Source organism: Coregonus lavaretus (genome assembly GCF_964263955.1).
Source record: "Coregonus lavaretus genome assembly, chromosome: 24".
Classification (NCBI taxonomy): domain Eukaryota; kingdom Metazoa; phylum Chordata; class Actinopteri; order Salmoniformes; family Salmonidae; genus Coregonus; species Coregonus lavaretus.
The window spans coordinates 27,478,539-27,550,627 of record NC_140011.1 but is presented as its reverse complement, the minus strand read 5'-3'; the positions used below and the strand labels follow the sequence as shown (position 1 = coordinate 27,550,627).

The 72,089-nt window shown below is 43.8% G+C and overlaps 1 protein-coding gene and 1 pseudogene across 2 annotated transcripts; both read left to right on the top strand.

Moving 5' to 3' along the window:
• Nucleotides 1–12,766: 12,766 nt before the first annotated feature.
• LOC311099312 (general transcription factor 3C polypeptide 5-like) lies at nucleotides 12,767–26,357 on the top strand. Its single transcript, XM_084140037.1, has 11 exons — nucleotides 12,767–13,152; nucleotides 13,555–13,753; nucleotides 14,444–14,642; nucleotides 14,929–15,124; nucleotides 15,726–15,830; nucleotides 16,333–16,447; nucleotides 16,582–16,662; nucleotides 20,015–20,100; nucleotides 20,226–20,308; nucleotides 23,870–24,012; nucleotides 26,070–26,357. Exons 1-11 carry the CDS (start codon nucleotides 12,916–12,918, stop codon nucleotides 26,222–26,224), a joined length of 1,599 nt encoding a protein of 532 aa, XP_083996163.1. The 5' UTR covers nucleotides 12,767–12,915; the 3' UTR covers nucleotides 26,225–26,357.
• Nucleotides 26,358–29,212: 2,855 nt separating this feature from the next.
• On the top strand, nucleotides 29,213–59,988 carry LOC311099811 (general transcription factor 3C polypeptide 5-like; annotated as a pseudogene). The gene is made up of 11 exons: nucleotides 29,213–29,319; nucleotides 29,825–29,945; nucleotides 38,385–38,482; nucleotides 38,769–38,964; nucleotides 39,687–39,789; nucleotides 47,606–47,721; nucleotides 47,856–47,936; nucleotides 48,059–48,144; nucleotides 48,270–48,340; nucleotides 57,522–57,664; nucleotides 59,721–59,988. The product of its transcript is annotated as a general transcription factor 3C polypeptide 5-like (transcript).
• The last annotated feature ends 12,101 nt before the right edge of the window (nucleotides 59,989–72,089 follow it).

Here is a 72,089-nt window from a genome sequence, read left to right as displayed (position 1 = left end):
CCCCACCCGAGGAGGACTTCTACTAACGTAACCTCCTGTTGAGTCCCAGGCGTTTGCTCCTTCTCGGCACGCTGCTTGGTCCTTGTTTGGTGGGATCTTCTGTCACGTTCGTTGAATGACGGGTCAGACCAAGGCGCAGCGTGATATGCGTACATGTTTATTAATGTAATAAACAACATGACAAAACAACAAAGGAAACGAAACGTGAAGTCCAAGGTAGTACAGAACAACAAACCTTACATGGAACAAGATCCCACCACAAGACAGTGCCAATAGGCTGCCTAAGTATGGTCCCCAATCAGAGACAACGAGCAACAGCTGCCTCTGATTGGGAACCACACCGGCCAACATAGAACTAGACATACCAGATCCTATACATAGAAAAGGCACAACAAGAAATATACACACCCTGACTCAACATATAAGCGTCCCCTGAGTCAGGGCGTGACATTTTTTAGTCTATCTGTTATTAGTGCATAAGCCTAAACTTTAGGGCTTAACTGTAAGTGCGCCAAATTGCCTGCACAGCCAATCACCAAATAATGCTTTTGGGAACGGGCAGAAAAAGTTAACATCAGTCCAGAGAGGCAAAAAGGACATTGTCGAAGTTTAATTCAGTAAGATAAAAGCTGCGAAAGGAGAGTTGAAAATAAAGAGAAGGGAGGGCCAGAAAAGTCATGTTTTGGGAAAGATTTGGTGAAGTGGTAAAAGAGGATGATTGCAGTGCAGGCGATGTTATGTGTGATGATTGTGAGGCTCTATACAAATTCGACATTCACAAGACGGGACTTCAAATAGGCCTATGGCATGTCAAGGGAACTGTAGCCTACTGTTTAGATGGGTTAAACAGAAATTGAAATCTGGACATTGACTAACCAGAATAACCTACTGTTTCTGGCAGTCTCCGAAGTATAATGACAAAAGAGAAGCTACACGTATCTAATTATAGACAAGTTGACTAACAAATAGCCTACCAAAATGTCGGAAATTATAAGTAGAAACATATCTAAATCAGGCAAAACATAATCCTGCACCCCATGTCAAAAAATCTTTCTGCAGTCTTTGACTGTAGCCTATAGTGCTTTTTCTATATTTGCGGGTTAGGGTTGGGTGCCTGCCTCAGATTTTCACTTTATCACACATAGTTGGGCGGTTGCGGATAGGTTATTAGCAATTGTGGGCGGGTGCAGGTGAACAAACAGCTGACCCGCGCACCATTAGTACTTACTGTGATATATGGTGTATATTCCTATCTTAAGATGAATGCAGTAACTGTAAGTCGCTTTGGATAACAGTGTCTGCTAAACGACTAAAATGTTAATATAATCATTCAAACTTTTTTGCTATTTTTATATAGGGACATAAACTAACTGAGGGGGCACAAGTTTAAACTGAGGGGGCTAAGCCCCCTTTTGCCCCCTTGTGGATCGGGCAATGTTCTGTACAAAAACATTTTGGGAGATTGCAGATAGAAATGCCTTGAATAGAGCTGACATGATTCTTTAGAATCCAAGGCATGTTTGTTCTGCATAATACATTTCTAGCTGTCCTCCTGCTGGACGCGGCCCTGGTATCCGCTTGTCCCTACCTACAGTACCTGGGGCGGCATGTAGCCTCAAGGTAAGAGCATTGGGCCAGCAACTGAAAGGTTGCTGGTTCGAATACTGGAGCTGACAAGGTAAATCTGTTGCTGTACCCTTGAGCAAGGCACTTAACCCTACTTGCTCCAGGTGCTGTACAATGGTGACTCTGGCTGTGTCCCCACTCCCTGCAGGTTTCTCAGGGGGAGTTGGGATATGGAACACCTTTCCTTTCACACCGCCTGATATAGAGGTTTGGATGGCAGGGAACTTGGCCCCAGTGATGTACTGGGCTGTCTGCACCATGCGATTGAGGGTGGTGCTATTGCCATACCAAGCATTGATGCAGCCAGTCAAGATGCTCTCAATGGTACAGCTGTATAATTCTTAAGGATTTGAGGGCCCATGCCAAACCTTTTCAACCTCCTGAGGGGGAAGAGGCGCTGTTGTGCCTTCTTCACAACTGTGCGCTTGTGTGTGGACCATTTTAAGTTCTTATTGATTTGGACACTGAGGAACTTGAAGCTGTCGACCCGCTCTACTGCAGCCCTGTCGACGTGGAAGGGGGAGTGCTCGCCCTCCCCCCTTTCCTGTAGTCCACAATCAGCTCCTTGGTCTTACTGACGTTGAGGGAGAGGTTGTTGTTCCGGCCCCACACAGCCAGGTCACTGCCCTCCTCCCTGTAGGCTGTCTCATCATCGCAGGTGATCAGGCCTACCACTGTTGTGTCTGCAGCAAACTTGATGATGGTGTTGGACTCGTGCATGGCCACGCAGTCGTGGGTGAACAGGGAGTACAGGAGGGGAATAAGCACACACCCCTGTTGAGGTTCAGTGTAGCAGAGGTGATGTTGCCTACCCAGGAAGTCCACGATCCAGATGCAGAGGGAGGTGTCCCTCTGGAGTGCAATAAAGATTGCGTCGTCTATGTTGGGGCGGTATGCAAATTGGATGTCTGGGATGATGGAGTTCATGTATGCCATAACCAGCCTCTCAAAGCACTTCATGATTTCAGATGTGAGTGCTACTTAAGTGATAATGCCAGAGAAGCCGGTGTTTGGAGGATATATTGGCATTCGTCGAGGGCCGGCAAACCGTGCCAATATACAGTATCCTCCAAACACCGGCTTCAAGGGCATCATCACTTTTATACAACGGGTTACCAACATATTCAAACAATGGTTGACATATTTTCATTAAAAACGTTATTTTGATTAATTACTGTTTCATCCTTCCACAAGATATAGTCCCGACACAAATCTAGAGTTGCTACCATTCTATCGGTTCGGTTGCCAGAGACGCGACCCAATCGTTCAGTCTTTTTGTTCTGTATTTATGGACGTGACCCAGTCGTTCGTTCTAAATGTTCCATTGCCATACTGGCTGGCAACGTTCTTATCCCTTGCTTTCTAGCTAACCATCTACGGCTAACTTACAGTCACGTCAAACAGTGCAGCCAGAATAACAACAAAGTAGCATCATTTGCTGTTTTCTAGTGACATTTATTTGGATACATCCATAACAATGTGCTAATGAGGCGCGATTTCGCCTGGCATGAAAAATGTGCTCTCTCGTCAGGACACTGTTGTTCTGAGGAGCTAGCCAACAACACAGCTAACACAATCACTTAAAACTGAAGCTGGAAAGACTGCAAACTAGCTGCACTTGACCTTTTTTAAATTGACATTTCTTTGTATATATCCATAAAAATGATGCCAGCTGATTCATGATTTCGACTGGCTGAGAAACGCTGCCTGCCTGTCTGTCTGTCTCGTTCCGACTCCCGACACGTTCATTACTATGGGACAGCTGGAGATCGAATTTGAATATTGAAACAATGTTGCAAATGTCAGAGACAGACAGCAAGATTTATCCAAATCTCTGCTGTTGAAAACTAAATGTTAGTCTAAAAGAGATAATGTCTAGATGCTTTTTATAGTGGAGGTCAAGTTTATAAATTGCTTGGCTGGGCTGATGAGACAGTGGATTGCGCAGTCAGATGGAACAGAGTAAATAGACATTTTAACGTCATAGATTTAGCCGGTGGATTATAAACTGGGTTATTCTATCCCTGAATGCTGATTGGCTGACAGCTGTGGTATATCAGACCGTATACCACGGGTATGACAAAACATTTATTTTTACTGCTCTAATTACGTTGGTAACCAGTTTATAATAGCAATAAGGCACCTCGGGGGTTTGTGGTATATTGCCAATATACCACGGCTAAGGGCTGTGTCCAGGCACTTCGCGTTGTGTCTTGCCTAAGAACAGCCCTTAGCCGTGGTACATTGGCCATATACCACACCCCCTCGGGCCTTATTGCTTAAATAGACAACAGCTGGAATGCGGTTTTAACCAATCAGCATTCAGGATTAGACCCACCTGTTGTATGAAGGGTGGTAGACATTGTGGCATGAAGCCTTAGAGTTCTTGGGAACAGGAATGATGGTGGTAATCTTAAAACGTGGGGATTACAGACTGCGACTAGTAGAGTTTGAAAATTACTGTGAATATACCTGCCAGCTGTTCTGCGCATGCTCTGAGTACGCTCCCTGGAATACCATTGGGCTCCACGGCCTTGCAGATTTTGACCTGATTAATGACTTTACTCACATCGGCCTCTGAGAGCAAGATAACCCAATCTTCTGGGTTGGTGGCGGCCCTCACACCCGGCACAATGTTGTTATTGTCAAAGCGTTTGTCTGGTAGAGAGGCATCGTTGAGCAGATCACAGCTAGGTCTTCCTTTGTAATCCGTAATGGACTATAGCCCCTGCCACATGTGGCGGGCGTCGGAGCCTGTGTAATATGATTCCACCTTATTCTTATATTGTCCTTTTGCTCGTTTGATGACTCTGCAGAGGTCATAGCGGGACTTCTTGTACTTGTTCCTGTCCTCAGCCTCAGGGTTGTCTGCGATAGCCCTGTGTGCAGTAGCCCTGTCCTTTAGTTTAGCACCAACCTCAGCGTTAATCCAGGGCTTTTGTTGGGGAAGCAGCGAACCTTCACTGTGTGGAAACGTTGCCGATGCATTTCCTAATGAAGCCAGTGACGGAGGTGGTTAGCTCGTCAATGTTATCAGCGGAGTCCCAAAACATATTCCAATCAGCATTGGCAAAGCAGTCCTGTAGCATAATCTCTGATTCTGGAGACCATTTCTCAACGGAGTGAATCACGGGTAATTCCTGTTTGAGTTTCTGCGTGTAAACAGGAAGCAGGAGAATGGAGTCACGGTCAGATTTGCCGAATGGAGGATAAGGGAGTGCCTTGTATGCGTTTCTGTGGGTAGAATAAACTAGTTTTAGCACCCCTAGTGGCGCAGGAGAAGTGTTGTTAAAAGTGAGGTAGAACGGTTTTAAGTCTCACCACGTTAAAGTCTCCGCCCACCAGAAACGCTGCCTCTGGGTGAGCGATTTCTTGTTTGCTTGTGGAGGAAGGTAGACAGCTGTGATAATTACGGATGCGAACTTTTTTTGTAGTTAAAAGGATCTGCAGCTGGGTCTCCCGAGTACCGCAGTGGTCTAAGGCACTGCATCACAGTGCTAGAGGCTTCATTACAGATTCGGGTTCGATCCCAGGCTGTGTCGCAGCCGCCCACGACCTGGAGACCCAGCTGCAGATCCTTTTAACTACAAAGAAAGTTCTCATCCGGGGAGGGTTTGGCCGGCCGGGATGTCCTTTTCCCATTGCACTCTAGTGACTCCTTGTGGCGGACCGGGTGCATGCATGCTGACTTCGGTCGCCAGCTGTACAGTGTTTCCTCTGACACGTTGGTGCGGCTGGCTTTCGGGTTAAGCGAGCAGTGTGTCAAGAAGCATTGTGGCTTGGCGGGGTCGTGTTTCGGAGGACGCATGGCTCTCGACCTTCCCCTCTCCCGAGTCCGTATGGGAGTTGCAGCGATGGGACAAGATCGTAACTACCAATTGGATATCACGAAATTGGGGAGAAGAAGGGGTAACAAGTACCCCAAAAAAAGGGTCTGCAGCTTACCATGAGGTATTCTACATCAGGTGAGCAAAAGCTCGAGATTTCCTTCACATTGGAAGCGGCACATGAGTTCTTGTTTATGAAGAGACACACCCCTCCTCCTTTAGACTTGCCAGAGGCTGCTGTCCGATTGTGCTGCTGCATGGAGAATCCACTGAGTACTACGTACATAGCATCATCCAGCCACGTCTCTGTAAGACATATAATATTTAAGCTTTTCAAGTCTCTCTGGTAGGAGACTCTCAAACGAAGCTCATCCATTTTATTCTCGAGTGACTGGACATTTGCCAACGGAGAGGAGCGCCGGTCAGTTTTCTTTTCGCCTCAATTGCACCAGGACACCAGGACGCCTGCAGCGTTTTGGTAGCCCATGGAACAAAGGAATAGGGTACGGTATGATCAGGGGAACAGCTGAGTCGGAGTTGAAGTAATATTTGAAGTCGAAATCAAGGTTAGTAACTGTTGATCTGATGTCCAGAGGTGCTTGGCGGTCATGTGTGATAATAGGATAAACTTTCAGTACCAAAAAAGTTACGATAAACATGAAAAAAAGTCACTTAATAGCAAAGTTGGGTTGGAACTCGTAAGATATTGCCCTACTCTGTCGGCACCATCTTCTATCCAAGAAATCGGTGCAGTATGACTAACAAAAACAATAAAACATCAAACTGTGTATCAAGTCTGTAGTGCATATATATTAAAAACATAATAAATCAAATCAAATCAAATGTTAATTGTCACATGCACGTGTTTAGCAGATGTTGTGGCGGGTGTAGCGAAATGCTTGTGCTTCTAGCTCCGACAGTGCAGTAATATCTAACAAGTAATATCTAACAATTTCACAACATATACCCAATACACACAAATCTAAGCAAGGAATGGAATTAAGAATATATACATATATGGATGAGCAATGACAGAGCGGCATGGACTAAGATACAATCTTGTCCCTGATATCCTTGGAGAGTTTGGAATCTGATTGATTGATTGCTTCTGTGGACAGGTGTCTTTTATACAGGTAACAAACTGAGATTAGGAGCACTCCCTTTAAGAGTGTGCTCCTAATCTCAGCTCGTTACCTGTATAAAAGACACCTGGGAGCCAGAAATCTTTCTGATTGAGAGGGGGTCAAATACTTATTTCCCTCATTAAAATGCAAATCAATTTATAACATTTTTGACATGCGTTTTTCTGGATTTTGGTGTTGTTATTCTGTCTCTCACGGTTCAAATAAACCTACCATTAAAATTATAGACTGATCATGTCTTTGTCAGTGGGCAAACGTACAAAATCAGCAGGGGATCAAATACTTTTTTCCCTCACTCAATGAGGGTGAGTAATGCAAGATATGTAAACATTATTAAAGTGACTAGTGTTCCATTTCTTAAAGTGGCCAGTGATTTCAATAGGCAGCAGCAGCCTTTAATGTGCTAGTGATGGCTATTTAACAGTCTGATGGCCTTGAGATAGAAGCTGTAATTCAGTCTCTCGGTCCCAGCTTTGATGCACCTGTATTGACCTCGCCTTCTGGATGATCGCGGGGTGAACAGGCGGTGGTTCGGGTGGTTGATGTCCTTGATGATCTTTTTTTGGTCTTCCTGTGACATCGGGTGCTTTAGGTGTCCTGGATGGCGGGTAGTTTGCCCCCGGTAATGCGTTCGGCAGACCGCACCACCCTCTGGAATGCCCTGTGGTTGCGGGCGGTGCAGTTGCCGTACAAGCCGGTGATACAGCCCAACAGGATGCTCTAAATTGTGCATCTGTAAAAGTTTTTTAGGGTTTTAGGTGCCAAGCCAAATTTCTTCAGCCTCCTGAGGTTGAAAAGGCTCTGTTGCGCCTTCTTCACCACACTGTCTGCATGGGTGGACCATTTTAGTTTGTCAGTGAAGTTTACGCCAAGGAACTTGAAGCTTTCTACCTTCTCCACTGCAGTCCCGTCAATGTGGATAGGGGGGTGCACCCTCTGCTGTTTCCTGAAGTCCACGATCATCTCCTTTGTTTTGTTGACATTAAGTGAGAGGTTATTTTCCTGGCACCACACTCTCAGAGCCCTCACCTCCTCCCTGTATGTTGTCTCGTCATTGTTGGTAATCAAGCCTATCACTGTTGTGTCGTCTGCAAACTTGATGATTGAGTTGGAGGCATGCCTGGCCACGCAGTCATGGGTGAACAGGGAGTACAGGAGGGGGCTGAGCACGCACCCTTGAGGGGCCCCAGTGTTGAGGATCAGCAATGTTGAGATGTTGTTTCCTACCTTCACTACCTGGGGGTGGTCCGTCAGGAAGTCCAGGACCCAGTTGCACAGGGCGGGGTTCAGACCCAGGGCCTCAAGCTTAATGATGAGCTTAGAGGGTACTATGGTGTTGAATGCTGAGCTATAGTCAATGAACAGCATTCTTACACAGGTATTTCTCTTGTCCAGATGGGATAGGGCAGTGTGCAGTGTGATGGCGATTGCTTCGTCTGTGGATCTATTGGGGCAGTAAGCAAATTGAAGTGTGTCTAGGGTGACAGGTAAGGTAGAGGTGATATGATCCTTGACTAGTCTCTCAAAGCACTTCATGATGACAGAGGTGAGTGCTACGGGGCGATAGTCATTTAGTTCAGTTACCATTGCTTTCTTGGGTACAGGAACAATGGTGGCTATCTTGACGTATGTGGGGACAGCAGACTGGGATAGGGAGAGATTGAATATGTCCGTAAACACACCAGCCAGCTGGTCTGCGCATGCTCTGAGGACGCGGCTAGGGATGTCGTCTGGGCCGGCAGCCTTGCGGGGGTTAACATGCTTAAACGTCTTACTCACATCGGCCACGGAGAAGGAGAGCCCACAGTCCTTGGTAGTGGGCCACGTCGTTGGCACTGTGTTATCCTCAAAGCGGGCGAAGAAGGTGTTTAGCTTGTCCTGAAGCAAGACGTCAGTGTCGGCGACGTGGCTGGTTTTCCTTTTGTAGTCCGTGATTGTTTGTAGACCCTGCCACATACATCTTGTGTCTGAGCCGTTGAATTGCGACTCAACTTTGTCTCTATACTGATGTTTTGCCTGTTTAATTGCCTTGCCGATTGAGTAGCTACACTGTTTGTATTCTGCTAAATTCCCAGTCACCTTGCCATGGTTAAATGTGGTGGTTTCGCGTGAATGCTGCCATCTATCCATGGTTTCTGGTTAGGGCAGGTTTTAATAGTCACAACTTTTTTTTATTTTTTATTTAACCTTTATATAACTAGGCAAGTCAGTTAAGAACAAATTCATATTTACAATGACGGCCTACATCTCCTATACACTTCCTGATAAACTCGCCTAAATTATTTTCTCAAGCTACCCGGAACATATCCCAGTCCGCGTGATCAAAACAATCTTGAAGCGTGGATTCTGATTGGTCAGACCAGCTTTGAATAGTCCTTAGCACGGGTACTTCCTGTTTGAGTTTCTGCCTATAGGAAGGGAGGAGCAAAATGGAGTCGTGGTCAGATTTGCCGAAAGGATGGTGGGGGAGGGCCTTATAACCATCCCGGAAGTTCAAATAGCAATGGTAGAGAATTTTTGCAGCCCGTGTACAACAGTCAATATGTTGATAGAACTTCAGTAGCCTAGTCCTCAAATTTGCCTTGTTAAAAATCCCTGGCTACAATAAATGCAGCCTCAGGATATGTGGTTTCCAGTTTGCATAAAGTCTAGTGAAGTTCTTTGAGGGCCGTCGTGGTATCGGCTTGAGGGGGGATATACACGGCCGTGACTATAACTGAATAAAATTATTATTATTATTTTCCCAGCTGTATGTAATGATAAAAAAACACTTTCTGTGCTAATAATGTAAAAAATAATAAATAAATAAACAAAATACTGCAAAGTTTCCTAAGAGCTAGTCGCGAGCCCGCCATCTTCGTTGGCGCCAGGTTCAGGTTTAAAAGCATGATAACTCTTTATTAAGTGGAGGAATTGTCCTTTTGACTTGTAGCTAGTGTAACGCAATTAAGAACGTGCCATAAATTCACTCCACAGCTAGCTTGAAATGTCCAGGATGGAGCCATCCCCAGTCGGTAGCTATCAGGTAGTTCAACCGGTTGGAATATTGTCAAGTAGAGGCTCACTGGTTTGAGCCCAGTATGGGGCAGTCGGTTGGTGAAGTAAGCTAAGCTGTTAGCAGCACGAGAGAGACTACAAGGACACAGCCAACACTTAAACCAAAACCTAACCTTAACCTAATTTAAAAAATGGTGTGCCCTTTATAGCCTTTCCATTACAGCACACACTGACCCTCGTTATACTAGTCTGGCTCTCTACTACCCCCGTGTGGCTTGAAATTGCTTTAGACTTCAGATCTAGTTTGAGGGTCCATGCCATGCGGCATCCTTGCGACGTCCCTACCCCTGTTGAAATTTAAAATTGTCAAGGGTCAAGATTAGGGTTAGGTTAGGTTATGGTTATGATTTAGGGTAGGGCTGTCCCAAGGATCACGGATAGCACTGAACGTAGTGATAATTACTAGACCTGGATGAATATAGCCTATCGGTTTTATATGGAGAAAAAAAAAACTTGGGGCTGACATCAAACATGCTTATTTTTTATTTATTTTTTATTTAACAGTAACATGAAAAACACAAAAAACAGAACAGCCAGAGGGATCACAAAAATAAATGAGGAGAGAAAACTATATATAAAAAAAACCACAAATCCACATTACATCAAATCAAATACAGACATGTAATGAATACATTTTTTGGAGATTTTGTTTTGAATACGTTTTAATAGTGCTAAATAGTTTTCCAAATCTGATAAAAATAAATAAAAAAGGGGCTTTTTCTTCATACATTTCGATTTGTAAATGAAATATTTTCCTAATAAAATAAAGAGATTAACGACATACTGACGTTCAATTGTGGAATCAGTGTAGTAAAATAATATGTCAAACTTAGATATTTCAATGGTTGTATGCATTTTGTTCCCAAGATATAGTTGTACATCAGTCCAGAACACCTCACTATGTGAACAATTACAAAATAAGTGCTCAATAGATTCAGTTTCTAGTTCACAAAAACTGCATTCACTAGTAACCAGGGGCGGTGTGTTCATTAGGGCGATATGGGCGACGCACTGCCAAACGGGAAAAGGAAGGGATTTTTTTCTAATCAATTATATCACGGCAACAGTAGTTATCAGTGTTCTAATCTAGACGTCTGATCTGCCACTAAATGTCCAATCAGGCTAAAGTCGTGCTTCAAATGCCCCCCCCCCCCCCCCTTTTGGGGCGATTTCAGTCAGGTTGAAAATCGCCCCAGAAGTCTCTCATAGACTCTCATGTAAAAAAAATTTTTTTCAAATATCAGAGCTTTCAATACAATCTCTATGGGTTTCTGAGGGCTTGCACTTACGCGCTTTCGTCATACGTAACATAACCATGAACGTAACTAAGAAAAGAGCGGGTAGCAGCGTCAATCAATTCACGTACTACTATCAAGATGGCTAACGTTCAGTGCAACTCGATTGTCTCTTTGAAAGAAGTTCACATCAAAGACCATTCAAAACGAGCTACTGGAGTGTATGCTAGCGGTCATGAGGGAACATATTGTGGAGGAGGTGAAGTCGGCGAACTTCGTAGCTATCCAAGCTGACGAGACCACGGACGTTTCTACACAGACACAGCTGGTGCTTGTGCTGAGGTACATAGATAGCAACCACAAAGTGCAGGAGCGCTTTTTTGAGTTCCTTCCCATCTCGGAATCAACCTCAGTCTCAATCGCCAGTGTGCTTTTGGAGAGACTGAACTGTATTTTTGCCGACGACGAGAAAGTCAAACTGTGGTGCACTGGCACTGTACCAGGTTCTCATGAGCTACAACCTCCAGGAGACGTTCTCTGAGACTGTGACTCTGTTGAACATCCTCATAACTACTCCAATGACAACAGCTGAAGCTGAGAGATGTTTCTCAACTTTGACACGAGTTAAGACATTCCTGCGAAATTCAATGGGCCAGGAACGTCTGAATGCACTGGCCATGCTTTCCATGGAGAGGGAACTAGTCCTCAGCATGCCTGATTTCAATGAGAAAGTCATTGACCGCTTTGCTGCATTGAAAGAGAGAAGAGAACAGTTTCAGTACAAGTCATGTAGCCTCTCTCTCTCTTTGTCCCTCCCTGTCTGTCTCTTTAACACACACACGCCCAAATCAGTTCACAGTTGATGTTGTTTAAAATAGTTATTTTTCTTTTTTTTTTTTTGTAAAAAATAAATAAAAATCTGTTCATGTTCATTTTTACAAATCTATACAATTGGCCAGAATATGGTTGTTCATATTTACAAATCTATACAATTGGCCAGAATATGGTTGTTCATTTTTACAAAGCCATACAGATAGCTGTGTTTACCTTTTCTAGAAATTATTTTCAAATTCTGTTTTCAGGCAAAATGTCTATTACTGTTCATTTTCACAAATATATACAAGAGGGCAGAATATGGAAGTCTATAAAAATTTCTTATTACCAATAACTTGCATCAATGTTTTCAGTAGCCTCTATCAAAAGCTCCTGCTTGCTTGTTGTGAATTATGCTCAGGTGCACATATTTCCAATTCAACCATGAGGCAAAAAATGTGGTAAAAGCTCTTGTTGATCCTGCAATCTGAACAAATACCAAGATGCTGTATTTTCAGCTGATATTTCATTTGTTTATGGAAATGCATATTGTTTATGCAGTGTTGAGGAATGTGAAAGAACACCCTTGATTATTTTTACTGTGATAACTTATTTTGCTTTTGTAAGCCAACACTTTTGAGATCAGTCAATAAATGCTTCTGGCATTGACTTATATGCTGCCCCTGTCTTCATGTTGTTGCTGGACATATCTTTTTGAAAATGTGTGTAGGTCACCTAAATCATCAGAAAAATTGCCCCCCCTGAGAATTTTTTCAGGAGCCGCCACTGCTAGTAACATCAGGTATATATTTAGAAATGTAAATGTAATGTAAATCAGGCTATTACACGGGTAGAATCTATGGATAATCTTAAAGGAGATCTCCTTTACTTTATTGGTCACCATACATTTGTGTGGAGTGAGCAAGAGGCGCCAGTTTAGATCAAACGATAAAGCCCAATAAAATATAGCACAAACATGCTTCTTCCATAGCCTATATTTGTCTAGGTCTAATAATTCTCGCTAGCCGGCCGGAACTATGAACAAGTCCAATTGTTTCCACCCGGAGGGATTTATTGGTCGAAATATTTGAGCTGTTTACAAACCAGAAAACCACACACTTGTTATCTGTAAATTGTGTTGTTAATTAGCCAACGTAAGGGCATTCAAATAACACAATAAACTCAAACTTTGACAGTTATTTATCCAAAGGTGAGATGGCAGCATCGGGGCTGGACGATTTGAATTTTACAATGAAAGAGATAACCGGCACGCGCCAGTCAGTCTCGGGCAGCGCAAGTGACGAATCGTCCACTGCCAGTGTTGTGCCTGAGAGCTCGTCGATTCTTTCCATATCAGAAGAGAATAAACTCGTCTGTGTGGAATATCCAGGTATTATCTCCAATGTGGACAAGATGCTGGAAAGTATTGGGGGTATACAAGGAGTGTCCAAGGTGAGTAAGCAACTCAAGCTAGCTAGCCACACACGTCAATCAGCGCATGCGCGACTTGTCAGTCGCTAGCTAGTTAGCTACGTTACTCTGCTTGCAATGTTTATGCATGTATATAGCTAGCTACATTTACATTTACATCATTTAGCAGACGCTCTTATTCAGAACGACTTACAAATTGGTGCATTCAACTTATGATAGCCAGTGGGACAACCACCTAGATACATGTCTTAATGAGATAAATGTTATCATTCACACCATATTAGTTGACTGTAGGTAACAGGTGCTAGCTAGCTAGTTCAGCCATGCATACCTACTCACATGTTGTTGTTCCCGTAATCACCACCACTATTTGTATTGTTCATAATAATGATGATGAACTAAACAGGAAGTGTTTCTCCACAGACCTATGCTGACCCCAGCAGGCGGTTGGAGCTCCGCTTTCGTCCTCAGGACCCGTTCTGTCACCCTGTCTGTGGAAACCGTTTCCCCTCCACCAACCTGCTGCTGCGCATGAAAAGGAGGGTGCGCAAAGGCAACCCCAAGGAGGCCCAAATCAACATGGACATCCTGGGTGTCATCGGGACAACATACAAATTCCAAGGTTCAACTTCTTAAACGCCAAACTCTTGAGTGTCTGTGACCCCTTTATATCGCTTTATGATTCATTTCCATTGCCTCCCTACTCTGATCTGTGCTGTTATTACTCTTCATTGTGTATTTGTTGATTTAGGTTGGACACAGAGTGAATAGAACATTAAGAACACCTTCTCTTTCCATGACATAGACTGACCAGGTGAATGCTATGATCCTTTATTGAGGCCATTTGTTAAATCCACTTCAGTGAGTGTAGATGAAGAGGAGGAGATGGGTTAAAGAAGAATTTCTAAGCCTTGAGACAATTGAGACATGGATTGTGTATGTGTGCCATTCAGAGGGTGAATGGGCAAGACAAAAGATCTAAGTGCCTTTGAACGGGGTGTGGTAGTAGGTGCCAGGCGCACCGGTTTGTGTCAACAACTGCAACGCTGCTGTGTTTTTCATGCTCAACTGTTTCCCGTGTGTATCAAGAATGGTCGACCACACAAAGGACATCCAGCTTACTTGACACAACTGTAGGAAGCATTGGAGTCAACATGTGCCAGCATTCCTGTGGAATGCTTTCGACACCTTGTAGAGTCCATGCCCTGACGAATTGAGGCTGTTCTGAGGGCAAAAGTGGGGGGTGCAACTCAATATTAGGAAGGTGTTCTTAATGTTTTGTACACTCAGTGTATATTGTTAATTGTTGCAGGGATGGCAGACTTCCAGTATCTTGCGGTACATTCAGCAAAGGACGGCTCACATACATCCCTCTACGATAAGATCATCTTGCGTAAACCAGAGAATAATGAGTTCTTTGAGCAGCCTGTGCCCCTCTTCCTTCCTCCACCCATCTTCTCTCGCCTGGACAGTGCTGTGGACTATAACTACCGACCTGAAATCCAACACAAGTAAGCAGGGGCACTGGGGCAGGAGTGGGAGCAGCACATTTTCACCCTCATCAGAGGTAGTGTGTTCAGCTCAGAAATAAATATGCCAATGGAAGTCAACATGTAGTGTGTCAACAATAATGCGTAAGAATTCCCAACAACTTTACACAATGGTGTGTTCAACAACAGGAGCAAGACAAGAAGCCCCTTATTTAGTTATAAAGATGCAGGTGCTAATAGATGTGGCCATTGGCCAACCCATAGGGGTTATTAGCTAAACCATTGTGGACTTGTGTCTTCTGTGCAGAGAAGGCCATTGTCCCCCGACAGTCTCCAGGGATAATTTGATTGGTTTGAGTCGAGCCCGTCGGCCTCACAACGCCATCTTCCTCAACTTTTATGACCAGAACATCCCCACGGAGCCCCTGGAGGCTGCCAAGGTCAACTGGAAGAGAGTGTGTGTTCACCCCAGTGACATAAAGGCAGAGGAACAACTGAAGAAGGTCAGTATACTTTGCATTGGGCTTCTGAGGTTTATTCACAAGCCATTGTGAAGACTGCATGAAGTCAAACGCAGGGGGGGATGTCTTCACGTTTTAAACTCTTCTTGTATTATTGATCATCACAGATGTGTTAATCACATATACATAGGAACATAGCTTTTTTTCAGTTTGAGCCTTTTGGTTTTTATCGTAATGCTATTTCAAGACCGAAGCGTTTACTTAAGTGTTAGCCTATAGGCTAGTTTGTATTTGATATCTCTGATTTAGAGGGAATTACAATGGACACTCTCAGACCTTGATGACGTTACCCAGTTTTTTTGTTCTTGTTGGCCAACAGTTTACCCACCTTTTGCGGAAAAATACATTGAAAGTATAGGGAGCTTTACGTTTTTCACCGCGACCGGTGATCAGAGTTTACCCGCCTATTTTTTTTTACCGCTACATCATTGACGTTACCTGCCCACCTATATTTTTTACATCACCATGTACAGAGGATGTTCCTATGGTATTTTTATATGGAAAATGTACACATGGGAAATGTTACGTCCATTGCTTTGATATCCCCTCTGTGTTATCTTTTCCCAAACCGCACTGTGTGTAGATGTTTGAGAGCCGGCCCATCTGGTCCGGGTACGCGGTCAAGGCCAACCTGGACATCCACCCTGATAAACTGAAGCTGCTGCTCCCTATCGTGGCCTACTATATGGTGAGGAGACCTAGACCAGCCAATGGTTAAAGCGACAGGGAACACACCTCCAAAAATAGCTAATGTCTGCTTTCTAACTGTCACCATGGATACTACAGCCCAAGCTCAAGGTCACATACCTGTATACCATTCACCAGGATGCCAATTGTTTGGCAGTCTGCATATTCCCTGAGACCTAACTAATCTATATGGGGAGGAGTCCTAAACCAGTCGGGGGTCAATGAAGGGAAATAGGGCATCTCTCCATTTACATGCCATGTCTTATTCAATTCACTTGAATTTAAATTAACCTCTTGAGGGAAGTAGAAATGGATGGTGGTGAGAGAGAGAAAGAAGACGCAAACATTAACATCTATTTGATCAATATTTGATTAATAGAATATTAAATAAAAAGGTACAGTGTGAGTCCTCGCAATGAAATCATCGAGTGAGTCAACGGAACAACCCATTGTTCTTAAATGCCATACAAATTCCATCAAAACCTGATATGTGTGTCCTCTAGGTGACAGGCCCCTGGAGGAGCCTCTGGGTGAGATTTGGCTACGACCCCTGCAAGACACCAGAGGCCAAGAAATACCAGGTGCTGGACTTCAGGATCCGCTGCAGTACCAAGCACGGTGAGGAGTGGGGGCAGGGTGGAGGTTTGATTCAAACTAATCTGGTGGGACAATTAAATCCCACAGCCTTTGTTAATCCAGTCATCATGCATTGTTTTATGAGACTGTGTTTTCCCCCCTGTGACTGTCTTTAGGATATACTATAAATGACATGCCAGTGAAGGCCAAGAGGAGCACGTTCAACTATACCCTGCCAATCACAGTTAATAAAGCAGGTGAGCAACTGGGCATATGTCTGGCGCCGGAGTGATGGCGCCGGAGAAGATGGCTGCCGTTTTACAAATTGTACTATTATTTGTAATTTTTTCTGTACGTAATGTTTCTGCCAACAACTCTTATGACCAAAAAGAGCTTCTGGATATCAGGACAGCGATTACTCACCTTGTATTGGATAAAGATTTTTTCTTCAACGAGTCGGACGCGAAGGATATCCTACAGACACCCGGCAAGGCCCAAATCCCCGTAATTCGCATGAGAAAGAGACAGAGATATCGTGGACGTAGGTCAGGGTGCCTTGTAAGGATCCAACGGCGAGCGAGTAAATTGCCTCTTCCATCAATCCTATTAGCCAATGTTCAATCATTTGAAAACAAATTGGATGACCTAAGATTAAGGTTATCCTACCAACGGGACATAAAAATCTGTAATATCTAATGTTTCTCCGAGTCGTGGCTGAACGACGACATGGACAACATACAGCTGAAGGGATATACGCTACATCGGCAGGATAGAACGGCTGACTCCGGTAAGACAAGGGGTGGCGGTCTGTGTATATTTGTAAACAACAGCTGGTGCATAAAATCTAATACTAAGGAAGTCTCAAGGTTTTGCTCGCCTGAGGTATCTCATGATAAGCTGTAGAACACACTATTTACCAAGAGACTTTTCATCTATATTTTTCGTAGCTGTCTATCTACCACCACAAACCGATGCTGGCATTAAGATTGCACTCAATGAGCTGTGTAAGTCCATAAGTAAGCAGGAAAACACTCATCCAGAGGCAGCGCTCCTAGTGGCCTGGGACTTTAATGCAGTTAAACTTAAATCCGTTCTACCTAATTTCTACCAGCATGATAAATGTGCAACCAGAGGAAAAAAAACTCTAGACCACCTTTACTCCACACATAGAGACTCATACAAAGCTCTCCCTCGCCCTCCATTTGGCAAATCTGACCATAACTCTATCCTCCTGATTCCAGTTTATAAGCAAAAACTAAAGCAGGAAGCACCAGTAACTCGGTTAATAAAAAAGTGGTCAGATGACGCAGATGCTAAGCTACATGACTGTTTTGCTAGCACAGACTGGAATATGTTCAGGGATTCTTCAGATAGCATTGAGGAGTACACCACATCAGTCACTGGCTTCATCAATAAGCGCATTGATGACGTCGTCCCCACAGTGACCGTACGTACCCCAACCGGAAGCCATGGATTACAGGCAACATCCACACTGATCTAAAGGGAAGAGCTGCCGCTTTCAAGGAGCGGGACTCTAACCCGGACGCTTATAAGAAATCCTGCTATGCCCTCCGACGAACCATCAAACAGGCAAAGAGTCGATACAGGACTAAGATTGAATCATACTACACCGGCTCTGACGCTCGTCGGATGTGGCAGTGCTTGAAAACTATTACAGACTTCAAAGGGAAGCACAGCCGCGAGCTGCCCAGTGACACAAGCCTACCAGACGAACTAAATCACTTCTATGCTCGCTTCGAGGCAAGCAACACTGAAGCATGCATGAGAGCACCAGCTGTTCCGGATGACTATGCGATCACGCTCTCCGTACCCAATGTGGGTAAGACTTTTAAGCAGGTCAACATTCACAAGGCCGAAGGGCCAGATGGATTACCAGGACGTGTACTCTGAGCATGTGCTGACCAACTGGCAAGTGTCTTCACTGACATTTTCAACATGTCCCTGACTGAGTCTTTAATACCAACATGTTTCAAGCAGACCACCATAGTCCCTGTGCCCAAGGACACTAATATAACCTGCATAAATGACTACCGACCCGTAGCACTCACGTCTGTAGCTATGAAGTGCTTTGGAATGCTGGTCATGGCTCACATCAACACCATTATCCCAGAAACCCTAGACCCACTCAATTTGCATACCGCCCCAACAGATCCACAGATTATGCATTTTCTATTGCACTCCACACTGCCCTTTCCCACCTGGACAAGAGGAACACCTACGTGAGAATGCTATTAATTGACTACAGCTCAGCGTTCAACACCATAGTGGCCTCAAAGCTCATCACTAAGCTAAGGATCCTGGTACTAAACACCTCCCTCTGCAACTGGATCCTGGACTTCCTGTTGAGTCGCCCCCAGGTGGTAAGGGTAGGTAACAACACATCTGCCACACTGATCCTCAACACAGGGGCCCCTCAGGGGTGCGTTCTCAGTCCCCTCCTGTACTCTCTGTTCACCCATGATTGCATGGCCAGGCACGACTCCAACACCATCATTAAGTTTGTTGATGACACAACAGTGGTAGGCCTGATCACCGACAACGATGAGACAGCCTATAGGGAGGAGGTCAGAGACCTGGCCGTGTGGTGCCAGGATAACAACCTCTCCCTCAATGTGGTCAAGACAAAGGAGATGATTGTGGACTACAGGAAAAAAAAAAAAGAGGACTGAGCATGCCCCCATTCTCATCGACGGGGCTGTAGTGGAGCAGGTTGAGAGCTTCAAGTTGCTTGGTGTCCACATCACCAATGAACTGTCATGGTCCAAATACAAAGAGGGCACAACAAAGCCTATTCCCCCTCAGGAGACTGAAAAGATTTGGCATGGGTCCTCAGATCCTCAAAAAGTTATACAGCTGCACCATCGAGAGCATCCTGACTGGTTGCATAACCGCCTGGTATGGCAACTGCTCGGCCTCCGACCGCAAGGCACTACAGAGGGCCCAGTACCTCACTGGGGCCAAGCTTCCTGCCATCCAGGACCTCTATACCAGGTGGTGTCAGAGGAAGGCCCTCAAAATTGTCAAAGACTCCAGCCACCCTAATCATAAACTGTTCTCTCTGGTACCGCATGGCAAGCGGTACCGGTGAGCCAAGTCTAGGTCGAAAAGGCTTCACAGCAGCTTCTACGCCCCAAGCCATAAGACTCCTGAACAGCTAATCATGGCTACCAGGACTATTTTCACTGCCTCTTTTACGTTGCTGCTACTCTGTTTATTATTTATGCATAGTCACTTTAACTCTACACACGTACATATTACCTCAACTAGCCGGTGCCCCTGCACATTGACTCTGCACCGGTACCCCCCCTGTATATAGTCTCCCTACTGTTATTTTACTGCTGCTCTTTAGTTATCTGCTTTTCTTTTTTTACTTAACACTTTTTTTATTTAACTTTTTTATTTTAAGAAAAAAATCCATTGTTTGTTAAGGGCTTGTAAGTAAGCATTTCACTGTAATGTCTACACCTGTTGTATTCGGCACAGGTGGCAAATAAAATTTGATTTGATTTGTGTGTTACTGGGTCTGTGTTTGCCTGTGTGTGTGCATTAGTGATGTTTTTCTCGCTAATGTTCCTCTTTATTGTTCAGTGCCCCAGGCTGCTAATGTGACAGATTTACCCCCTGAGGGCCCTGCCGGTGGACGTAGTGCTAATATAACCAGGTACCAGCTCAAGGTAAGAGACTAAAAACTTCACCACAATTTGCTCACTCTCTACATGTTATACTGTACTCACAAGAATATCACAGTAATAAGACCTCGCATGCTAACCCCCCTCTACCCTGTCTCCTGTTTGTCCAGGATTCCTCATACATATTCCGAGATGGGACCCTGCCCCCCCACAGGCAGATGTTCTACCAGCTCTGTGATCTGGACGTGGAGAGGTAAGATCCAACATTGTATACAGGCGATTCCATTAGAGATTGTCCCAAAAATATTGATAATGTTTTGTATCTTCCTGAAATAAAGTCCATAGAAAGGTTCTTTGGGGGAAGGATGTTTGGCATAACTTTGAAATCTGTATCCAAACTAATTATGTTTAACATTTTGGCCTTACCAGGTCTTCTTTAAGACATTACAACGGTGAGTCTGTAGATGCTACATAGCCAGGCTTAGTGTCATTTGAACCGTAATGTGTGCTCTGAAATATGAGTAGTGCTGAGATTAAGAATACAATTTCTATACATTTATGGATCATAAAAAATATAAACATAAATTTCTTAAAAGTACCCTTTGTGATTTTCAGTATTTGGCATATTGTTTTAGACAATATACTCTACAACTACATCACATTTCCAGAGTGGGCTATCTGCTACTTTTTAAGTTATGATACATTTTATGAGCAACACCAACACATTGAATTTGAGAATGGATTCAAAGGAACTCCCTCTGCTGGCGACTTGCTGAATGTGCAATCCTAAATAAGGGCTGTGATTGGCCTATAATTTAAATAAATAAAATGGGTCAGATCACACAGTAAGGTTTCAAATGACACCAAGAATGGCTTTGTAGCATATAAACATAAATCCCACATTTTGTTGTTTAACAGCCTGAATTCAAAAGGAATTAAATTGATTATTTTTCTCACCCATCTACACACAATACCCCATAATGACAAAGTCCCCAAAATGTTCAGATTCTTTTAGCAAATTTATTGAAAATGAAATACAGAAATATTTCATTTACATACAGTGAGGGAAAAAAGTATTTGATCCCCTGCTGATTTTGTACGTTTGCCCACTGACAAAGACATGATCAGTCTATAATTTAAATGGTAGGTTTATTTGAACAGTGAGAGACAGAATAACAACAAAACAATCCAGAAAAACGCATGTTAAAAATTTTATAAATTGATTTGCATTTTAATGAGGGAAATAAGTATTTGACCCCCTCTCAATCAGAAAGATTTCTGGCTCCCAGGTGTTTTTTATACAGGTAACGAGCTGAGATTAGGAGCACACTCTTAAATGGAGTGCTCCTAATCTCAGCTTGTTACCTGTATAAAAGACACCTGTCCACAGAAGCAATCAATCAATCAGATTCCAAACTCTCCACCATGGCCAAGACCAAAGAGCTCTTCAAGGATGTCAGGGTCAAGATTGTAGACCTACACAAGGCTGGAATGGGCTACAAGACCATCGCCAAGCAGCTTGGTTAGAAGGTGACAGTTGGTGCGATTATTCGCAAATGGAAGAAACACAAAATAACTGTCAATCTCACTCAGCCTGGGGCTCCATGCAAGATCTCACCTCGTGGAGTTGCAATGATCATGAGAACGGTGATGAATCAGCCCAGAACTACACGGGAGGATCTTGTCAATGATCTCAAGGCAGCTGGGACCAGAGTCACCAAGAAAACAATTGGTAACACACTACGCCGTGAAGGACAACTTCACGCATCAAAGGGACGATGGACGGGGCCATGTACTGTCAAATCTTGGGTGAGAACCTCCTTCCCTCAGCCAGGGCATTGAAAATGGGTCGATGATGGGTATTCCAGTATGACAATGACCCAAAACACACGGCCAAGGCAACAAAGGAGTGGCTCAAGAAGAAGCACATTAAGGTCCTGGAGTGGCCTAGCCAGTCTCCAGACCTTAATCCCATAGAAAATCTGTGGAGGGAGCTGAAGGTTCGAGTTGCCAAACGTCAGCCTCTAAACCTTAATGACTTGGAGAAGATCTGCAAAGAGGAGTGGAACAAAATCCCTCCTGAGATGTGTGCAAACCTGGTGGCCATCTACAAGAAACGTCTGACCTCTGTGATTGCCAACAAGGGTTTTGCCACCAAGTACTAAGTCATGTTTTGCAGAGGGGTCAAATACTTATTTCCCTCATTAAAATGCAAATCAATTTATAACATTTTTGACTTTTTTTGTTGTTATTCTCTCTCTCACTGTTCAAATAAACCTACCATTAAAATGTATAGACTGATCATGTTTTTGTCAGTGGGCAAACATACAAAATCAGCAGGGGATCAAATACTTTTTACCCTCACTGTAAGTATTCACACCCCTTAGTCAATACTATAGAAGCGTCTTTGGCATTGATTACAGCTGTGAGTCTTTCTGGACAAGTCTCTAAGAGCTTTCCACACCAGGATTGTGCAACCATTATTATTTTCAAAATTCTTCAAGCTCTGTCAAATTTGGTTGTTGATCATTGCTAGACAACCATTTTCAGGTCTTGTCATAGATTTCAAGTAGATTTAAGTCAAAACTGTAACTCGCCCACAATGTTCACGTTGTTCTTGGTAAGCAACTCCAGTGTAGATTTGGCCTTGTGTTTTAGGTTATTGTCCTGTTAAAAGGTGAATTCATCTCCCAGTATCTGTTGGTTAAGCAGACTGAACCAGGTATTCCTCTAGGAATTTGCCTGAGCTTAGCGCCATTCCGTTTCTTTTTATCCTGAAAAACTCCCCAGTCCTTAACGATTGCAAGGATACCCATAACATGATGCAGCAGCCACTATGCTTGAAAATATGGAGAGTGGTACTCGGTAATGTATTAGATTTGTCCCAAACATAACACTTTATATTCAGGACAAAAAATGTATTGCTTTTGCAGTATTACTTTAGTGCCATGTTGCAAACACGATGCATGTTTAGAAATTTTTTTTCTGTACAGGCTTCCTTCTTTTCACTCTGTCAATTAGGTTAGTATTGTGGATTAACTACAGATCCATCTTTAGTTTTCTCCTATCACAGCCATTAAACTCTGTAACTGTTTAAAAGTCACCATTGGCCTTATGGTGAAATCCCTGAGAGGTTTCCTTCCTCTCTGGCAAATGAGTTAGGAAAAACGCCTGTATCCTTGTAGTGACTGGGTGTTTTGATACACCATCCAAATTTAAATGAATAACTTCACCATGCTCAAAAGGATATTCATTGTCTGCTTTTTTTTTAACGATCTACCAATAGGTGCCCTTCATTGTGAGGCTTTGGAAAACCTCCCTGATCTTTGAGGTTGAATCTGTGTTTGAAATTCATTGCTCGACTGAGGGACCTTACAGATAATTGTATGTGTGGGGTACAGAGATGAGGTAGTCATTAAAAAATCATGTTAAATGCTGTTATTGCACACAGCGTGAGTCCATGCAACTTATTATGTGACTTGATAAGCATATTTTTACTCATGAACTTATTTAGGCTTGCCATAACAAAGGGGTTGAATACTTATTGACTCAAGACATTTCAGTTTGTCGTTTTTAATGAATTTGTAAACATTTTGAAAAACATTATTGTGCGTAGGCCAGTGACCAAAAAAAATCTCTATTTATCCATTTTAAATTCAGGCTGTAACACAACAAAATGTGGAAAATGTTAAGGGGTGTAAATACTTTCTGAAGACACTGTATCTTTGGGCCAATCTCGTTTGGAATTGCAGTGCAAAGATCTCTGCATGTTGTTATGTTTGTGTCTAATGTTATGACCCTGCTCCTGGCTCAGCATAAGGAACGTGATCAGTCGGAACGACGGCCAGGAGAAGGAGTGTGACGAGAGGGACGGCTGGTGTTTGTCCCACACCTCTGATGACCTCCGAGATATCATGTCCTCCATGATCAAGCAGGTTATCCGTGCCAAGAGGCCAGGTGAGACCTCTCTCTAACACTGGCGCAGCACTCACCTATGATCGACCTGGCCTGGAGTCAAACCACAGAGTTTGACTTCATGGTGAATAGGTGTTCAGTGTGTCTTGAATGAGAACCCCCTGGTCGGGGATAAAACTGTTACAGTACACAACAAGTGATGACTACAGTCCTTCCCACATGTCAAGTTGCTGTTTATTAATGTTCAGATGTGGTGCTGTGAAAAATAGTTTTAATGCCTAATTTAGATATTTTTTGCATAGAATTTCCGACATTTGATATGCAATTTTGTTACTCAAGTTGTCTATATTGAAATAGATGCAACTTCTCTTCTATAATTTCTTGTTGCCCTAGACCAGGGTTTCCCAAACTCAGCCCCCCCCCGCCCTAGAAACCCTGCCCTAGACGTCTAAATAAAGCCTTGCTCACCCAAATAATGTAAAATCGATAGGATTCTCTTTAATTTATTATTCTCTCATGGAGCGAGGACGTTAAGTGATTGGGGAGAAAATGCAATAACTCTAAAACAGAGGAAAGATTTTCCGTTCAAAATGTCTATATGTCATCAGTTTGACCTGTTTTAAGGAAATAAAAGGCTGGGAAAACGATCCAACTTATTTCTGATAATATTACAGTTCTACTTGGATGCATATTTTATGTGGTTGGTTGGAAGGAATACTGCCAGCTTTTATATTGCTGAAAAAGTTAGCATTTGTACATAGACCCTAACCGCAAATTCACTTTATCTCAAGATGCTGAAAGAAATAAATCATGTTTCTACACTCCTGTTCCTGAGGCAAAATTAACATTTGGTGTATGATTTTACTGCAAGAAATTCTTAATTCTGCAGGAGTTAATATTATATTAGGCTACATGTGAGAGGTTATAGGCCTACAGTCAGTGTCCAGACTTTAGTTACTTTTCCATTTCACTCATCTGAACTTCAATAGTTCGCTGACCAGGGGGTTCGGCTGCACCTTCCGCACCCCTACTTCCGCTGTCCCTGATGTGAACTGGTGTGGTCCAAGATTAATCACACTGTAGGCCCAGTCACCATGATAATACTTTCCTCTAGCTCTGGACAAGAGATCGTCTTTCTGAGGTTTTGATTACTTCCCCACTGCCGGTGTGAAAGTGTAGGAACAATAAGGAGTGCATCTATGCTGAACAAAAATGTCAACGCAACAGGCAACAACTTCAAACAGTTTACTGAGTTACAGTTCATATAAGGAAATCAGTCAATTGAAATACATTAATTAGGCTGTAATATATGGATTTCACATGACTGGGAATACAGATATGCATCTGTTGGTCACAGATACCTTAAAAAAGAATTAGGGGCATGGATCAGAAAATGGGGCCCTGCATTATCATGCTGAAACATGAGGTGATAGCAGCTCTGTGCATTCAAATTGCCATCGCTAAAATGCAATTGTGTTCGTTGTCCATAGCTTATGCCTGCCCATACCATAACTTCACCGCCACCATGGGGCAATCTGTTCACAACGTTGACATCAGCCAGCTGCTCGCCCACATGACGCCATACATGTGGTTGTGAGGCCGGTTGGACGTAATGCCAAATTCTCTAAAACGATATTGGAGGCGACTTATGGTAGAAAAATTAACAGTACATTTTCTGCCAACAGCTCTGGTGGACATTCCTGCAGTCAGAATACCAATTGCACGCTCCCTCAACTTGAGACATCTGGCAGTGTGTTGTGTGTCAAAACGGCACATTTTGGAGGGGCCTTTTGTCCCCAGCACAAGGTGCACCTGTGTAATGATCATGCTGTTCAATCAGCTTCTTGATATGCCACACCTGTCAGGTGGATGGATTATCTTTGCAAAGGAGAAATGCTCACTAACAGGGATTTAAACACATTTTTGTTCAGTATAGTATGTTAATGACGTGCATCAATTTGTCCATTAAATAAGTGAGTTTATGTGAGTATACAGTGTATCTTTTGTTGTTGATGTAAGATTTACATCAATTATGGGGTCATTATGAATGTTTTAGTTTTTTCTATGTCCATCATACAGTATATCTGTGCTTTTTGCAGCTCCTTACTCTTCTGGGCCTGAGAGTTCTGTTACCAGGCGAAAGACCCCAGAGAGTGGAGAGGAGGATGATGAAGAGGAGGATGAGGAAGATGAGTTTCATCCCTCAGAGGGGAGTGACAATGAGATGCAGACAGAGATGCTTGATTATATGTGAGGATGGACACGATCCATCCCTGCCTTAACAAATGGACTGTGGAATTGTACAAACTTCCTTCGTTCACTGTAAAAACGTACATTTTTGTGTATTTGCGAATTAGTGTGAATAAATGTGTTTAAGTTGAGGAGTGAACTTTTCCCCCTTTTTATTGTCCACAATGAAAAAATTCATTCAGGATAAGTGTATCAGTTATCAATAAGCTATCAGTTGGTGAGGTTATCTGGCTGTGCACATAACCATAACCAATGGAAAAAGTGACAGGAAACACTTTCAACACACCTCTAAAAATAGCATATGTCTGCTAACTCTGTCACCATGCATACTACTGCCCACACCCAAGGTCACATACCTGTATACCATCCACCAGGATACCATTTGTTTTGCTGTCTGTGCATATTCTCTGACACCTAACTCATCTATAAATTGTATAGATTGCATTACATGAGCTGCAAAATATTTAGTAATGCGATGGGGTCTGATTTGTATTTATTATGGATTCCCATTAGCTGCTTCCAAGGCAGCAGCTACTCTTCCTAGGATCTTGCAAAATTAAGGCAGTTATACCATTTTTAAAACATTACAATATATTCACATCAGATTTCACAACACATTAAGTGTGTGCCCTCAGGCCACTACTCTACTACCACATATCTATAACACAAATCCATGTGGGTATAGTGTGTATGTTATTGTGTGTTTGTATGCATGTCTATGTTTGTGTTGCTTCACGGTCCCCGCTGTTCCATAAGGTGTATTTTTATGTTTTTTACATTTAATTTTACTGCTGGCATGAGTTACTTGATGTGGAATAGAGTTCCATGTAGCCATGGCTCTATGTAGTACTGTGCGCCTCCCATAGTCTGTTCTGGACTTGGGGACTGTGAAGAGACCTCTGGTGGCATGTCTTGTGGGGTATGCCTGGGTGTCCGAGCTGTGTGCCAGTAGTTCAAACAGACAGCTTGGTGCATTCAACATGTCAATACCTCTCACAAATACAAGTAGTGATGAAGTCAATCTCTCCTCCACTTTGAGCCAGGAGAGATTGACATTATTAATGTTAGCTCTCTGTGTACATCCAAGGGCCAGCCGTGCTGCCCTGTTCTAAGCCAATTGCAATTTCCCTAAGTCCCTCTTTGTGGCACCTGACCACATGACTGAACAGTAGTCCAGGTGCGACAAATCTAGGGCCTGTAGGACCTGTCTTGTTGATAGTGCTGTTAAGAATGCAGAGCAGCGCTTTAAATGCAGAGCAGTGCTTTTCTCCTGTTATGATTGCAATTAAAGATACTGTAGGTACGGATATGCCATTCGGCTTGGGTCCTCCATCCTCAGCATTAACTGGTTGGCAAATGCTAATGTTGAAAATACAATGTACTAATTCGAGTTTGATTGAACTTTACCGCCACACAGACACTCTCTCACCATAACAACGGACTGATCCGCAGGGCAGCCCACCTCTTCACTGGCCTGGACGTCCCCGATATCAACAGGCCAAGTCTAAACGTCCCTGTGTGAGTGGCTATGGGCTGATTGGTTACCTGGGAGGAAGAGGGCACTCTGTTCGGTGTTGGCCATGTGCATGGTGTAGCTTAAATGGGACAGCAGATTTTACAGAACAAACTGAGACTAGCTAACAAGTAAGAGTAGAATCTAATAATAAAGGATAGGGTTATCACTTCAGCCAGGTCCCTAACACAGTGAGCTTCAGAAGGGGTTGTTATCTGTTGAGCCTAATCTCTAGGGTGTCCAATCCAAGATTCATATTTTGACCAATGGGTAATATTTGTTAATGTTGTAGATACTCCTCTAAGAAAACCAATGGTCCAAACCTCATGTCTCTACCAATATCCGTTCAAAAGTCATTGACATTGTTACCCTTGTATGATGGCCAAAATTAATCTAAATCAAAAGTCAAAAATAAGGAAAATGGCACAGCATCGCATCAGCTAAACTGGATGCTGTGCAGGAACGAAGGCTACCTGACAGGCTCACTTTCCCGTTGAACTCGCCATCTTTCTTCTCAAATCCACAGGACATTAAACAATATAGAGGTAAGATAGATATTGATTTTGAGACATGACCTGTATTTTTTCATATTTTAGTGTACGCTTTTCATATTAATGCGAAATCGCTGTTCTTTTTTTTTGAAGATTTCTCACAAAAATAAGCATATCTCTGTGAAATGTCAACAGAGCACTGAGCGTACCGCAAGCTTTTTATTTTCAAAGCCTTTTACATTCAGCTCGTGTCATGCTAATTTAGCTTTTTGCAACCCGCGGAAAAACTTTGAAGACTACCACTACAACAACTAAAATCCTCAAAAGTTTCTGCGAGAAAGCTGCACCGCGCTGCCAACAGAGCTCGGAGTTTGTTATCGGCTGTATAAGGTTACGAAATCTGACTTCATGGATATACTGTTAATGAAATGTTAGAAAAAGACGCCACTGAACAATTCAGAACATGAATTATCATATTTGTCTTCGTGAAATTTCATCAGAAATGTGTGTTTTCACCCTCTCTGGGCATAGTGGGTGGACACCCTAAAATATATCTTTCTCTTTCTCACTGCAGGTCAGACGTGAAACTGCTCCTGGGTTCTTTGATTAAGAAGGGAGAGGCCGCTACCAACAACGCTTTTGCAGAGTACACGGCCGACTGGGGAGACAAGCCTAGCCAGAACACAATGAAGAAGACCGTTGTTATGATCGAAACTGACTACATCTTCCTAGTTCCTACCCAGGTTGCGCTCTACCTGCACGCCTCTAATGCCCAGTAAGTCTCCCTCATTGTTACTGTAGCACAGCCTTTCTCACCCAGTTTGTTTCCCATCCTAGCATTACATATCTGATATCTAATCATTCCTCCCCTCCTTGCCCTACCCCAGATCTGCACACACCTACTCCTACCTGTTTTCGGAAACCAGCCTCATGGCCGGGATAGTCCAACCTTATCCCAGCTGGATGGAGGCTGTCAATGCTGATGATGATGTATGTGTTCTGCAAGCCCTTCACCACGCCCCTGGCATACTGGCCCAGCCACCGCGACATCTCCAGATACTTTATTGCCTACTGGACCAACTTCGCCAGGACCGGGTAAAAAATGAGCTGCAATGCAATAATGTATGTCCCACACTGGGTGTGATTACTGTATAAAAGCCAATTTATGATTGATCTGTAAATATGGTTGGAGGTGCGTATGGAGGGTGTGACGCAATTGCGGTGTCTCCGGAGGCATGCAGAGGCCAAATTGAGCTCTGTACCGCATCGCTGGTGAGGAGGGCTCAGAATAGCTCCGCATTGACATTATTGGTTGACGGTATGTGAGGCTGAGAGGTCCAGTATAAACACAAACTCACTTCCTTGACAACTTCCTTCACAACAGCTCTACTTAACAGTTCTATGCTGCACCGCGAAGCGCAAGTATTATGAATGCCCTGACTTCTAAAGAGGCCGTATCACCGTAAATGCTGAACGGCCAATGAAGACGTCGTATTGACCATGCAGCGCCTTTCCGTGATGTTATCCTCACGAAAACTATAATAAATGGAATGTTCTCACCATTATACTTTTCTTACCATCAACCCCTTTACCGCCACAGAGACCCCAACAAGGGGGAGTCTAAGGTGCCTGTGACCTGGCCTGCATACACCACCTCTGGGCAAAAATACATAGAGATCAATGCTGACATGAACAGGAACTACGTCCATGAGAAGATGAGGGTGCGCTTTGTGAACTGGTGGTCTAACATCTTGCCCAGCCTGCCCTCCGTCTGAGGTAGCTCTCACTGAGCACAGACTCCCTGATGCATCATTTACAGCTACAGTTGAAGTCGGAAGTTTACGTACACCTTAGCCAAATACATTTAGACTCAGTTTTTCACAATTCCTGACATTTTAATCCTAGTAAAAATTCCCTGTCTTAGGTCAGTTAGGATCACCACTTTATTTTAAGAATGTGAAATGTCAGAATAATAGTAGAGAGAATAATTTATTACATACACTCAATTAGTATTTGGTAGCATTGCCTTTAAATTGTTTAACTTGGGTCAAACGTTTTGGGTAGCCTTCCACAAGCTTCCCACAATAAGTTGGGTGAATTTTGGCCCATTCCTCCTGACAGAGCTGGTGTAACTGAGTCAGGTTTGTAGGCGTCCTTGCTCGCACACGCTTTTTCAGTTCTGCCCACACATTTTCTGTAGGATTGAGGTCAGTGCTTTGTGATGGCCACTCCAATACCTTGACTTTGTTGTCCTTAAGCCATTTTGCCACAACTTTGGAAGTATGCTTGGGGTCATTGTCCATTTAGAAGACCCATTTGCGACCAAGCTTTAACTTCCTGACTGATGTCTTGAGATGTTGCTTCAATATATCCACATAATTTTCCTTCCTCATGATGCCATCTATTTTGTGAAGTGCACCAGTCCCTCCTGCAGCAAAGCACTCCCACAGTATGATGCTGCCACCCCTGTGCTTCACTGTTGGGATGGTGTTCTTCGGCTTGCAAGCAACCCCCTTTTTCCTCCAAACATAACGATGGTCATTATGGCCAAACAGCTCTATTTTTGTTTCATCAGACCAAAGGTCATTTCTCCAAAAAGTACAATCTTTGTCCCCATGTGCAGTTGCAAACCGTAGTCTGGCTTTTTTATGGCGGTTTTGGCGCATTGGCTTCTTCCTTGCTGAGCGGCCTTTCAGGATATGTCGATATAGGACTAGTTTTACTGTGGATATAGATACTTTTGTACCTGTTTCCTCCAGCATCTTCACAAGGTCCTTTGCTGTTGTTCTGGGATTGATTTGTACCTTTCGCACCAAAGTACATTCATCTCTAGGAGACAGAATGCGTCTCCTTCCTGAGCGGTATGACGGCTGCATGGTCCCATGGTGTTTATACTTCCGTACTATTGTTTGTATAGATGAAAGTGGTACCTTCTGGTGTTTGGAAATTGCTCCCAAGGATGAACCAGATCTGTTGAGGTCTACAATTTGTTTTCTGAGGTCTTGGCGGATTTCTTTTGATTTTCCCATGATGTCAAGCAAAAAGGCACTGAGTTTGAAGGTAGGTCTTGAAATACATCCACAGGTACACCTCCAATTGACTCAAATGATGTTAATTAGCCTATGAGAAGCTTCTAAAGCCATGACATAATTTTCTGGAATTTCCCAAGCTGTTTAAAGGCAACGTCAACTTAGTTTATGTAAACTTCTGACCCACTGGAATTGTGATACAGTGAATTATAAGTGAAATAATCAGTCTGTAAACAATTGTTGGAAGAATTACTTGTGTCATGCACAAGGTAGATGTCCTAACCGACTTGCCAAAACTATAGTTTGTTAACAAGAAATATGTGGAGTGGTTGAAAAACAATTTTTAATGACTCCAACCTAAGTGTATGTAAACATCCGACTTCAACTGTATACAGATTGGTCTTATGTCACAAATGCAAGGCTACCAGTATCACCAGATGCATTTCTGATTGTAACCATTTTTTCTTCATTGACAAATTAAATTAATGCAATTAAGAAGCCTACCCTGTTTTCTGTTTGTAATAATGTCCATAGGGGAGACCACAAAGCAGGATCAATGAGTTAGCCAGCTAACTTTGATAGACAACCAGATTTTCTGGTTCAATAAGAAATATGAACTTAGATATGTGTTTTTGGTGGTTGAGTCAATTAGACCACGCCCATTTCAAGCTTATCTGTCAAAAGAATAAAACGTATATTTAGGCACGTTAGCTGGCTAACTCATTGATCCTGCTTGGTATTATACCACTCTGTCCACCAGTGAAAGGCATTGTTTGTATTTATCCAGAAATGATCTTATATGGACATTATGAACTCCTACCAATTAATATGCATTTTTATCAAAGCCTGATGGTGAAAGACACAGTATGTTGCGGTAGACCTATTCATCCAAGTTGTATCATCAGAATTTACATTGGAGTTGTTTTTCTCTGATTAGTTGCAATAGTTATTTTTGCCACCAGAGATCGCTGACGCTTTACTGAGGAAATCTACAGGTAACTGCCAAAATAAAGGATACTCTTGAGCAGGTGCTTCCAAACAGTTGTGGTTCCTGAGTAAATTAAGCAATTAACATCCCATCATGCTTAGGGTCATGTGTAACAATGCCCAGTTGCCTTTTATTTTGGCTACCATGGCTAGAAGAGAGCTCAGTGACTTTGAACGAGTGGTCTCAAAGGACCATAGGAGGTTTAACGTGTATGTGAGAGTTAATCACCAAATCTCAACCCAATTGAATACTTATGGAAGATTCTGGAGCGGCGCCTGAAACAGTTTTCCATCAACAAAATGCCAAATGAATGGTGTCGCATAAATCTATGCCATTATTTTTGCAGTTACCTGTATTTCAATCAAGAGATTAGATGAGTAGCTCACAGTCACCAGCAGCAGGTTGACATTTTTTGGGATGAAAGATCAGGTAGAACCTGAGCCTAGAAACGGAGAAAAGCACCACCTATTGGACAGGAACTTTACCAGTGGCATCTTTATAGCTTACTTCAGACAACCACTCGCACGTCACAGTTCAGATCCATTTGTCAATAAGAAGCACCCACCAATGCTGGGTATAGAAAGGGGAGATGAAAGCAGAAAGTAGAAGCTGTAGTGTAAAGAAGATTGTGTTGCACTCATCCCAAGCTTGACTTCTCACCTGTCAGAGGCGTGGCCCATCTTCCAAGTGTAGCAGCTCATTTCCAAGGCACTCTGCCTCACGACCTACAGAACATGTACAGTGAGGGGAAAAAAGTATTTGATCCCCTGCTGATTTTGTACATTTGCCCACTGACAAAGAAATGATCCGTCTATCATTTTAATGGTAGGTTTATTTGAACAGTGAGAGACAGAATAACAACAAAAAAATCCAGAAAAACGCCTGTCAAAAATGTTATAAATTGATTTGCATTTTAATGAGGGAAATAAGTATTTGACTCCCTCAATAAGAAAGATTTCTGGCTCCCACGTGTCTTTTATACAGGTAACGAGCTGAGATTAGGAGCACACTCTTAAAGGGAGTGCTCCTAATCTCAGTTTTGTTACCTGTATAAAAGACACCTGTCCACAGAAGCAATCAATCAATCAGATTCCAAACTCTCCACCATGGCCAAGACCAAAGAGCTCTCCAAGGATGTCAGGGACAAGATTGTAGACCTACACAAGGCTGGAATGGGCTACAAGACCATCGCCAAGCAGCTTCGTGAGAAGGTGACAACAGTTGGTGCGATTATTCGCAAATGGAAGAAACACAAAAAAACTGTCAATCTCCCTCGGCCTGGGGCTCCATGCAAGCTCTCACCTCGTGGAGTTGCAATGATCATGAGAACGGTGAGGAATCAGCCCAGAACTACACAGGAGGATCTTGTCAATGATCTCAAGGCAGCTGGGACCATAGTCACCAAGAAAACAATTGGTAACACACTACGCCGTGAAGGACTGAAATCCTGCAGTGCCCGCAAGGTCCCCCTACTCAAGAAAGCACATATACAGGCCCGTCTGAAGTTTGCCAATGAACACCTGAATGATTCAGAGGAGAACTGGGTGAAAATGTTGTGGTCAGATGAGACCAAAATCAAGCTCTTTGGCATCAACTCAACTTGCCGTGTTTGGAGGAGGAGGAATGCTGCCTATGACCCCAAGAACACAATCCCCACCGTCAAACATAGAGGTGGAAACATTATGCTTTGGGGGTGTTTTTCTGCTAAGGGGACAGGACAACTTCACCGCATCAAAGGGACGATGGACGGGGCCATGTACCATCAAATCTTGGGTGAGAACCTCCTTCCCTCAGCCAGGGCATTGAAAATGGGTCGTGGATGGGTATTCCGGCATGACAATGACCCAAAACACACAGCCAAGGCAACAAAGGAGTGGCTCAAGAAGAAGCACATTAAGGTCCTGGAGTGGCCTAGCCAGTCTCCAGACCTTAATCCCCTAGAAAATCTGTGGAGGGAGCTGAAGGTTGGAGTTGCCAAACGTCAGCCTCTAAACCTTAATGACTTGGAGAAGATCTGCAAAGAGGAGTGGGACAAAATCCCTCCTGAGATGTGTGCAAACCTGGTCCTCAACTACAAGAAACGTCTGACCTCTTTGATTGCCAACAAGGGTTTTGCCACCAAGTACTAAGTCATGTTTTGCAGAGGGGTCAAATACTTATTTCCCTCATTAAAATGCAAATCAATTTATAACATTTTTGACATGCGTTTTTCTGGATTTCTTTGTTGTTATTCTGTCTCTCACTGTTCAAATAAACCTACCATTAAAATTATAGACTGATCATGTCTTTGTCAGTGGGCAAACATCCAAAATCAGCAGTGGATCAAATACTTTTTTCCCTCACTGTATTCCACATCTGACGACAAGCCTAGAAACTATTAAATCAGTAGCATTTTTTTACTGTGGTCAAGTGAGCCCACCAGGGACAGATATTTTTGAAATACCACACAAATGACTGAAATGAGTGGCTACTCTGACCCTGACAAACAGATCAATCTGGTCTTCAATTCAAACAAACACTAGCCAGGGCCAATGAAGCAAGACATATTGTACAATATTAGGAGGCTATTATATATATATATATATATATATATATATATATATATATATATATATAAACAGTACCAGTCAAAAGTTTGGACACACCTACTTATTCCAGGGTTCTTTATTTTTGCAATTTTCTACATTGCAGAATAATAGTGAAGACATCAAAATTATGAAATAACACGTGGAATCATGTAGTAACCAAAAAAGTGTTAAACAAATGAAAATATACAGTTGAAGTCGGACGTTTACATACACCTGACATTTAATCCTAGTAAAAAATCCCTGTCTTAGGTCAGTTAGGATCACCACTTTATTTTAAGAATGTGAAATGTCAGAATAATAGTAGAGAGAATGATTTATTTCAGCTTTTATATCTTTCATCACATTCCCAGTGGGTCAGAAGTTTACATACACTCAATTAGTATTTGGTAGCATTGCCTTTAAATTGTTTAACTTGTGTCAAACGTTTTGGGTAGCCTTCCACAAGCTTCCCACAATAAGTTGGGTGAATTTTGGCCCATTCCTCCTGACAGAGCTGGTGTAACTGAGTCAGGTTTGTAGGCGTCCTTGCTCGCACACGCTTTTTCAGTTCTGCCCACACATTTTCTGTAGGATTGAGGTCAGTGCTTTGTGATGGCCACTCCAATACCTTGACTTTGTTGTCCTTAAGCCATTTTGCCACAACTTTGGAAGTGTGCTTGGGATATTGTCCATTTGGAAGACCCATTTGCGACCAAGCTTTAACTTCCTGACTGATGTCTTAAGATGTTACTTCAATATATCCATATCATTTTCCTTCCTCATGATGCCATCTATTTTGTGAAGTGCACCAGTCCCTCCTGCAGCAAAGCACCCCCACAGCATGATGCTGCCACCCCCGTTCTTCACGGTTGGGATGGTATTCTTCGGCTTGCAAGTTCCCCCTATTTCCTCCAAACATAACGATGGTCATTATGGCCAAACAGTTCAAAAAGTACGATCTTTGTTCCCATGAGCAGTTGCAAACCGTAGTCTGGCTTTTTTATGGCGGTTTTGGAGCAGTGGCTTCTTCCTTGCTGAGCGGCCTTTCAGGATATGTCGATATAGGACTCGTTTTACTGTGGATATAGATACGTTTGTACCTGTTTCCTCCAGCATCTTCACAAGTCCCTTTGCTGTTGTTCTGGGATTGATTTGTACCTTTCGCACCAAAGTACATTCATCTCTAGGAGACAGAATGCGTCTCCTTCCTGAGCGGTATGACGGCTGCATGGTCCCATGGTGTTTATACTTGCGTACTATTGTTTGTACAGATGAACGTGGTACCTTCAGGTGTTTGAAAATTGCTTCCAAGGATGAACCAGATCTGTTGAGGTCTACAATTTGTTTTCTGAGGTCTTGGCTGATTTCTTTTGATTTTACCATGATGTCAAGCAAAAAGGCACTGGGTTTGAAGGTAGGCCTTGAAATACATCCACAGGTACACCTCCAATTCACTCAAATGATGTCAATTAGCCTATCAGAAGCTTCTAAAGCCATGACATAATTTTCTGGAATTTCCCAAGCTGTTTAAAGGCACAGTCAACTTAATGTACAGTGGGGAGAACAAGTATTTGATACACTGCCGATTTTGCATGTTTTCCTACTTACAAAGCATGTAGAGGTCTGTAATTGTTATCATAGGTACAATTCAACTGTGAGATACGGAATCTAAAACAAAAATCCAGAAAATCACATTGTATGATTTTTAAGTAATTATTTTGCATTTTATTGCATGACATAAGTATTTGATCACCTACCAACCAGTAAGAATTCCGGCTCTCACAGACCTGTTAGTTTTTCTTTAAGAAGCCCTCCTGTTCTCCACTCATTACCTGTATTAACTGCACCTGTTTGAACTTGTTACCTGTATGAAAGACACCTGTCCACACACTCAATCAAACAGACTCCAACCTCTCCACAATGGACAAGACCAGAGAGCTGTGTAAGGACATCAGGGATAAAATTGTAGACCTGCACAAGGCTGGGATGGGCTACAGGACAATAGGCAAGCAGCTTGGTGAGAAGGCAACAACTGTTGGCGCAATTATTAGAAAATGGAAGAAGTTCAAGATGACGGTCAATCACCCTCGGTCTGGGGCTCCATGCAAGATCTCACCTTGTGGGGCATCAATGATCATGAGGAAGGTGAGTGATCAGCCCAGAACTACACGGCAGGACCTGGTCAATGACCTGAAGAGAGCTGGGACCACAGTCTCAAAGAAAACCATTAGTAACACACTACACCATCATGGATTAAAATCCTGCAGCGCACGCAAGGTCCCCCTGCTCAAGCCAGCGCATGTCCAGCCCCGTCTGAAGTTAGCCCATGACCATCTTTTAATGACTCCAACCTAAGTGTATGTAAACGTCCGACTTCAAATGTATTTTATATTTGATATTCTTCAAAGTAGCCACCCTTTGCCTTGATAACACTCTTGGCTTTCTCTCAACCAGCTTCATGAGGTAGTCACCTGGAATGCATTTCAATTAACAGGTGTGGTTTGTTAAAAGTTCATTTGTGAAATGTTTTTCCTTCTTAATGTGTTTGAGCCAATCAGTTGTGTTGTGTCAAGGTAGGGGTGTTATACAGAAGATAGCCCTATTTGGTAAAATACCAAGTCCATATTATGGCAAGAACAGCTCAAATAAGCAAAGAGAAACAACAGTCCATCATTACTTTAAGACATGAAGGTCAGTCAATCCAGAAAATGCCAAGAACTTTGAAAGTTTCTTCAAGTGCAGTCACAAAAACGCTATGATGAAACTGGCTCTCATGAGGACCGGCACAGGAATGGAAGACCCAGAGTTACCTCTGCTGTAGAGGATAAGTTCATTAGAGTTAACTGCACCTCAGAAATTACAGCCCAAAGAAATTATTCACAGAGTTCAAGTAACAGACACATCTCAACATCAACTGTTCAGAGGAGACTGTGTGAATCAGACCTTCATGGTCGAATTGCTGCAAAGAAACCCCTACTAAAGGACACCAATAAGAATAAAAAAATAACGACATTTTACTATCTCCACATTCTTTATTTTTATCTAGTTATTACTATTAAAGTGAACTTTAATGAGCCTTATCTAAGAAATGTCACTGTCCAAATGTCTGGTAGACATTTGTGAGATGTGTGGGAGAGGTAGATCACAAATCCATTGTCATTGCCATGGCAGACCATAATATGACCATATTGTACCAGCTCAAGGATGGGAAAAGGCTTTTTTCCCCCTATTAAAGTGAACTTTGAGGGAACATAATTCATAGCTAAAACAGTAAAAATTTATTTAAAAAAATGTTTTACACTAGTCCATCAATAATCAATCATTACCATTGTTGACCATAAGATGCCCATGTTATGCCAGCTGAATTTAAAATTCATGAACATAAATTCATGTTTAAAACAGTAAATATGGACAGCAAACATTTTGTGACGTGTGCCACTACTATATGAATAATCCATTGTCTTTACCATGGCAGACCATAAGATGCCCATCTTATGCCTGCTCATTAATGGGAAAAAGGCTTTTGAGCATCTTATGGTCCATCATGGTAATGACAATGGATTATTGATCTACTAGTTCTTTGAGCAGCCGGTGCCCCTCTTCCTTCCTCCACCCATCTTCTCTCGCCTGGACAGTGCTGTGGACTATAACTACCGACCTGAAATCCAACACAAGTAAGCAGGGGCACTGGGGCAGGAGTGGGAGCAGCACATTTTCACCCTCATCAGAGGTAGTGTGTTCAGCTCAGAAACAAATATTCCAATGGAAGTCAACATATAATGTGTCAGCAATAATGCGTAAGAATTCCCAACAACTTTACACAATGGTATGTTCAACAACAGGAGCAAGACAAGAAGCCCCTTATTTAGTTATAAAGATGCAGGTGCTAATAGATGTGGCCATTGGCCAACCCATAGGGGTTATTAGCTAAACCATTGTGGTCTTGTATCTTCTGTGCAGAGAAGGCCATTGTCCCCCGATAGACTCCAGGGATAATCGAATTGGTTTGAGTCGAGCCCGTCGGCCTCACAACGCCATCTTCCTCAACTTTTATGACCAGAACATCGCCACGGAGCCCCTGGAGGCTGCCAAGGTCAACTGGAAGAGAGTGTGTGTTCACCCCAGTGACATAAAGGCAGAGGAACAACTGAAGAAGGTCAGTATACTTTGCATTGGGCTTCTGAGGTTTATTCACAAGCCATTGTGAAGACTGCAGGAATTCACACAAAGCGGGGTGATGTTTTCACGTTTTTAAACTATTTTTACTATTGTTAATCACATATACATTGGAACATAGCTTTTTTTTCAGTTTGAGCCTTTGTTTTTTATCCTAATGCTATTTCAAGACCGAAACATTTACTTGAGTGTTAGCCTATAGGCTAGTTTGTATTTGATCCCTCTGATTTAGAGAGAATTACAATGGACACTCTCAGTCCTTGATGACGTTACCCAGTGCCTAGCAGTTTACAAACCTTTTGCGGAAAAATGCATTGAAAATATAGGGAACGTTACCGACAATCAAAGTTTACCCACCTAATTATTTTACCACTACATCACTGACATTACCTGCCCACCTACCCTATATGTTTTATATCACCATGTACAGTGGATGTTCCTACGGTATTTGTTTGCCCATAGGAAAAATGTGTTGCTCAATTTGGTATTTTTCTGATCTCCTGAAATGTATTGGATTCTTTCTGTTTTGAATCATGTAGTCTGATTTCTCTCTCCTAAAGGCGCTTTGGGAGAAATACAAAGAAGTAAAAGAGAAGCTGTTGTTGAAACTTGTGATATGGAAAATGTACACATGGGAAATGTTACGTACATTGCTTTGATATCCCCTCTGTGTTATCTTTTCCCAAACCACACTGTGTGTAGATGTTTGAGAGCCGGCCCATCTGGTCCGGGTACGCGGTCAAGGCCAACCTGGACATCCACCCTGATAAATTGAAGCTGCTGCTCCCTATCGTGGCCTACTACAGTGGGGGAAAAAAATATTTAGTCAACCACCAATTGTGCAAGTTCTCCCACTTAAAAAGATGAGAGAGGCCTGTAATTTTCATCATAGGTACACGTCAACTATGACAGACAAAATGAGAAAAAAAAATCCAGCAAATCACATTGTAGGATTTGTAATGAATTTATTTGCAAATTATGGTGGAAAATAAGTATTTGGTCAATAACAAAAGTTTCTCAATACTTTGTTATATACCCTTTGTTGACAATGACACAGGTCAAACGTTTTCTGTAAGTCTTCACAAGGTTTTCACACACTGTTGCTGGTATTTTGGCCCATTCCTCCATGCAGATCTCCTCTAGAGCAGTGATGTTTTGGGGCTGTCGCTGGGCAACACAGACTTTCAACTCCCTCCAAAGATTTTCTATGGGGTTGAGATCTGGAGACTGGCTAGGCCACTCCAGGACCTTGAAATGCTTCTTACGAAGCCACTCCTTCGTTGCCCGGGCGGTGTGTTTGGGATCATTGTCATGCTGAAAGACCCAGCCACGTTTCATCTTCAATGCCCTTGCTGATGGAAGGAGGTTTTCACTCAAAATCTCACGATACATGGCCCCATTCATTATTTCCTTTACACGGATCAGTCGTCCTGGTCCCTTTGCAGAAAAACAGCCCCAAAGCATGATGTTTCCACCCCGACGCTTCACAGTAGGTATGGTGTTCTTTGGATGCAACTCAGCATTCTTTGTCCTCCAAACACGACGAGTTGAGTTTTTACCAAAAAGTTCTATTTTGGTTTCATCTGACCATATGACATTCTCCCAATCCTCTTCTGGATCATCCAAATGCACTCTAGCAAACTTCAGATGGGCCTGGACAAGCAGGGGGACACGTCTGGCAGTGCAGGATTTGAGTCCCTGGCGGCGTAGTGTGTTACTGGTGGTAGGCTTTGTTACTTTGGTCCCAGCTCTCTGCAGGTCATTCACTAGGTCCCCCCGTGTGGTTCTGGGATTTTTGCTCACCGTTCTTGTGATCATTTTGACCCCACAGGGTGAGATCTTGCGTGGAGCCCCAGATCGAGGGAGATTATCAGTGGTCTTGTATGTCTTCCATTTCCTAATAATTGCTCCCACAGTTGATTTCTTCAAACCAAGCTGCTTACCTATTGCAGATTCAGTCTTCCCAGCCTGGTTCAGGTCTACAATTTTGTTTATGGTGTCCTTTGACAGCTCTTTGGTCTTGGCCATAGTGGAGTTTGGAGTGTGACTGTTTGAGGTTGTGGACAGGTGTCTTTTATACTGATAACAAGTTCAAACAGGTGCCATTAATACAGGTAACGAGTGGAGGACAGAGGAGCCTCTTAAAGAAGAAGTTACAGGTCTGTGAGAGCCAGAAATCTTGTTTGTTTGTAGGTGACCAAATACTTATTTTCCACCATAATTTGCAAATAAATTCATAAAAAATCCTACAATGTGATTTTCTGGATTTTCTTTTCTGAATTTGTCTGTCATAGTTGACGTGTACCTATGATGAAAATTACAGGCCTCTCTCATCTTTTTAAGTGGAAGAACTTGCACAATTGGTGGCTGACTAAATACTTTTTTTCCCCACTGTATATGGTGAGGAGACCTAGACCAGCCAATGGTTAAAGCGACAGGGAACACACCTCCAAAAATAGCGTATGTCTGCTTTCTAACTGTCACCATGGATACTACAGCCCAAGCTCAAGGTCACATACCTGTATACCATTCACCAGGATGCCAATTGTTTGGCAGTCTGCATATTCCCTGAGACCTAACTAATCTATATGGGGAGGAGTCCTAAACCAGTCGGGGGTCAATGAAGGGAAATAGGGCATCTCACCATTTACATGCCATGTCTTATTCAATTCACTTGAATTTAAATTAACCTCTTGAGAGAAGTAGAAATGGATGGTGGTGAGAGAGAGAAAGAAGACGCAAACATGAACATCTATTTGATCGATATACATTACATGACCAAAGGTATGTGGACACCTGCTCATCGAACATCTCATTCCAAAATCATGGGCATTAATATGGAGTTGGTCTCCCCTTTGCTGCTATAACAGCCTCCGCTCTTCTGGGAAGGCTTTCCACTAGATGTTTGAACATTGCTGCGGGGACTTGCTTCCATTCAGCCACAAGAGCATTAGTGAGGTTGGGCACTGATGTTGGGCGATTGGGCCTGGCTCGCAGTCGGCGTTCCAATTCATCCCAAAGATGTTCGATGGGGTTGAGGTCAGGACTCTGTGCAGGCCAGTCAAGTTCGTCCACACCGATCTCGACAAACCATGTCTGTATGGACCTCGCATTGTTATGCTGAAACAGGAAGGGCCTTCCCCAAACTGTTGCCACAAAGTTGGAAACACAGAATCATCTAGAATGTCATTATCTGCTGTAACGTTAAGATTTCCCTTCACTGGAACTAAGGGGCCTAGCCCGAACCATGAAAAACAGCCCCAGACCATTATTCCTCTTCCACCAAACCTTACAGTTGGCAATATGCATTCGGGCAGGTAGCGTTCTCCTGGCTTTGCGCATGGTGATCGTAGGCTTGTGTGCGGCTTCTTGGCCATGGAAACCCATTTCATGAAGCTCCCGACGAACAGTTCTTGTGCTGACGTTGCTTCCAGAGGCAGTTTGGAACTCGGTAGTGAGTGTTGCAACCTAGGACAGACGATCTTGGCGGTCCCGTTCTGTGAGCTTGTGTGGCCTACCACTTGGCGGCTAAGCCATTGTTGCTCCTAGACTTTTCCACTTCACAATAACAGCATTTATAGTTGACTGGGTCAGCTCTACCAGGGCAGACATTCGATTAACTGACTAGTTGGAAAGGTGGCATCCTATGATGGTGCAATGTTGAAAGTCACTAAGCTCTTAAATAAGGCCATTCTAATGTCAATGTTTGTCTATGGAGATTGCATGTGTGTGTGCTCGATTTTATACACCTGTCAGCAATGGGTGTAGCTGACAGGTGTACACAGGATAACACAGTGCCACCGACCCGGCCCACTACCAAGGACTGTGGGCTCTCCTTCTCTGTGGCCGAAGTGAGTAAGACATTTAAGCATGTTAACCCCCGCAAGGCTGCCGGCCCAGACGGCATCCCTAGCCGCGTCCTCAGAGCATGCACACACCAGCTGGCTGGTGTGTTTACGGACATATTCAATCTCTCCCTATCCCAGTCTGCTGTCCCCACATGCTTCAAGATGGCCACCATTGTTCCTGTACCCAAGAAAGCAATGGTAACTGAACTAAATGACTATCGCCCCGTGAAGTGCTTTGAGAGACTAGTCAAGGATCATATCACCTCTACCTTACCTGTCACCCTAGACCCACTTCAATTTACTTACCGCCCCAATAGATCCACAGACGATGCAATTCGCCATCAAACTGCACACTGTCCTATCCCATCTGGACAAGAGGAATACCTATGTAAGAATGATCTTCATTGACTATAGCTCAGCATTCAACACCATAGTACCCTCCAAGCTCATCATTAAGCTTGAGGCCCTGGGTCTGAACCCCGCCCTGTGCAACTGGGTCCTGGACTTCCTGACGGGCCACCCCCAGGTGGTGAAGGTAGGAAACAACACTTCCACTTCGCTGATCCTCAACACTGGGGCCCCACAAGGGTGGGTGCTCAGCTCCCTCCTTTACTCCCTGTTCAGCCATGACTGCGTGGCCAAGCACGCCTCCAACTCAATCATCAAGTTTGCAGACGACACAACAGTAGTAGGCTTGATTACCAACAATGACGAGACAGCCTACAGGGAGGAGGTGAGGGTTCTGGGAGTGTGGTGCCAGGAAAATAACCTCTCACTCAACGTCAACTAAACAAAGATGATCGTGGACTTCAGGAAACAGCAGAGGGTGCACCCCCCTATCCACATCGACGGGACCGCAGTGGAGAAGGTAGTAAGCTTCAGGTTCCTTGGCGTAAACATCACTGACAAACTGAAATGGTCCACCCACACAGACAGTGTGGTGAAGAAGGCGCAACAGAGCATCTTCAACCTCAGGAGGCTGAAGAAATGTGGCTTGGCAACTAAAACCCTCACAAACTTTTACAGATGCACAATTGAGAGCATCCTGTCGGGCTGTATCACCACCTGGTACAGCAACTGCACCGCCCGCAACCGCAGGGCTCTCCAGAGGGTGGTGCGGTCTGCCGAACGCATTACCGGGGGCAAACTACCTGCCCTCCAGGACACCTACATCACCCGATGTCACAGGAAGGCCAAAAAGATCATCAAGGACATCAACCACCCGAGCCACTGCCTGTTCACCCCGCTATCATCCAGAAGGCGAGGTCAGTACAGGTGATCAAAGCTGGGACCAAGAGACTGAAAAACGTATTCTATCTCAAGGCCATCAGACTGTTAAATAGCCATCACTAGCACATTAGAGGCTGCTGCTGCCTATTGAAATCACTGGCCACTTTAAGAAATGGAACACTAGTCACTTTAATAATGTTTACATATCTTGCATTACTGATCTCATATGTATATACTGTATTCTATAATATTCTACTGTATCTTAGTCCGTGCCGCTCTGTCATTGCTCGTCCATATATGTACAGTGAGGGAAAAAAGTATTTGATCCCCTGCTGATTTTGTACGTTTGCCCACTGACAAAGAAATGATCAGTCTATAATTTTAATGGTAGGTTTATTTGAATAGTGAGAGACAGAATAACAACAAAAAAATCCAGAAAAACGCATGTCAAAAATGTTATAAATTGATTTGCATTTTAATGAGGGAAATAAGTATTTGACCCCCTCTCAGTCAGAAAGATTTCAGCCTCCCAGGTGTCTTTTATAAAGGTAACGAGCTGAGATTAGGAGCACACTCTTAAAGGGAGTGCTCCTAATGTCAGCTTGTTACCTGTATAAAAGACACCTGTGACACCTGTCCACAGAAGCAATCAATCAATCAGATTCCAAACTCTCCACCATGGCCAAGACCAAAGAGCTCTCCAAGGATGTCAGGGACAAGATTATAGACCTGCACAAGGCTGGAATGGGCTACAAGACCATCGCCAAGCAGCTTGGTGAGAAGGTGACAACAGTTGGTGCGATTATTCGCAAATGGAAGAAACACAAAATAACTGTCAATCTCCCTCAGCCTGGGGCTCCATGCAAGCTCTCACCTCGTGGAGTTGCAATGATCATGAGAACGGTGAGAAATCAGCCCAGAACTACACAGGAGGATCTTGTCAATGATCTCAAGGCAGCTGGGACCATAGTCACCAAGAAAACAATTGGTAACACACTATGCCGTGAAGGACTGAAATCCTGCAGCGCCCGCAAGGTCCCCCTGCTCAAGAAAGCACATACAGTGGGGAAAAAAAGTATTTAGTCAGCCACCAATTGTGTAAGTTCTCCCACTTAAAAAGATGAGAGAGGCCTGTAATTTTCATCATAGGTACACGTCAACTATGACAGACAAAATGAGGAAAAAAAATCCAGAAAATCACATTTTAGGATTTTTTATGAATTTATTTGCAAATTATGGTGGAAAATAACTATTTGGTCAATAACAAAAGTTTCTCAATACTTTGTTATATACCCTTTGTTGGCAATGACACAGGTCAAACGTTTTCTGTAAGTCTTCACAAGGTTTTCACACACTGTTGCTGGTATTTTGGCCCATTCCTCCATGCAGATCTCCTCTAGAGCAGTGATGTTTTGGGGATGTCACTGGGCAACACAGACTTTCAACTCCCTCCAAAGATTTTCTATGGGGTTGAGATCTGGAGACTGGCTAGGCCACTCCAGGACCTTGAAATGCTTCTTACGAAGCCACTCCTTCGTTTGCCCGGGCGGTGTGTTTGGGATCATTGTCATGCTGAAAGACCCAGCCACGTTTCATCTTCAATGCCCTTGCTGATGGAAGGAGGTTTTCACTCAAAATCTCACGATACATGGCCCCATTCATTCTTTCCTTTACACGGATCAGTCGTCCTGGTCCCTTTGCAGAAAAACAGCCCCAAAGCATGATGTTTCCACCCCCATGCTTCACAGTAGGTATGGTGTTCTTTGGATGCAACTCAGCATTCTTTGTCCTCCAAACATGACGAGTTGAGTTTTTACCAAAAAGTTATATTTTGGTTTCATCTGACCATATGACATTCTCCCAATCCTCTTCTGGATCATCCAAATGCACTCTAGCAAACTTCAGACGGGCCTGGACATGTACTGGCTTAAGCAGGGGGACACGTCTGGCACTGCAGGATTTGAGTCCCTGGCGGCGTAGTGTGTTACTGATGGTAGGCTTTGTTACTTTGGTCCCAGCTCTCTGCAGGTCATTCACTAGGTCCCCCCGTGTGGTTCTGGGATTTTTGCTCACCGTTCTTGTGATCATTTTGACCCCACGGGGTGAGATCTTGCGTGGAGCCCCAGATCGAGGGAGATTATCAGTGGTCTTGTATGTCTTCCATTTCCTAATAATTGCTCCCACAGTTGATTTCTTCAAACCAAGCTGCTTACCTATTGCAGATTCAGTCTTCCCAGCCTGGTGCAGGTCTACAATTTTGTTTCTGGTGTCCTTTGACAGCTCTTTGGTCTTGGCCATAGTGGAGTTTGGAGTGTGACTGTTTGAGGTTGTGGACAGGTGTCTTTTATACTGATAACAAGTTCAAACAGGTGCCATTAATACAGGTAACGAGTGGAGAACAGAGGAGCCTCTTAAAGAAGAAGTTACAGGTCTGTGAGAGCCAGAAATCTTGCTTGTTTGTAGGTGACCAAATACTTATTTTCCACCATAATTTGCAAATAAATTCATTAAAAATCCTACAATGTGATTTTATGGATTTTTTTCTCTCAATTTGTCTGTCATAGTTGACGTGTACCTATGATGAAAATTACAGGCCTCTCTCATCTTTTTAAGTGGGAGAACTTGCACAATTGGTGGCTGACTAAATACTTTTTTCCCCCACTGTATACAGGGCCGTCTGAAGTTTGCCAATGAACATCTGAATGATTCAGAGGAGAACTGGGTGAAAGTGCTGTGGTCAGTTGAGACCACAATCGAGCTCTTTGGCATCAACTCAACTTGCTGTGTTTGGAGGAGGAGGATTGCTGCCTATGACCCCAAGAACACCATCCCCACCGTCAAACATGGAGGTGGAAACATTATGCTTTGGGGGTGTTTTTCTGCTAAGGGGACAGGACAACTTCACCGCATCAAAGGGACGATGGACGGGGCCATGTACCGTCAAATCTTGGGTGAGAACCTCCTTCCATCAGCTAGGGCATTGAAAATGGGTCGTGGATGGGTATTCCAGTATGACAATGACCCAAAACACACGGCCAAGATAACAAAGGAGTGGCTCAAGAAGAAGCACATTAAGGTCCTGGAGTGGCCTAGCCAGTCTCCAGACCTTAATCCCATAGAAAATCTGTGGAGGGAGCTGAAGGTTCGAGTTGCCAAACGTCAGCCTCTAAACCTTAAAAACTTGGATAAGATCTGCATAGAGGTGTGGGACAAAATCCCTCCTGATGATTTTGCAAACCTGGTGGCCAACTACAAGAAAGATCTGACCTCTGTGATTGCCAACAAGGGTTTTGCCACCAAGTACTAAGTAATATTTTGCAGAGGGGTCAAATACTTATTTCCCTCATTAAAATAAAAAATCAATTTATAACATTTTTGACATGCGTTTTTCTGGATTTTGTTGTTGTTATTCTCGCTCTCACTGTTCAAATAAACCTACCATTAAAATTATAGACTGATCATGTCTTTGTCAGTGGGCAAACGTACAAAATCAGCAGGGGATGAAACACTTTTTTCCCTCACTGTATATGCTATACAATTTCCATCGAAACCTCCCCTGGAGGAGTCTCTGAGTGAGATTTTGTTACGACCTTTGCAAGACAACAGCAGCCAAGAAAAGCAAGTGCTGGACTTCAGGATCCGCTGCAGTACCAAGCACGGTGAGGAGTGGGGGCAGGGTGGAGGTTTGATTCAAACTAATCTTGAGGGACAATTTCATCCTACACCCTTTGTTAATCCAGTCATCATGCATTGTTTTATGAGACTGTGTTTTCCCCCCTGTGACTGTCTTTAGGATATACTATAAATGACATGCCAGTGAAGGCCAAGAGGAGCACGTTCAACTATACCCTGCTAATCACAGTTAACAAAGCAGGTGAGCAACTGGGCATAGGTCTGGGGTATGTGTGTGACTAGGTCTGTGTGTGTGTGCGTGTGTGTGTGTGTGCATGTGTATTGGTGATGATTGTCTCGCTAATGTCCCTCTTTATTGTTCAGTGCCCCAGGCTGCTAATGTGACATATTTAGCCCCTGAGAGCCCTGCTGTTGGACGTAGTGCTAATATGACCAGTTACCAGCTCAAGGTAAGAGACTATTGACTTCCCCACTACTTACTCACTCTCTACATGTTATACTGTACTTACAAGAATATCACAGTAATAAGACCTCGCATGCTAACCCCCCTCTACCCTGTCTCCTGTTTGTCCAGGAGTCATCGTACATATTCCGAGATGGGACCCACAGGCAGTTCTACCAGCTCTGTGATCTGGAATTGGAGAGGTAAGATCCAACGTAGTATACGGGCGATTCCATACGACATTGGCCCAAAGATATTCATAATGTTTTGGATCTTCCTGAAATAAAATCCATAGAAAGGTCCTTTGGTGGAAGGGTGTTCGGTATACCTTTTGAAATTTGTATCCAAAATAATTATTGAGAAATAAATAATTAAAGTTGGGACATTTTTAACATTTTGCACCCAGGTTGTTTGGCATAAATTTGAAATCTGTATCCAAAATAATTATGTTTAACATTTTGGCCTTACCAGGTCTTCTTTAAGACATTACAATGGTGAGTATGTAGATTCTACAAAGCCAGTGTTAGTGTCATTTGAACCGTAATGTGTGCTCTGAAATATGAGTAGTGCTGAGATTAAGAATACAATGTCTATACATTAATTTATGGATCATAAAAAATATAAACGTACATTTCTTAAAAGTACCCTTTGTGATTTTCAGTATTTGGCATATTGTTTTAGACAATATACTCTACAACTACATCACATTTCCAGAGTGGGCTATCTGCTACTTTTTAAGTTATGATACATTTTATGAGCAACACCAACACATTGAATGGGAAAATGGATTCAAATGAACTCCCTCTGCTGGTGACTCACTGAATGTGCGATCCTAAAGGAGGGCTGTGATTGGCCTATAATTTAAATAAATAAAATGGGTCAGATCACACAGTAAGGTTTCAAATGACACCAAGAATGGCTTTGTAGCATATAAAGCTTCTACAGACTCATTGTTGTAGTGTCTAAAAGAAGGCGTGTGTTAAGGCCAAAATGTGAAACATTGCCTAACTTTAATCAATTATTTCTCAGTAATGATTTTGGATACAGACTTCAAAGGTATGCCAAACATCCTTCCCCAAGGGACCTTTTTATGGATTTCATTTCAGAAAGATTCAAAACATCATAACTAGAGTGCCGTCAGAAAGTATTCATACCCCTTGACTTATTCCATATTTTGTTTTATTACAGCCTGAATTCAAAAATAATTACATGTATTATATTTCTCACTATTTACATACAATACTCCATAATGACAAAGTCCTAAAAATGTTTTTTAGGATTTTTAGCAAATTTATTGAAAATTAAATGCAGAAATATCTCATTTACATTAGCATTATCACCCCTGAGTCAATACTTTGTAAAGCATATTTGGCATTGATCACAGCTGTGTCTTTCTGGGCAAGTCTCTAAGTGCTTTCCACACCTGGATTGTGCAACATCTGCCCATTTATTATTTTCAAAATTCTTCAAGCTCTGTCAAATTGGTTGCTGATCATTGCTAGACAACAATTTTCAGGTCTTGTCATAGATTTTGAAGTAGATTTAAGTCAAAATTGTAACTCGGCCACACCATTCACATTCTTCTTGGTAAGCAACTCCAGTGTTTTTTTGTTTTTTTTACCCATCTACCAATAGGTGCCCTTCTTTTGCGAGGCATTGGAAAACCTCCCTGGTCTCTGTGTTTGAAATTCACTGCTCGACTGAGGGACCTTACAGATAATTGTGTGTATTTGTATTTGTATTTATTATGGATCCCCATTAGCTGCTGCCAAGGCAGCAGCTACTCTTCCTGGGGTCCAGCAAAATTAAGGCAGTTATACATTTTTTTAAATGTTACAATACATTCACAACAAATTTCACAACATATTAAGTGTGTGCCCTCAGGTCCCTACCACATATCTAGAACACAAAATCCATGTGTACGTGTGTGTGTATAATGCGTATGTTATCATGTGTGTGTATGCATGTGCCTGTGTTTGTGTCTCTTCACGGTCCCTGCTGTTCCATAAGGTGTATTTTTATCTGTTTTTTAAAATGAAATGTGAAATAGAGTTCCATGTAGTCATGGCTCTGTGCGCCTCCCATAGTCTGTTCCGGACTTGGGGACTGTGAAGAGACCTCTGGTGGCATGTCTTGTGGGGTATGCATGGGTGTCCGAGCTGTGTGCCAGTAGTTCAAACAGACAGCTTGGTGCAATCAACATGTCAATACCTCTCACAAATACAAGTAGTGATGAAGTCAATCTCTCCATTTTTATCCAGGAGAGATTGACATGCATTTGATTAATGTTAGCTCTCTGTGTATGTCCAAGGGCCAGCCGTGCTGCCCTGTTCTGAGCCAATTGTCCCTTTTGTGGCACCTGACCACACAACTGAACAGTAGTCCAGGTGCGACACAACTAGGGCCTGTAGGACCTGCCTTGTTGATAGTGTCACGGTTCAGACAGACGACCAGAGGACCACAATTGCGTCACACCAGAAAGTTTATTAAAACTTAAGGGAAAAGGGAAGTAGGGAGTGAATGAAGGCTCCAGGGGTAACAGGGATCCCGTCCAATGTGCTGGGTCTGTGCCCCCCCCAGTGGCAGCGATGCGTCCTATGAAGCCGGTGGTGGGTGGTCCAGAAGTCCTGGGGGGGGGAGACACAGACACAACAGGGCGGAATGAAACACGGCAGCAGTACAGTTCAAGGGAAATCCAAAATACGTAGTAGCAAGGCAGAAGGCTGGTCAGAGTTACCGGGATTGAAGAGTAGTCAGGAGTCGTAATGGCAGAAGCAGGTCTGGATCTCCTGGGGCAGAAGAGTATCCAAAAATCAGGCAGGTCCGGGGTCACAAAACCAGGGTGAGCCAGAAGCGCGAGCAAACAGGTTCCGGGTGTGAGCTTTGCAGACGATCTGACACCGGAGAGCTGAAAGACAGGGCCTTAAATACTGGGAGAGGTAGTGGGTAATGCAGCGCAGCTGGCAGAGTAATTAGAGCAGAGCAGAGCAGGGACAGGTGGAGCTAGTTAGGCTGAGTAGAGAGAGTGGTGAGCAGAGTGGAAGAAAATTAAGGTGGTAACCCGGTGGAGTGAGAGGCTCATGACAGAACCCCCCCCCCAAGGGACGGCCCCAGAAGTCCCAAGAGCAACACCACGCCGGGCGGGAGGAGGGGAGCCGGAGGAGGGCTAGAACTCCTCCGAACGGTCCGAGTGAACGTCCTCATCCTCGGAGGAAGCCGGAGGGCCGTGGTCGGGAGATGGGACAGGTCCCGAGACAGGATCAGGCACAGGACAGGAAGCCGAGCGGGCAGGACGGTTAGGGACCCCTCTGGGGCGGCCCCTACGGATTGCAGGTTGATCAGGATGCCGTTGGTGGAAAGCGGTGATGAGAGTCCTATCCACAATCCGACTAGCTGGCACCCAGGTCCTTTCCTCAGGTCCATAGCCCTCCCAGTCAATGAGGTACTGGAGACCCCTACCCCTCCGTCTGGACCGAAGCAGGCGGCGGACGGTGTAAACCAGACCACCATCGACGAGCCGTGGAGGAGGAGGACAAGGCGCAGCAGGGACCAGCGGACTCTCATGGATGGGCTTAATCTTAGACACATGGAAAGTGGGGTGCACCCTCAGGGAATTAGGCAGTTGGAGCCGGACAGCAGTTGGGCTAATCACTCTTATGATAGGGAATGGGCCAATGAACCGAGGTGCCAGCTTCTGCGACTCCACCCTGAGTGGCAGGTTCTTCGATGACAACCACACCCTTTGACCAACATGGTAGGTGGGAGCAGGAATTCTCCGACGGTTGGCCCCGGTAGTGTAGCTGGCAACGGATCTGAGGAGTGTGGCTCGGGCTTGTGACCAGGTGCGGCGACATCGACGGGCAAAAGCAAGTGCAGATGGGCAAGTAACCTCCTCTTCCTGGCTGGCAAATAGAGGAGGCTGGTATCCATAAACACATTGGAAAGGGGACATACCGATGGCAGAGCAGGTCAGAGAATTGTGTGCGTACTCCACCCATGTCAATTGCTGCGACCAGGAGTGGGGGTTGCGTGAAGTCATGCATCGCAGTGCCTTCTCGAGCTCCTGATTAGCCCGCTCTGACTGCCCATTGGATTGGGGATGGAATCCGGAAGTCAGACTGACTGTGGCTCCCAGCAGGTGACAGAACTCCTTCCAAAAAGCGGAGGAGAATTGTGGACCACGGTCAGAAACTACATCCTTTGGCAGTCCGTGGATCCGGAAGACGTGTTCCAGGACCACCTGGGCGGTCTCCTTGGCGGTTGGGAGCTTGGGGAGGGGAATGAAGTGTGCCATCTTGCTGAAACGGTCAACTATGGTGAGAATGACGGTCATGCCACTTGAAGGGGGCAGCCCCGTGACAAAGTCAAGGGCGATGTGAGACCAGGGACGTCTGGGCACAGGCAGGGGCTGCAGCAATCCGGCTGGGGGCTGGCAGGACGACTTGTGTTGGTTGCAGATGGGGCAGGCTTGGACGAATTCCCGTACATCCTTCCTCAGAGAGGGCCACCAGAACCTCTGGGCGAGCAGGTTGTAAGTGCGGGTGGAGCCAGGGTGACAAGCTAGGCGGGAGTCATGTCCCCACTGAACGACCTGGGACCTCAGGTCTTCGGGGACAAAAAGGCGGTCAGCTGGGCAAGTGCTGGGACCTGGCTGGTTACGGAGAGCCTCCAGCACCTGTTCCTCAACAGCCCAGGTCAGAGCTGCAACGATGCAGGGACTTGGCAGAATCGACACAGGGTCCTTGGAGGGGGTGTCATCCTTCTGGAATTGACGGGAGAGGGCGTCTGGCTTGGTGTTGCGTGATCCAGGCCGGTATGACAGAGTGAAATTAAACCTGGTGAAGAACAGGGCCCAGCGGGACTGCCTGGAGTTCAACCGTTTGGCCGTGCGGATGTACTCCAAGTTCTTATGATCGGTCCAAACGAGAAATGGAATGGTGGACCCCTCCAGCCAGTGACGCCACTCCTCCAAGGCAAGCTTCACAGCCAGCAGCTCACGGTTCCCTATGTCGTAATTGCACTCAGAGGGGGACAACCGACGTGAGAAAAAGGCACAGGGATGGAGCTTCCTATCCTCCGCAGCCCACTGAGAAATCACAGCACCAACTCCCACATCCGAGGCGTCCACCTCCACAATGAATTGCCGGTCCACATCAGGCATCTGGAGGATGGGAGCGGAGGTGAACCTCACCTTGAGGGTACTGAAGGCTTTGTCGGCTGCTGGGGTCCAGGTGAAGGGTTGCTTGGTGCTGGTTAGAGCAGTGAGAGGGGCCGCAACGGTACTGTAGTTCCGGATAAACTTTCTATAGAAGTTAGCAAACCCCAGAAACTGTTGCAGCTTCTTTCTGTTCTCCGGAACTGGCCATGAAGTGACTGCTGATACTTTGGCAGGATCCATTTGGATACTTCCCTCTGCCACTATGTACCCCAGGAAGACCACTGTCTTGACGTGAAACTCACATTTCTCTGCCTTGGCGTAGAGGGAATTCTCCAGAAGACGATGAAGGACTTGCTGGACATGGCGGGTGTGTTCAGACAGGTTTCTGGAGTAGATTAAGATGTCATCCAGGTAAACGAAGACAAACTTGTTTAACATGTCCCGCAGTACATCATTCACTAGAGCCTGGAACACAGCAGGAGCATTGGTGAGGCCAAAAGGCATAACCAGATACTCGTAGTGGCCTGTTGGTGTATTGAATGCGGTTTTCCATTCATCTCCCTCCCGGATCCGCACTAGGTGGTAAGCGTTTCTGAGATCCAACTTGGTAAAAACAGTGGCTCCCTGGAGCAACTCAAAAGCAGAGGTGAGCAGAGGCAGAGGGTAACGGTTCTTCACTGTGATGTCGTTGAGTCCCCTGTAGTCGATGCAGGGGCGAAGAGATCCGTCCTTCTTCCCCACAAAGAAGAAGCCAGCACCAGCAGGAGATGAAGATGAACGGATTAATCCTGCGGACAGAGAGCCATTGATGTAGTCCTCCATGGACTTTCTTTCAGGAGCAGACAACGAATAAAGACGACCCTTTGGAGGGGCTGTTCCAGGGAGGAGGTCGATGGCACAGTCGTACGGTCGGTGAGGGGGCAGAGATGTGGCTCTTGCTTTGTTAAACACCTCTCTGAGACCATGGTAGCATTCTGGGACATTGGAGAGGTCAGGAGCGGAGTTAGTAGGTACTGGCCGAGGGGGTAGTGCGGCAGCAAGCAGGCAGGTTCGGTGGCAGTCCTCTCCCCACTCCCTGATCACCCCGGTCACCCAGTCGAGCTGAGGGTTGTGCCGGCGGAGCCATGGGTAACCCAGGATGAGGGGTTGGCCTGGAGAGGGGAGCAGGTGAAACTGGATAGTTTCTTGATGGTTTCCGGAGAGACCCATCGAGACCGGGGCCGTGACATGAGTGACCGATCCGAGTAAGTGTCCGTCCAGTGCCCGGGCAGGAATAGGAGGTGTCAAACGGAGGTTCTCCAGTCCCAGTTGGCGTGCCAGCTTGATGTCCATTATGTTGGCTTCGGCGCCAGAATCCACCAGAGCAGCCAGGGTGTGAGTTGAGTCAGAGAGGCGGAGGTGAACTTGCAGCAGGGGTTTGCGGTCGGAGGACTGGATGGTCATTGAACTCAACCGGACTCCCCCTATGCCCGGTGAGCTTCGGCCCTTTAAAGGGCAGGTTACCACACGATGTCCATCACCTCCACAATAGAGGCAGAGGTTTGAGGTGAAGCGGCGCTGGCGCTCTGCAGGAGTGAGAGAGGCTCGCCCAATCTCCATAGGCTCAGACTGATCAAGCTGACCTGGGTGAGTGGCAGTAGATGACAGGAGCCCAGTCGGATCTCTCCGAATGCCGGTAGTAGGTGGACCTTGGCGCCCCCTCTCACGACGACGGGTCTGTATCCTTCTGTCGATCCTGACAGTCAGTGCGATGGCTTCATCAAGAGTGGAAGGCAGTTCATGGGAGACCAACTCGTCCTTGATATAGTCAGCCAAACTATGGAAGAACGCGTCCACCAACGATGGTGTGTTCCAAGAACTTCGTCTGGCCAGGGTTCGGAAGTCGATGGAATGGTCTGCGACTGTACGTCTGCCTTGTCGAATACTGAACAGTTCACGAGACGCCTCTGCGGTTGGTGAATCCAGGTCAAACACCTTCAGCATCTCCTCAGCAAACAGGTCGAAGGTTGCACATGCGGGGGTTTGACGTTCGAACTCTGCTGTTCCCCAGAGTCGAGCTCGGCCCGTCAGGTGAGTGATGGCATACCCAACTTTAGCCCCCTCCGTGGCGAAGGTCCTTGGCTGCAAGGAGAACTGAAGTCGGCAGCTAGTCAGGAATGGCCGGACCTGGGTTGAATCGCCGTTGAACCGCTCGGGGTTTCCAATCTTGGGTTCCGGAGCAGCGGCTGCAATGACCGGGGCAGGTAACTCGGGGGCAGGGCTGGTGGGCAGACTGGCTGGGGTAAGGTTGGTGAGGAGTTGAATGATCATGGCGAGTTGTTGTTGCTGCTGCTGGAACTGCTGCTCATGCTCATCGGTTTCCATGTCGGGGAAAGTGTGCGCTGAGTCCATAATGGTCAGATCGTACTGTCACGGTTCAGACAGACGACCAGAGGACCACAATTGCGTCACACCAGAAAGTTTGTTAAAACTTAAGGGAAAAGGGAAGTAGGGAGTGAATGAAGGCTCCAGGGGTAACAGGGATCCCGTCCAATGTGCTGGGTCTGTGCCCCCCCCAGTGGCAGCGATGCGTCCTATGAAGCCGGTGGTGGGTGGTCCAGAAGTCCTGGGGGGGGGAGACACAGACACAACAGGGCGGAATGAAACACGGCAGCAGTACAGTTCAAGGGAAATCCAAAATACGTAGTAGCAAGGCAGAAGGCTGGTCAGAGTTACCGGGATTGAAGAGTAGTCAGGAGTCGTAATGGCAGAAGCAGGTCTGGATCTCCTGGGGCAGAAGAGTATCCAAAAATCAGGCAGGTCCGGGGTCACAAAACCAGGGTGAGCCAGAAGCGCGAGCAAACAGGTTCCGGGTGTGAGCTTTGCAGACGATCTGACACCGGAGAGCTGAAAGACAGGGCCTTAAATACTGGGAGAGGTAGTGGGTAATGCAGCGCAGCTGGCAGAGTAATTAGAGCAGAGCAGAGCAGGGACAGGTGGAGCTAGTTAGGCTGAGTAGAGAGAGTGGTGAGCAGAGTGGAAGAAAATTAAGGTGGTAACCCGGTGGAGTGAGAGGCTCATGACAGATAGTGCTGTTAAGAATGCAGAGCATCTCCTTATTATGGACAGACTTCTCCCCATCCTAGCTACTGTTGTGTCAATATGTTTGGACCATGACAGTTGGTTACTCCAAGCAGTTTAGTCTCCTCAACTTGCTCAACTTGCTCAATTTCCACATTATTCATTTCAAGCTTTAGTTGAGGTTTAGGGTTTAGTGAATGATTTCTCCCAAATACAATGCTTTTAGTTTTTGAAATATTTAGGACTAACTTTATTCCTTGCCACCCATTCTGAAACTAACTGCAACTCTTTGTTAAGTGTTGCAGTCATTCCAGTCGCTGTGGTAGCTGACGTGTATAGTATTGAGTCATCCGCAAACATTGACACACTGGCTTTACTCAAAGCCAGTGGCGTGTCGTTAGTAAAGATTGAAAAAAAGTAAGGTGCCTAGACTGCTGCCCTGGGGAATTAATGATTCTATGTGGATTTTGTTGGAGACCCTTCCATTAAATAACACCCTCTGTGTTCTGTTAGACAGGTAGCTCTTTATCCACAATATAGCAGGGTGTGTAAAGCCATAATACATACGTTTTTCCAGCAACAGACTATGCTCGATAATGTCAAAAGCCGCACTGAAGTCTAACAAAATCGCTTTTTATCATCAATTTCTCTCAGCCAATCATCAGTCATTTGTGTAAGTGCTGAGCTTGTTGAATGTCCTTCCCTATAAGCGTGCTGAAAGACTGTTGTCAATTTGTTTACTGTAAAATAGCATTGTATCTGGTATGTGTGGGTCACAGAGATGAGGCAGTCATAAATAAAATCATGTTAAACACTATTATTGCACAGAGAGTGAGTCCATGCAACTTATTATGTGACTAGCTAAGCACATTTTTACTCTTGAACTTCTTTAGGCTTGCCATAACAAAGGGGTTGAATACTTATTGACTCAAGACATTTCAGCTTTTCGTTTTTTAATGAATTAGGCCAGTGACAAAAACAAATCTCTATTTATTCCATTTTAAATTCAGGCTGTAACACAACAAAATGTGGAAAATGTTAAGGGGTGTGAATACTTTCTGAAGACACTGTATCTTTGGGCCAATCTCGTTTGGAATTGCAGTGCAAAGATCTCTGCATGTTGTTATCTGTTTGTGTCTAATGTTATGACCCTGCTCCTGGCTCAGCATAAGGAACGTGATCAGTCGGAACGACGGCCAGGAGAAGGAGTGTGACGAGAGGGACGGCTGGTGTCTGTCCCACACCTCTGATGACCTCCGAGATATCATGTCCTCCATAATCAAGCAGGTTATCCGTGCCAAGAGGCCAGGTGAGACCTCTCTCTAACACTGGCGCAGCACTCACCTATGATCGACCTGGCCTGGAGTCAAACCACGGAGTTTGACTTCATGGTGAATAGGTGTTCAGTGTGTCTTGAATGAGAACCCCCTGGTCGGGGATAAAACTGTTACAGTACACAACAAGTGATGACTACAGTCCTTCCCACATGTCAAGTTGCTGTTTATTAATGTTCAGATGTGGTGCTGTGAAAAATAGTTTTAATGCCTAATTTAGATATTTTTTGCATAGAATTTCCGACATTTGATATGCAATTTTGTTACTCAAGTTGTCTATATTGAAATAGATGCAACTTCTCTTCTATAATTTCTTGTTGCCCTAGACCAGGGTTTCCCAAACTCAGCCCCCCCCGCCCTAGAAACCCTGCCCTAGACGTCTAAATAAAGCCTTGCTCACCCAAATAATGTAAAATCGATAGGATTCTCTTTAATTTATTTTTCTCTCATGGAGCGAGGACGTTAAGTGATTGGGGAGAAAATGCAATAACTCTAAAACAGAGGAAAGATTTTCCGTTCAAAATGTCTATATGTCATCAGTTTGACCTGTTTTAAGGAAATAAAAGGCTGGGAAAACGATCCAACTTATTTCTGATAATATTACAGTTCTACTTGGATGCATATTTTATGTGGTTGGTTGGAAGGAATACTGGCAGCTTTTATATTGCTGAAAAAGTTAGCATTTGTACATAGACCCTAACCGCAAATTCACTTTATCTCAAGATGCTGAAAGAAATAAATAATGTTTCTACACTCCTGTTCCTGAGGCAAAATTAACATTTGGTGTATGATTTTACTGCAAGAAATTCTTAATTCTGCAGGAGTTAATATTATATTAGGCTACATGTGAGAGGTTATAGGCCTACAGTCAGTGTCCAGACTTTAGTTACTTTTCCATTTCACTCATCTGAACTTCAATGGTTCGCTGACCAGGGGGTTCGGCTGCACCTTCCGCACCCCTACTTCCGCTGTCCCTGATGTGAACTGGTGTGGTCCAAGATTAATCACACTGTAGGCCCAGTCACCATGATAATACTTTCCTCTAGCTCTGGACAAGAGATCGTCTTTCTGAGGTTTTGATTACTTCCCCACTGCCGGTGTGAAAGTGTAGGAACAATAAGGAGTGCATCTATGCTGAACAAAAATTTCAACGCAACAGGCAACAACTTCAAACAGTTTACTGAGTTACAGTTCATATAAGGAAATCAGTCAATTGAAATACATTAATTAGGCTGTAATATATGGATTTCACATGACTGGGAATACAGATATGCATCTGTTGGTCACAGATACCTTAAAAAAGAATTAGGGGCATGGATCAGAAAATGGGGCCCTGCATTATCATGCTGAAACATGAGGTGATAGCAGCTCTGTGCATTCAAATTGCCATCGCTAAAATGCAATTGTGTTCGTTGTCCATAGCTTATGCCTGCCCATACCATAACTTCACCGCCACCATGGGGCAATCTGTTCACAACGTTGACATCAGCCAGCTGCTCGCCCACATGACGCCATACATGTGGTTGTGAGGCCGGTTGGACGTAATGCCAAATTCTCTAAAACGATATTGGAGGCGACTTATGGTAGAAAAATTAACAGTACATTTTCTGCCAACAGCTCTGGTGGACATTCCTGCAGTCAGAATACCAATTGCACGCTCCCTCAACTTGAGACATCTGGCAGTGTGTTGTGTGTCAAAACGGCACATTTTGGAGGGGCCTTTTGTCCCCAGCACAAGGTGCACCTGTGTAATGATCATGCTGTTCAATCAGCTTCTTGATATGCCACACCTGTCAGGTGGATGGATTATCTTTGCAAAGGAGAAATGCTCACTAACAGGGATTTAAACACATTTTTGTTCAGTATAGTATGTTAATGACGTGCATCAATTTGTCCATTAAATAAGTGAGTTTATGTGAGTATACAGTGTATCTTTTGTTGTTGATGTAAGATTTACATCAATTATGGGGTCATTATGAATGTTTTAGTTTTTTCTATGTCCATCATACAGTATATCTGTGCTTTTTGCAGCTCCTTACTCTTCTGGGCCTGAGAGTTCTGTTACCAGGCGAAAGACCCCAGAGAGTGGAGAGGAGGATGAGGAAGATGAGTTTCATCCCTCAGAGGGGAGTGACAATGAGATGCAGACAGAGATGCTGGATTATATGTGAGGATGGACACGATCCATCCCTGCCTTAACAAATGGACTGTGGAATTGTACAAACTTCCTTCGTTCACTGTAAAAACGTACATTTTTGTGTATTTGCGAATTAGTGTGAATAAATGTGTTTAAGTTGAAGAGTGAACTTTTCCCCCTTTTTATTGTCCACAATGAAAAAATTCATTCAGGATAAGTGTATCAGTTATCAATAAGCTATCAGTTGGTGAGGTTATCTGGCTGTGCACATAACCATAACCAATGGAAAAAGTGACAGGAAACACTTTCAACACACCTCTAAAAATAGCATATGTCTGCTAACTCTGTCACCATGCATACTACTGCCCACACCCAAGGTCACATACCTGTATACCATCCACCAGGATACCATTTGTTTTGCTGTCTGTGCATATTCTCTGACACCTAACTCATCTATAAATTGTATAGATTGCATTACATGAGCTGCAAAATATTTAGTAATGCGATGGGGTCTGATTTGTATTTATTATGGATTCCCATTAGCTGCTTCCAAGGCAGCAGCTACTCTTCCTAGGGTCTTGCAAAATTAAGGCAGTTATACCATTTTTAAAACATTACAATATATTCACATCAGATTTCACAACACATTAAGTGTGTGCCCTCAGGCCACTAGTCTACTACCACATATCTATAACACAAATCCATGTGTGTATAGTGTGTATGTTATTGTGTGTTTGTATGCATGTCTATGTTTGTGTTGCTTCACGGTCCCCGCTGTTCCATAAGGTGAGTTACTTGATGTGGAATAGAGTTCCATGTAGCCATGGCTCTATGTAGTACTGTGCGCCTCCCATAGTCTGTTCTGGACTTGGGGACTGTGAAGAGACCTCTGGTGGCATGTCTTGTGGGGTATGCCTGGGTGTCCGAGCTGTGTGCCAGTAGTTCACAGACAGCTCGGTGCATTCAACATGTCAATACCTCTCACAAATACAAGTAGTGATGAAGTCAATCTCTCCTCCACTTTGAGCCAGGAGAGATTGACATTATTAATGTTAGCTCTCTGTGTACATCCAAGGGCCAGCCGTGCTGCCCTGTTCTAAGCCAATTGCAATTTCCCTAAGTCCCTCTTTGTGGCACCTGACCACATGACTGAACAGTAGTCCAGGTGCGACAAATCTAGGGCCTGTAGGACCTGTCTTGTTGATGGTGCTGTTAAGAATGCAGAGCAGCGCTTTTCTCCTGTTATGATTGCAAGTAAAGATACTGTAGGTACGGATATGCCATTCGGCTTGGGTCCTCCATCCTCAGCATTAACTGGTTGGCAAATGCTAATGTAGAAAATACAATGTACTAATTCGAGTTTGATTGAACTTTACCGCCACACAGACACTCTCTCACCATAACAACGGACTGATCCGCAGGGCAGCCCACCTCTTCACTGGCCTGGACGTCCCCGATATCAATAGGCCAAGTCTAAACGTCCCTGTGTGAGTGGCTATGGGCTGATTGGTTACCTGGGAGGAAGAGGGCACTCTGTTCGGTGTTGGCCATGTGCATGGTGTAGCTTAAATGGGACAGCAGATTTTACAGAACAAACTGAGACTAGCTAACAAGTAGGAGTAGAATCTAATAATAAAGGATAGGGTTATCACTTCAGCCAGGTCCCTAACACAGTGAGCTTCAGAAGGGGTTGTTATCTGTTGAGCCTAATCTCTAGGGTGTCCAATCCAAAATTCATATTTTGACCAATGGGTAATATTTGTTAATGTTGTAGATACTCCTCTAAGAAAACCAATGGTCCAAACCTCATGTCTCTACCAATATCCGTTCAAAAGTCATTGACATTTTTACCCTTGTATGATGGCCAAAATTTATCTAAATCAAAAGTCAAAAATAAGGAAAATGGCACAGCATCGCATCAGCTAAGCTGGATGCTGTGCAGGAACGAAGGCTACCTGACAGGCTCACTTTCCCGTTGAACTCGCCATCTTTCTTCTCAAATCCACAGGACATTAAACAATATAGAGGTAAGATAGATATTGATTTTGAGACATGACCTGTATTTTTTCATATTTTAGTGTACGCTTTTCATATTAATGCGAAATTGCTGTTCTTTTTTTTTGAAGATTTCTCACAAAAATAAGCATATCTCTGTGAAATGTCAACAGAGCACTGAGCGTACCAAAGCTTTTTATTTTCAAAGCCTTTTACATTCAGCTCGTGTCATGCTAATTTAGCTTTTTGCAACCCGCGGAAAAACTTTGAAGACTACCACTACAACAACTAAAATCCTCAAAAGTTTCTGCGAGAAAGCTGCACCGCGCTGCCAACAGAGCTCGGAGTTTGTTATCGGCTGTATAAGGTTACGAAATCTGACTTCATGGATATACTGTTAATGAAATGTTAGAGAAAGACGCCACTGAACAATTCAGAACATGAATTATCATATTTGTCTTCGTGAAATTTCATCAGAAATGTGTGTTTTCACCCTCTCTGGGCATAGTGGGTGGACACCCTAAAATATCTCTCTTTCTCTTTCTCACTGCAGGTCAGACGTGAAACTGCTCCTGGGTTCTTTGATTAAGAAGGGAGAGGCCGCTACCAACAACGCTTTCGCAGAGTACACGGCCGACTGGGGAGACAAGCCTAGCCAGAACACAATCAAGAAGACCGTTGTTATGATCGAAACTGACTACATCTTCCTAGTTCCTACCCAGGTTGCGCTCTACCTGCACGCCTCTAATGCCCAGTAAGTCTACCTCATTGTTACTGTAGCACAGCCCTTTTCACCCAGTTTGTTTCCCATCCTAGCATTACATATCTGATATCTAATCATTCCTCCCCTCCTTGCCCTACCCCAGATCTGCACACACCTACTCCTACCTGTTTTCGGAAACCAGCCTCATGGCCGGGATAGTCCAACCTTATCCCAGCTGGATGGAGGCTGTCAATGCTGATGATGATGTATGTGTTCTGCAAGCCCTTCACCACGCCCCTGGCATACTGGCCCAGCCACCGCGACATCTCCAGATACTTTATTGCCTACTGGACCAACTTCGCCAGGACCGGGTAAAAAATGAGCTGCAATGCAATAATGTATGTCCCACACTGGGTGTGATTACTGTATAAAAGCCAATTTATGATTGATCTGTAAATATGGTTGGAGGTGCGTATGGAGGGTGTGACGCAATTGCGGTGTCTCCGGAGGCATGCAGAGGCCAAATTGAGCTCTGTACCGCATCGCTGGTGAGGAGGGCTCAGAATAGCTCCGCATTGACATTATTGGTTGACGGTATGTGAGGCTGAGAGGTCCAGTATAAACACAAACTCACTTCCTTGACAACTTCCTTCACAACAGCTCTACTTAACAGTTCTATGCTGCACCGCAAAGCGCAAGTATTATGAATGCCCTGACTTCTAAAGAGGCCGTATCACCGTAAATGCTGAACGGCCAATGAAGACGTCGTATTGACCATGCAGCGCCTTTCCGTGATGTTATCCTCACGAAAACTATAATAAATGGAATGTTCTCACCATTATACTTTTCTTACCATCAACCCCTTTACCGCCACAGAGACCCCAACAAGGGGGAGTCTAAGGTGCCTGTGACCTGGCCTGCATACACCACCTCTGGGCAAAAATACATAGAGATCAATGCTGACATGAACAGGAACTACGTCCATGAGAAGATGAGGGTGCGCTTTGTGAACTGGTGGTCTAACATCTTGCCCAGCCTGCCCTCCGTCTGAGGTAGCTCTCACTGAGCACAGACTCCCTGATGCATCATTTACAGCTACAGTTGAAGTCGGAAGTTTACGTACACCTTAGCCAAATACATTTAGACTCAGTTTTTCACAATTCCTGACATTTTAATCCTAGTAAAAATTCCCTGTCTTAGGTCAGTTAGGATCACCACTTTATTTTAAGAATGTGAAATGTCAGAATAATAGTAGAGAGAATGATTTATTTCAGCTTTTATATCTTTCATCACGTTCCCAGTGGGTCAGAAGTTTACATACACTCAATTAGTATTTGGTAGCATTGCCTTTAAATTGTTTAACTTGTGTCAAACGTTTTGGGTAGCCTTCCACAAGCTTCCCACAATAAGTTGGGTGAATTTTGGCCCATTCCTCCTGACAGAGCTGGTGTAACTGAGTCAGGTTTGTAGGCGTCCTTGCTCGCACACGCTTTTTCAGTTCTGCCCACACATTTTCTGTAGGATTGAGGTCCGTGCTTTGTGATGGCCACTCCAATACCTTGACTTTGTTGTCCTTAAGCCATTTTGCCACAACTTTGGAAGTATGCTTGGGGTCATTGTCCATTTAGAAGACCCATTTGCGACCAAGCTTTAACTTCCTGACTGATGTCTTGAGATGTTGCTTCAATATATCCACATAATTTTCCTTCCTCATGATGCCATCTATTTTGTGAAGTGCACCAGTCCCTCCTGCAGCAAAGCACTCCCACAGTATGATGCTGCCACCCCTGTGCTTCACTGTTGGGATGGTGTTCTTCGACTTGCAAGCAACCCCCTTTTTCCTCCAAACATAACGATGGTCATTATGGCCAAACAGCTCTATTTTTGTTTCATCAGACCAAAGGTCATTTCTCCAAAAAGTACAATCTTTGTCCCCATGTGCAGTTGCAAACCGTAGTCTGGCTTTTTTATGGCGGTTTTGGCGCATTGGCTTCTTCCTTGCTGAGCGGCCTTTCAGGATATGTCGATATAGGACTAGTTTTACTGTGGATATAGATACTTTTGTACCTGTTTCCTCCAGCATCTTCACAAGGTCCTTTGCTGTTGTTCTGGGATTGATTTGTACCTTTCGCACCAAAGTACATTCATCTCTAGGAGACAGAATGCGTCTCCTTCCTGAGCGGTATGACGGCTGCATGGTCCCATGGTGTTTATACTTCCGTACTATTGTTTGTATAGATGAAAGTGGTACCTTCTGGTGTTTGGAAATTGCTCCCAAGGATGAACCAGATCTGTTGAGGTCTACAATTTGTTTTCTGAGGTCTTGGCGGATTTCTTTTGATTTTCCCATGATGTCAAGCAAAAAGGCACTGAGTTTGAAGGTAGGTCTTGAAATACATCCACAGGTACACCTCCAATTGACTCAAATGATGTTAATTAGCCTATGAGAAGCTTCTAAAGCCATGACATAATTTTCTGGAATTTCCCAAGCTGTTTAAAGGCAACGTCAACTTAGTTTATGTAAACTTCTGACCCACTGGAATTGTGATACAGTGAATTATAAGTGAAATAATCAGTCTGTAAACAATTGTTGGAAGAATTACTTGTGTCATGCACAAGGTAGATGTCCTAACCGACTTGCCAAAACTATAGTTTGTTAACAAGAAATATGTGGAGTGGTTGAAAAACAATTTTTAATGACTCCAACCTAAGTGTATGTAAACATCCGACTTCAACTGTATACAGATTGGTCTTATGTCACAAATGCAAGGCTACCAGTATCACCAGATGCATTTCTGATTGTAACCATTTTGTCTTCATTGACAAATTAAATTAATGCAATTAAGAAGCCTACCCTGTTTTCTGTTTGTAATAATGTCCATAGGGGAGACCACAAAGCAGGATCAATGAGTTAGCCAGCTAACTTTGATAGACAACCAGATTTTCTGGTTCAATAAGAAATATGAACTTAGATATGTGTTTTTGGTGGTTGAGTCAATTAGACCACGCCCATTTCAAGCTTATCTGTCAAAAGAATAAAACGTATATTTAGGCACGTTAGCTGGCTAACTCATTGATCCTGCTTGGTATTATACCACTCTGTCCACCAGTGAAAGGCATTGTTTGTATTTATCCAGAAATGATCTTATATGGACATTATGAACTCCTACCAATTAATATGCATTTTTATCAAAGCCTGATGGTGAAAGACACAGTATGTTGCGGTAGATTTATTCATCCAAGTTGTATCATCAGAATTTACATTGGAGTTGTTTTTCTCTGATTAGTTGCAATAGTTATTTTTGCCACCAGAGATCGCTGACGCTTTACTGAGGAAATCTACAGGTAACTGCCAAAATAAAGGATACTCTTGAGCAGGTGCTTCCAAACAGTTGTGGTTCCTGAGTAAATTAAGCAATTAACATCCCATCATGCTTAGGGTCATGTGTAACAATGCCCAGTTGCCTTTTATTTTGGCTACCATGGCTAGAAGAGAGCTCAGTGACTTTGAACGAGTGGTCTCAAAGGACCATAGGAGGTTTAACGTGTGTGTGAGAGTTAATCACCAAATCTCAACCCAATTGAATACTTATGAAAGATTCTGGAGCGGCGCCTGAAACAGTTTTCCATCAACAAAATGCCAAATGAATGGTGTCGCATAAATCTCTGCCATTATTTTTGCAGTTACCTGTATTTCAATCAAGAGATTAGATGAGTAGCTCACAGTCACCAGCAGCAGGTTGACATTTTTTTGGGATGAAAGATCAGGTAGAACCTGAGCCTAGAAACGGAGAAAAGCACCACCTATTGGACAGGAACTTTACCAGTGGCATCTTTATAGCCTACTTCAGACAACCACTCGCACGTCACAGTTCAGATCCATTTGTCAATAAGAAGCACCCACCAATGCTGGGTATAGAAAGGGGAGATGAAAGTAAAAGCTGTAGTGTAAAGAAGATTGTGTTGCACTCATCCCAAGCTTGACTTCTCACCTGTCAGAGGCGTGGCCCATCTTCCAAGTGTAGCAGCTCATTTCCAAGGCACTCTGCCTCACGACCTACAGAACATGTACAGTGAGGGGAAAAAAGTATTTGATCCCCTGCAGATTTTGTACATTTGCCCACTGACAAAGAAATGATCCGTCTATCATTTTAATGGTAGGTTTATTTGAACAGTGAGAGACAGAATAACAACAACAAAATCCAGAAAAACGCATGTCAAAAATGTTATAAATTGATTTGCATTTTAATGAGGGAAATAAGTATTTGACTCCCTCAATAAGAAAGATTTCTGCATCCCAGGTGTCTTTTATACAGGTAACGAGCTGAGATTAGGAGCACACTCTTAAAGGGAGTGCTCCTAATCTCAGCTTTGTTACCTGTATAAAAGACACCTGTCCACAGAAGCAATCAATCAATCAGATTCCAAACTCTCCACCATGGCCAAGACCAAAGAGCTCTCCAAGGACGTCAGGGACAAGATTGTAGACCTACACAAGGCTGGAATGGGCTACAAGACCATCGCCAAGCAGCTTGGTGAGAAGGTGACAACAGTTGGTGCGATTATTCGCAAATGGAAGAAACACAAAATAACTGTCAATCTCCCTCGGCCTGGGGCTCCATGCAAGATCTCACCTCGTGGAGTTGCAATGATCATGAGAACGGTGAGGAATCAGCCCAGAACTACACAGGAGGATCTTGTCAATGATCTCAAGGCAGCTGGGACCATAGTCACCAAGAAAACAATTGGTAACACACTACGCCGTGAAGGACTGAAATCCTGCAGTGCCCGCAAGGTCCCCCTACTCAAGAAAGCACATATACAGGCCCGTCTGAAGTTTGCCAATGAACACCTGAATGATTCAGAGGAGAACTGGGTGAAAGTGTTGTGGTCAGATGAGACCAAAACCAAGCTCTTTGGCATCAACTCAACTTGCCGTGTTTGGAGGAGGAGGAATGCTGCCTATGACCCCAATAACACAATCCCCACCGTCAAACATAGAGGTGGAAACATTATGCTTTGGGGGTGTTTTTCTGCTAAAGGGACAGGACAACTTCACCGCATCAAAGGGACGATGGACAGGGCCATGTACCGTCAAATCTTGGGTGAGAACCTCCTTCCCTCAGCCAGGGCATTGAAAATGGGTCGTGGATGGGTATTCCGGCATGACAATGACCCAAAACACACAGCCAAGGCAACAAAGGAGTGGCTCAAGAAGAAGCACATTAAGGTCCTGGAGTGGCCTAGCCAGTCTCCAGACCTTAATCCCCTAGAAAATCTGTGGAGGGAGCTGAAGGTTCGAGTTGCCAAACATCAGCCTCTAAACCTTAATGACTTGGAGAAGATCTGCAAAGAGGAGTGGGACAAAATCCCTCCTGAGATGTGTGCAAACCTGGTGCCCAACTACAAGAAACGTCTGACCTCTTTGATTGCCAACAAGGGTTTTGCCACCAAGTACTAAGTCATGTTTTGCAGAGGGGTCAAATACTTATTTCCCTCATTAAAATGCAAATCAATTTATAACATTTTTGACATGCGTTTTTCTGGATTTCTTTGTTGTTATTCTGTCTCTCACTGTTCAAATAAACCTACCATTAAAATTATAGACTGATCATGTCTTTGTCAGTGGGCAAACATCCAAAATCAGCAGTGGATCAAATACTTTTTTCCCTCACTGTATGCCACACCTGACGACAAGCCTAGAAACTATTAAATCAGTAGCATTTTTTTACTGTGGTCAAGTGAGCCCACCAGGGACAGATATTTTTGAAATACCACACAAATGACTGAAATGAGTGGCTACTCTGAACCTGACAAACAGATCAATCTGGTCTTCAATTCAAACAAACACTAGCCAGGGCCAATGAAGCAAGACATATTGTACAATATTAGGAGGCTATTATATATATATATATATATATATATATATATATATATATATATATATATATATATATATATATATATATATATATATATATATATATATATATATATATATATATATATATATATATAAAAACAGTACCAGTCAAAAGTTTGGACACACCTACTTATTCCAGGGTTCTTTATTTTTGAAATGTTCTACATTGCAGAATAATAGTGAAGACATCAAAATTATGAAATAACACGTGGAATCATGTAGTAACCAAAAAGTGTTAAACAAATGAAAATATACAGTTGAAGTCGGACGTTTACATACACCTGACATTTAATCCTAGTAAAAAATCCCTGTCTTAGGTCAGTTAGGATCACCACTTTATTTTAAGAATGTGAAATGTCAGAATAATAGTAGAGAGAATGATTTATTTCAGCTTTTATATCTTTCATCACATTCCCAGTGGGTCAGAAGTTTACATACACTCAATTAGTATTTGGTAGCATTGCCTTTAAATTGTTTAACTTGTGTCAAATGTTTTGGGTAGCCTTCCACAAGCTTCCCCCAATAAGTTGGGTGAATTTTGGCCCATTCCTCCTGACAGAGCTGGTGTAACTGAGTCAGGTTTGTAGGCGTCCTTGCTCGCACACGCTTTTTCAGTTCTGCCCACACATTTTCTGTAGGATTGAGGTCAGTGCTTTGTGATGGCCACTCCAATACCTTGACTTTGTTGTCCTTAAGCCATTTTGCCACAACTTTAGAAGTGTGCTTGGGATATTGTCCATTTTGGAAGACCCATTTGCGACCAAGCTTTAACTTCCTGACTGATGTCTTGAGATGTTACTTCAATATATCCATATCATTTTCCTTCCCCATGATGCCATCTATTTTGTGAAGTGCACCAGTCCCTCCTGCAGCAAAGCACCCCCACAGCATGATGCTGCCACCCCCGTTCTTCCCGGTTGGGATGGTGTTCTTCGGCTTGCAAGTTCCCCCTATTTCCTCCAAACATAACGATGGTCATTATGGCCAAACAGTTCAAAAAGTACGATCTTTGTTCCCATGTGCAGTTGCAAACTGTAGTCTGGCTTTTTTATGGCGGTTTTGGAGCAGTGGCTTCTTCCTCGCTGAGCGGCCTTTCAGGTTATGTCGAAATAGGACTCGTTTTACTGTGGATATAGATACTTTTGTACCTGTTTCCTCCAGCATCTTCACAAGTCCCTTTGCTGTTGTTCTGGGATTGATTTGCACTTTTCGCACCAAAGTACTTTAATCTCTAGGAGACAGAACACGTCTCCTTCCTGAGCGGTATGACGGCTGCATGGGCCCATGGTGTTTATACTTGCGTACTATTGTTTGTACAGATTAACGTGGTACCTTCAGGCGTTTGGAAATTTCTCCCAAGGATGAACCAGACTTGTGGAGGTCTACAATTATTATTCTGAGGTCTTGGCTGATTTCTTTTGATTTTACCATGATGTCAAGCAAAAAGGCACTGGGTTTGAAGGTAGGCCTTGAAATACATCCACAGGTACACCTCCAATTCACTCAAATTATGTCAATTAGCCTATCAGAAGCTTCTAAAGCCATGACATCATTTTCTGGAATTTCCCAAGCTGTTTAAAGGCACAGTCAACTTAATGTACAGTGGGGAGAACAAGTATTTGATACACTGCCGATTTTGCATGTTTTCCTACTTACAAAGCATGTAGAGGTCTGTAATTTTTATTATAGGTACACTTCAACTGTGAGAGACGGAATCTAAAACAAAAATCCAGAAAATCACATTGTATGATTTTTAAGTAATTATTTTGCATTTTATTTTATGACATAAGTATTTGATCACCTACCAACCAGTAAGAATTCCGGCTCTCACAGACCTGTTAGTTTTTCTTTAAGAAGCCCTCCTGTTCTCCACTCATTACCTGTATTAACTGCACCTGTTTGAACTTGTTACCTGTATGAAAGACACCTGTCCACACACTCAATCAAACAGACTCCAACCTCTCCACAATGGACAAGACCAGAGAGCTGTGTAAGGACATCAGGGATAAAATTGTAGACCTGCACAAGGCTGGGATGGGCTACAGGACAATAGGCAAGCAGCTTGGTGAGAAGGCAACAACTGTTGGCGCAATTATTAGAAAATGGAAGAAGTTCAAGATGACGGTCAATCACCCTCGGTCTGGGGCTCCATGCAAGATCTCACCTTGTGGGGCATCAATGATCATGAGGAAGGTGAGTGATCAGCCCAGAACTACACGGCAGGACATGGTCAATGACCTGAAGAGAGCTGGGACCACAGTCTCAAAGAAAACCATTAGTAACACACTACACCATCATGGATTAAAATCCTGCAGCGCACGCAAGGTCCCCCTGCTCAAGCCAGCGCATGTCCAGCCCCGTCTGAAGTTAGCCCATGACCATCTTTTAATGACTCCAACCTAAGTGTATGTAAACGTCCGACTTCAATGTATTTTATATTTGAGATTCTTCAAAGTAGCCACCCTTTGCCTTGATAACACTCTTGGCTTTCTCTCAACCAGCTTCATGAGGTAGTCACCTGGAATGCATTTCAATTAACAGGTGTGGTTTGTTAAAAGTTCATTTGTGAAATGTTTTTCCTTCTTAATGTGTTTGAGCCAGTCAGTTGTGTTGTGTCAAGGTAGGGGTGTTATACAGAAGATAGCCCTATTTGGTGAAATACCAAGTCCATATTATGGCAAGAACAGCTCAAATAAACAAAGAGAAACAACAGTCCATCATTACTTTAAGACATGAAGGTCAGTCAATCCAGAAAATGCCAAGAACTTTGAAAGTTTCTTCAAGTGCAGTCACAAAAACGCTATGATGAAACTGGCTCTCATGAGGACCGCCACAGGAAAGGAAGACCCAGAGTTACCTCTGCTGTAGAGGATAAGTTCATTAGAGTTAACTGCACCTCAGAAATTACAGCCCAAAGAAATGATTCACAGAGTTCAAGTAACAGATACATCTCAACATCAACTGTTCAGAGGAGACTGTGTGAATCAGGCCTTCATGGTCGAATTGCTGCAAAGAAACCCCTACTAAAGGACACCAATAAGAAGAAAAAAATAACGACATTTTACTATCTCCACATTCTTTATTTTTATCTAGTTATTACTATTAAAGTGAACTTTAATGAGCCTTATCTAAGAAATGTCACTGTCCAAATGTCTGGTAGACATTTGTGAGATGTGTGGGAGAGGTAGATCACAAATCCATTGTCATTGCCATGGCAGACCATAATATGACCATATTGTACCAGCTCTAAAATGGGGAAAAACAATGTTTCTTCCTATTACAGTGAACTCTGAGGGAACATAATTCAAGAAAAAAATATTTGAAGCATTTTGTGACGTGTGCCACTAGCTAATCAATAATCCATTGTCATTACCATGGCAGACCATAAGATGCCCATGTTATGCCAGCTCAAGGAGGGGAAAAGGCTTTTTTCCCCCTATTAAAGTGAACTTTGAGGGAACGTAATTCATAGCTAAAACAGTAAAAATGTATTTTAAAAAATGTTTTACACTAGTCCATCAATAATCAATCATTACCATTGTTGACCATAAGATGCCCATGTTATGCCAGCTGAACTTTGAAGGAACATAATTCATGTTTAAAACAGTAAATATGGACAGTAAACATTTTGTGACGTGTGCC

Bases quoted from the DNA above. Each gene is read 5' to 3' on its own strand.
- LOC311099312 (XM_084140037.1), top strand. From the start codon at position 12,916: ATGGCAGCATCGGGGCTGGACGATTTGAATTTTACAATGAAAGAGATA. The intron at 14,643-14,928 runs GTAAGCAGGGGC...TCTTCTGTGCAG, and splicing joins CGACCTGAAATCCAACACAA to AGAAGGCCATTGTCCCCCGA. The intron at 20,101-20,225 runs GTAAGAGACTAA...CTGTTTGTCCAG, and splicing joins TAACCAGGTACCAGCTCAAG to GATTCCTCATACATATTCCG.